The sequence below is a fragment of the Eriocheir sinensis genome, unplaced genomic scaffold, assembly GCF_024679095.1.
Source record: "Eriocheir sinensis breed Jianghai 21 unplaced genomic scaffold, ASM2467909v1 Scaffold388, whole genome shotgun sequence".
Classification (NCBI taxonomy): domain Eukaryota; kingdom Metazoa; phylum Arthropoda; class Malacostraca; order Decapoda; family Varunidae; genus Eriocheir; species Eriocheir sinensis.
This window is the reverse complement of record NW_026111707.1, coordinates 95,001-153,967: the sequence shown is the minus strand read 5'-3', so window position 1 is coordinate 153,967 and position 58,967 is coordinate 95,001. Positions and strand designations below refer to the sequence as shown.

At 48.9% G+C, this 58,967-nt stretch overlaps 1 pseudogene; it reads right to left on the bottom strand.

The window, feature by feature from the left end:
* Positions 1–6,087: 6,087 nt before the first annotated feature.
* Positions 6,088–10,443, bottom strand: LOC126992036 (putative nuclease HARBI1; annotated as a pseudogene).
* Positions 10,444–58,967: the final 48,524 nt, after the last annotated feature.

Below are 58,967 nucleotides of genomic sequence, written 5' to 3'. Positions count from 1 at the left end.
TAGGTAGAGAATTATCCTCACTGACAGCAATGGTAATTGCTCCCACAACCAACGGACAGTTTAAGTGCACCCAGCCAGAGGTATGGGAAAGGTTTGATGAAAATCTTTAAGAGCACTTTCTCCCCGTGTACTGCTGCTCAATCCCTGAAGAGCGGATTTTAAAATGATAGACTGGGCAGAGGCAGTATCCCGCATAATCTGGAGAGGGTGCCCTTCAGAGTCCGTGTTGAGAGCCACAGTACCTTGAGACCTGAAGGTTGAAAAGGGTCAGTGGGAGGAAGTACTGAAGGAGTGTTGAGAGAGGCGACTGGTTTAGAGAATGTAGAGGTCTTGCTACTTTACACCCAGGATCAGGACAATTTTATGAGATGGCCCACCTTTTTACAAAAAACTGCAAGAGAGAAAAGACTTGGCACTACCACTACTCTCTGCGGGTTTTTACATCCTCTATAGCTTGCACCTGACTTACCCACAGGCTGAAGTTTCTTGTCTCCTGAGGGCATAGAGCGATGTATTAGTGAAAAGACATCCGCCAATTTGGCGGCTTGTAAGAGTGCAGTCTCATCCTTATCAGTGATGTGCAACATGATTGAGTATGGTATCTTCCTTTTGAATTCCTCTAGAGCTACAAGGTTTACCAGATCGTCATATGTGGTTACAGCTGCCGACTTAAGCCAGTGTCTCAAAGTCAGAGTTTCTCTGATGCAAACTCCAAGTATGTTTGACCAGATGTCTTGTTCATGTTGCGGAAGGTTTGTCGATATCTCTCTGTGGTGACTGCATAAGCTGCTAAAATAGCGCTTTACTACCTCGTAATCTGAGTTGTCTTCGATATTGTCTAGGACTGCCAAGGCCTTACCGTTGAGTTTGGCTTGACTCAGCCATGTCCAGTCCTCCTTAGGTAGATCGAAGTGAATGGCAGAGGATTCGAATTCTGAAAGACTGCTTCTGGATCGTAATCCGAGAATTGAGGCATAAGAGGAAGAAATTTGGTTATCTGCAACCTATTAGGGGTTCGAGTCCCCCTGTCTGAGGACTGCAGCTGAAGCACGCTGAGTTGATGTTCGCGTTCAAGTGCTTTCTCTTCCCTTTCACGTGCTTTCTTCCTCGCGCTTTCTCTTCCTTTCAAGTGCTTTCTTCCCTTTCAAGTGCTTTTTTCTTTTTCATATTCTAGCTTCATCTGGAGTGCCTGCATTTTCACCCTCTCTATCTCTAGGGCGATTGCGGGTTTGCAGAACCCAAAGGGGTAGGGCTCCATGAGGTGGTCAGCCTCCTCCTCAGGTCACCCAGATGAGCTAGAATTAGGACATCAACTCGGGTTTTCTTGTTTGACTACTGAAGGAATATTATAGTTTGTAGCAATATATTTAAGTTGTTCCACAGTTACAGTTGCTGTTTTAAGTTCCTCCACAGAGGGATTACTGACAAACTCTTCTACGTTGAACACCATTTGATTGATGTACAAGTCGATTTAACGGTTGTACGAAAGTTGTTAGTAACCACTAATGGTTAAAAGTGATGCTTGAATGTGACACAGTAATCTCCTGAACTATTAACTAGTTCACAATCCTGGCATGAGATTAATTGATAGGAGCGACCCCTGAAGAGATAACACTTCGACGAAGATAACGAGCCAGTGGAGAATGACCAGAGAATGCAATACCCACATCTGCAAACAGGATCTGGCATTAAGTACTCGTTTGAGTTTGAGCTGGTCGGGTTAGGGAGTCGAGTGAAGTATTGAATTGATTCGGAACGTCAGTGGTTCCTAAAGAAAATGAGTCTCGTAGGCTATGGGGAGAAAGTGTCTCACAGGAAAGATTCGAACAGAGCAAAACGTACTAAGAGTATGAGGAACTGATAAAGTCTCCACGCTAGGCCTTTGCGTGGTTAGTTATTAAAGGCACAGTCAATCCCTACACTCAATCACGTTGCACATGAAACAGCACCAACAAACACAGTGACACAGTGATTACAAAAGTAATAGGAGTGATACTAGGGGTGAACGAACATACATGAAACAATAAATGATTAGCGAAGATGAAGTGGTGGAAAATAACAATGAATTAGTTATAATAATCCACTACATATGCTCCCGGACAGGCCCCCAATAATGTTACGAGCGACACAATAGTTTTGTCTAGGGTGATAATTTAAGAAACTGGTTACCCGAACATTAAATGAGGTGATGAAAATACGAAGATAGTCCTTAACATAAATTTAATGTATAAGTAAGAAACAACAATATTAACAACACCTGTAGCAAGTGAGAGTAATTACGTTTCTTGCTCTAAGACCTTATGGTCGTTTAAATCAAGTAAATGGTGTGAAGGTCATTAAGCATAACAAAATAATATACCAAAACGAAGATTAAACCAAAGACAAAATGACACACAGATAACAATGAGAAAAAGAAAACACAAGAAACCCACACGATGACACACAATAATAATAGATAATAATAACCACCACCAATGAATAAATGGATGATAATCACTGATGAATGGATGAATGAAAAGATAAGATGGACACAGAAATGATGAGATATGAGAAAAATAGTATTGTTCACCTCCTATTGGTCACTGGTCACTTTGTAAGTGGGTACTGACTCACTGACTCGGCTGATGACGTGAGAGTTGTTGTTGCTGCTAGCCGAACCCTCAGGAGATGAGTACACTTTGGCCTTTGAGATGAGACTAACTCTCACACTTTGTGGAGGTTTCGACAATGCCTCTGAAATAGCCCAAGGCTATCTGATAAGCCTAAAGCCTTAGCCGAAGCTAGCTCAGGGAGCAACAGGTACAATAACTGATAATTCAGTGGTAGCAACAGAGATAGTCTGGTTGCAGTAATAATATATAGATAGATATAGATATATAGATAGATATAGATATATAGATAGATATAGATATATAGATAGATATAGATATATAGATATATATAGATATAGATAGATAGATATAGGTATAGATAGATAAGTTACTCATTTCTGGGAACAAGCTCTGAGGGGGCCCAGTCTAGGATTAAATTTAAATAACTATAAATGCAATATATATCAAATTCCCTCTGGTGCCTTTATTGATGGAGTAGTGTTTTTTCAAGTATTATAAGAAAAGAAGCTAACATTGTTATTGAAGGAAGAAATTTCCCGATTCACATCATCTTTCGTGTATAAGTATGATTGATAATGCATTGTATTATTTCACAGCTGTGAGTGGAAAACTGCCACCGACAGAGGTCCCCTCTGCTACTGCTGCCGCTGAATGTGCTGAAGCACCTGCACCTCCAAGTGCTTCTACATCTTTCCAGCCAGAAGCTTCATCCTCTGCATCCACTGCACCATCACTAACTACATTTACATGTAATGTGGCCTCCTCTTCTTCTGGTGCCCCACGGCAGAGGAGGAAATTTGATGCAGAGTACCAGGAAGCAGCAGGATGAGTATCACCAACTCCTCCTTCAACAGACCAAAGAGGAGCACGACCAACAGATGAAACTGTACCAGTTTCACAGGGAGGTGTTGCATCGGCAGCTAGATGTCTTCACGAAGACTTGCCATCATATCCGTGAGGCAGCAGACACCTGCAAAGCCAATTTTTTGGACAGTTTGGGAAATGCCGGAGAGTAACATCCATGATGGGATTGCCTGCCCATCAACTGCATGCCCATCTTGTATTGTAAGTGTCAAGGACACACTGCCCATACTGAGTTCTCCAGAAATCATGGAGGCAACGGCCTCGTGTTCTTCGGAAAGCTTGGGAGGTGATTGAGGAGGCCACCACCAGTCTTCTTCACTGTTAGCATGTAAGCTCCCCCAACATCACTACCTATGAATTTATCTAAACATTTTATTAATGTGTTCATCTTATTGACTCTCATAACATGAAGGCCAGGCCTGTTCCACTATTCTCTTGTTAGTAAAGTATTTTTTGTCTATGACCCTGTTGAATCTGAATTTATCAAATTTAAACCCATTATTACATGTCCTACCCAGCTCTCTTACCATCAGAACCTTATAAATATCCCCCTTATTAAAGCCCTTCATCCATTTATAAACTTCGATCAAGTCTCCTTGCACCCTTTGCCTCTCTAGAAAATGCAAGTTTAATTAACTGTTCGAGTCTCCTCATATGTCAAGTTTTTTAACCCGTAAATCATCTTTGTCATCCTCCACTGTACCAATTCTAACATTTTGATACCCATTCTACAATTATGAAGGTGACCAGAAAAAAACATATTATCATGATAAGATCTAACTAATGCTAAATATAGCTTGATGACATCAGCACTTGTTGCTTACTCTCCTTGAAATGAATCTCAGTACCCTATTTGCACAATATCTAGGATGAAATGCATTGTGCTCTTAGATGGAGATCAGAGGTCATCAAGATCCCTGAATTCCTCTCACACCTTGATCTTCTTAGGGGAGCGTCATTTAACCAATAATTATGAGGGGTTGTTCCCATATACACTCAGAGTACTGCACTTCCAGATGTATAAATAAAAACCAACACTGCCATCATCTTCAGTGATCTTTCTTTACACCACTGAAGATGGTGGCAGTGTCCACCGAAACTGTTTAGTTAAAAATATAACTATCGTCTGCCAGTGTGGGTTTTTATTTATACATCAAGAATATTACGTCAGAGTGATTAGCCCATTCTTTGCACTTCCAGACATTGAACTCCATCTGCCACTTCCCTGCCCATTCACGCAATCTGTCTAGTTCATCCTGGAGAATACTAGCGACCCGATCCGACTCAATTACTCTGCCAATCTCTCTATCATCAGCATTTTAGCATATATTGCCAACATTAACTAGTGTTAGTAGTAGTAGTTGTAGTAGGAAATACATTATATTCAGTGATGTTTGATAAATATTTTTGTTCATTTATTTATATCATGATTATGTACGTATAGGCTTCAGACAGGAAATGAACAAATTAAAGAGACTGTAAATTTTGATCGGAAAATATATATGCAAAATCTTACAAGCTATTTTCATTTCCTGAACAAACATAACTTATTATTAGAGAAACTACAATAAAGATCTCAAAATGTACACCACTGTGACCAACCACCACACCAAGAAAAGACGGCGCCACTATAAAACACTTGCCTGCATCATGACGGGCTAGGGCCGACTACCATCCAGGTCTCTCAAGAAAGCCTAAAAGCACTATAGGCTGGAAAAAAAAGATAAAACCTGGGCTATCTGTGTATAAATCAACCCAAGTGAGCTACTGAGGTCACCATGCCAAGGGCATTTATGTAGCATTATACCTGACACCTGGTTCATTACTGTGGATATGAAGGAAAAGTGACCTCGCTCACACTCATGGTAGCTGGAAACGCTTTTAATCGCTTTTAGTCAACCCATAATGCCACCTGTAGTATATATTTACATTAGAAAAACTGCAATAATAGTGAAAAATTTTGTCATGTAGATTACTGAATTTTCAATGTGTTATTGCAGTTCCTCTAATATATATAGCACCGCATGTGATACTGTGGGTTAAATAAAAGCATTTCCAGCTACCATGAGTGTGGGCGAAGTCACCTTTCCTGCATATCCACAGTGGGGGCTAGGATGTCAGATACAGTGCCAGAGAAGTGGCCTCTGGGATCATCTTTTTCTGGGGTGTTTTATGGGGCTGGTTAGGCTGTGGGACCACTGCCTCCTGAGCCCCATCAGTGGGAAATGTTAGCGGATGTTGTTATTCTGTCGATGTGTCACCAGGGGAGGGGTTAGATCCTGTTGAGTTGCCAGGACTTCTGGCAGTGTTGGGGCTGAGGGTGTCGCTGCCCAGCAGGCCTTCTATGTAAAGTTGGCCTGTGGATGTTGAGTCTGGTTAGGGATGCTTAATTTGAGGTTGGTGTGGAGGGAGTGGAATCTTGGGCAGTGGAGCAGAAAATGTTCTGGTGTGTTAGGCTGTGTGAGGCACCATGGGCAGTGTAGGTCTTGGACTAGACGGAGAACTTTTAAATCATCGATGGCTCGGTTGGCTTGCTGCCCTGACTCCTATCCAGAAGCCTGGGTTCCATTGCCAGCACTCAATGGTGTACATTTTGACATCCACAGAAGATCTAAAAGAATCTCTCAACAATGGAAGCTGTGCGAGCATTTCCAGTGCCTACATCATCCTCTGCAAGTATATTTATGTTGATGGGCTCAAGTTCTTCTTCTGGCATGTCAATGGGGAGTTTGTTGAGGATTGCAATATTGTGCAGGATGGCACATGCAGTCACAATTTTTTTTTATGTTGAGAGTGCTGTTCTCATTGGCTTTGAGAGAATAGCAAATCTTTTTTTCCAAATCCCGAACGTTCTCTCGATCAGGTTCCTTGTTTTGATGTGAGAGGCATTGTAATGCCTCTCCTTAACAGTACGAGGAATTCGAATGGGAGTTAAAAGGTAGCTTTTACAGGCATAGCCCGAATCCCCCAATAAGTATCCTCTGTACTGCCCTCCCTCCAGAGTAGCACACAAAACAGACTCACTGAAGATGCGGGCATCATGTGCACTACCTTGCCAGTTTACGACCAGATTTGTGAAGAGCATGGATGAGTTGCAGACCCCCATTATATTCAATGAAAAAAAGCCTTTCCTGCAGCGGTAAAGTTATGCATCTTCTCCACCTGGACTGATGATTGGGATGTGTACACCATCTACACATCCAATAACTCCGGGCATGGCAGCTACCTCGGCAAATTGTCGCATGACATCCTGTTCTTCAGCAGGACTGGGGAACTTTATGTAGTTCCCTGCTAGCTGGCAGATTGCACTGGTCACAGTTTTGACACAGGTAGATACACTGGGCTGCGACATGTCACAGCAATCCCCCATGTCAAGCTGGAAGCTCCCAGTGGCATAGTAGCGGAGGGTTACCAGCAGCTGCAGACGTGGTGGGATTGGAAGCCCTGTAAGAAAGAAATATTTATCAGAATTATATATACGTGTATATATATATATATATATATATATATATAGATATATATATATATATATATATATATATATATATATATATATATATATATATATATATATATATATACACACACACCATATAACGGGGCTATTGCGACCACCTGGGGCAACTGGGACCAGCTAAGGAAATTTCTTTTAAAAATTAAAAAAAAATAAAAAATAACAGGTAGGACTGTTTTGTTAACTTCTGTTTTTTAGACATTCAAGTACATAAGATCTGAAAATGTAAACCACATCTTTTCACTCATTCCACAAGTACCCCTCATTCCTATTCATTTGTGTATGTATATTCGAGGAATGTGACCCAGTAACGCTAAGGTGTGCTGTACACAAGCCGTGTCCCTCTGCCAAGTCCAATTTCTGTGATCTGTAGCCAGGCATCCTATGTAAGTATACAGCCAATGTGGAGGTGATCAATGTTAATGTTTCCTTTGTATTGATCGTTATATAACATGGGGTAGTTGAGACCACCATAATGGGGTACAAGAGATCACAGCTACATAAATGGTACACACTTCTGTTTTGTTTCGGGATGGTGTGTACCTACAAGAGAAAAGAAGGTTCTCCCAGGGCCCAGTATACTCCTGACATCCGGAAACAGGCTGATAATAATATTAATAATAATAATAATGATAATATTAATAATAATAATAATGATAATATTAATAATAATAATAATAATAATAATAATAATAATAATAATAATAATAATGAAAATAATAATAATAATAATAATAACAAAAATAATAATAATAATAATAATAATAATAATAATAATAATAATAATAATAATAATAATAATAATAATAATAATAATGATAATAATAATAATTATAACAATAATAATAAATAATAGTAATAATAATAATAATAATAATAAATTAATTAATAATAATGAAAATAATAACAATAATTATAACAATAAATAATAATAATAATAATAATAATAATAATAATAATAATAATAATAATAATAATAATAATAATAAATTAATTAATAATAATGAAAATAATAATAATTATAAAAAAAAATATAATAATAATAATAATAAATTAATTAATAATAATGAAAATAATAATAATTATAATTATAATAACAATAAATAATAATAATAATAATAATAATAATAATAATAATAATAATAATAACAACAATAGCAATAATAATAATTCCTGATGACTGCACCTCCATGGTGATGTGGTTATCGTGCCAAGCTACAAATCCGCAGATCTAGGTTCAAATCCCAGTCGGTGTGCACCTCACCCAACTGTTCATTCTCCCTCTTGTGCCTGTCAAATTAATGGGTACCTGTGGAAACCTGTGGTAACCCAGATGTTACACCTGCCCTCTCTTTTGAGGTAATGGGTTCATATCCACCACAGGCTATAGTGCTAATGTGACAGAGGTCAGCACTCAGGCCATGTGCAACTATAGTATGTGCCCCTACCTTCACCTTACTTCCACTGAGAATGTGGATGACTGCCTTATCCTACTTTTCAACCAATCAATAACCAAGCCCATAATTTTTGCAGATTTTTGCAGGGGTCTAGAAGGCAGCATAGTTTCATGAGGTGGGCGGGGGAAGAGGGTAGCGATCGAAGCAAGGATGTGCAGGTGAGGGAATATTTTGTAAATAGGCACTTTTAGGGGCATTTTAAGGCTGATTGAAAAACATTGGATGGGCTGTAGCCCTAGCCCCCCCACATAAATTATGGCTGACAACAGAAACTCATGTTAGAAAAGTGTGTCAAAAGATATGTTGAATTGAATTGTTTGCTTTGACATAAACTCTATCGCTAGGAAATATGAAATAAATATTTATTCCTTAAGAATGATAATTTGACAAAAAAAATCATAGACATATATGTAGACATATTTTTACATAGCTGAGAATAACTAGGGTATGGATCTGTGACTTTGGCACCTCGTATAATTTGAAAACTATCAGGGCTGTCCCTGTTTATGGTTGTGGTTCGTTGACAGATCTAAAGGGGGACCCAGGGGCCGCCCCCCCATGGTCCTGAGCGAATACTGGAAACTAGCTCAGAAGTGCGCTGCGGCTATAACAACAAAACTCGCAGGACATTTCAAATTGTGTGGTAGGCAATTTCATCGGACTTTTCAACAATCGGGCCTCCGGCAAACTTTTTTCCTGAATCGGCTCCTGTTGCAGTTAAGCATCAGTACATTAATCTTGCTAGCCACAGCTTGATCAGGTCTGATTAAAGTACCTGTAAAGAATGTCATTTTTATATTTTCAGACCTATGATATTTTAAGCTTACCTCTTTTCCTGGTAGAATCTGGCAATAGGTGCTGGATTTTTTATAAGAGATCCAGGGTGACTTGCTTGGAGAGCCGAAAGCGTTGAGTGAACTCCTCTTCCGAGTACATTTCAAAGGGATCCCTACGGCTCCTGAACAAACGGGTTCTCCTCCTGATGGCCAGGTCTTCCCATTGTCCCACGTGAGCCACTCTACGTAGCAGGTGTCTGTAGGCTGCCATTGCTGCTTTTTCTGTAATAAAAATTATATTTAATCTTTTGTGTCATCACCCTCATCAAGGATTATTTTCATTTGAATTGGCACTTAAGCATCAAGGTCTGTCTGAATATAAGCAAGAGCTTAGATGGCCAATGTAATTATTCCCCATAATGGTGTGAAATATTAATATTGGCCATGCTGGGGTGGGCAGGCTCAGTAATGAAGGCTGCTTCCTTGACCTATTTCATAGCATTCACAATTCATACTTATTGAGGTTTACTGGCGTCAGGCTCACTGTAGTATTACCAAAGTTAAGTTGGGGGCACACGCTATAGCTGCGCTGCGCGTGGGTTCTCCGTTGCATGAACACGTGAGCCTGTGGTAGGAGGGAGCCCAACACCCCGGGACACAGGGCCAGTGTGACATCCGGGTTACCACAGTTTACCTTCCCCAGGTTTCCCCAGGTACCCATTTATCAACCACCCCGAGAGGGAGGATGAACAGCTGGGTGAGCAGCACGCTGACTCCTCGGGTCATGATTCGGACACGGGGCCGCGTAGTAGTAGTAGTCAGCCACGCTGACCACTAGACCACGGAGACCTCTTGGTATTACCAAGCACGAATAATAAGATCATACATCCTGTCAAGCTCCCTCACCCGGGTGTAATAATACATTTTGTTGGGGCTACGGCATGGCGATGAAAGGCGAGCCTCCTGTCAGCCTTCCAGCAAGTTGTAAACACGCCTTATCCCGCCTAACGTATCCTGCCACCTTAAAAACACTAAACAATCATTCACAGCCGGGAAAATACGCTTGGTCTTACCTGTATATGGATGATGAATTGTAGTAATGGCGGCAGCCTTCCTCTCCCGCGTGACGCCAGGCCGGAGGGGGGAGCTTGTTGTCGTCACGACGCTTTATTCTTGTAAAACGCGGAACGGGTACTGTTGTCAGAGAAACACTAGTGTTCTGCCTAATAGGATATTTTTTTTCCCGAAAATTTATTTTATAATTTATTGTATTTTTTACATTGTCTAAATTCTGATAACAATTTAAATCACGTTTTCGACGAAGACACGGGGGTACCCGTGTCCTCGAAACTCGACCATGTTCCAGTATTTTGGCGGGCATTTCAAGTACTCTCAGTAGCGACTTGACTTCATGGGAAGTAACTTGTCCTCGACCATCCGTCTAGCAATACCACCCTTAAAGTCGTTGGAGTACGGAGGCCATCCGTCGATTTGACGTCAGAAATTTTGCTGACGGTGACCGCCCTTCTGCCGACCGTTATATTTGCTGGGAGTACGGAGGCCCTCCGTCGAATTGACGTCACAAATTTTGCCGACGGTGGCCGCCCTTCTGCTAACGGTGCTGGTTTGCTGGGAAGGACGCGTCGGTCAAGTAAGAATTCGGACTGAGCCCGTTCACGTTTATACATAAGATGCCAAGGACGCGTCGGTTAATTAAGTAAGTGATCCAAAACTTGTTTATCGAAACTCTCTTGCTCTAAGTAGAGGTGTATATTATGGACATACCTTAATGGACAGGAATTTGCAAAGCTTAGTATTTCTTATAATTATTTACTCTGCGCTGGCTTTACTTTGTATTGCAGCTGACCGGCCGGCCTGATGACCAAGTCTTCCCTAGCTCGCCTCATAAGAAGGGCATCTCCATGGCCGAGTGGTTAAGGCGGGGCATACCCGCCTCTTTGATCGCTGGTTCGATTCCCGACGGGAGCAGGATTTTTTTCTCTCGTGTGTTTCATTACACAGCTTTATTATGCATGCTATGACGTCACGCTGCCTTCCAATGTGTGTGTGTGTGGGGGGGTCCGTTAGGATGATATACTATAAGGATAGCTCACTGAAACGTCATCGATGACGTCATGACTGCGGTATGTCATCTGGTTCACTCTCACGGTATAAAATGTACTAGAAAACCCTTATTTATTCTTATTCATGGTCAGATTTTGAGCCTTTTTCATTGCTAAGGATAAGTCATTAAATTAGGCAGCTGTTGTGTTGGCTAATACTATACAATAATATAAATAATGTGAGAAACATGGTAAACAAGCTGCAGAAATATCGATTGCTCTGTTTACCATCGATGCTTACGTTTTCTTATCTTTTCTGAAAATTAGTGTTCTACAGCTTAATTTGCAGGGGTAACTAATCCTGTAATATAATGAAAATATTTTTGTTATATACATATCTTTATATTGTATAATATTTACACAAATCTTTAACTAAATGAATTTACCCTTACCAAACTTTCACTATAGAGCTTTGTTGGCTTTTCTTTAATGTTATTACTTTCTTGGAAAATGTTTGGACTTCACCCGCGCAGACTTCACCCTCACTTTATTAATCTTTTCGTTTGCAGGCCAAAATCCACTTCTTCAAGGCTTGTTTGTCTCTAGGAAACCTAATGAACTTAACACCTTGACGACTTTCCGCAGTTGAGCCACTGTAACACCCATATACACCACAGATCACCATTATCACTGAGCACGCTACTTTGATAACACAGTGTTGTGCTGGAAGCTTCCCCCGGGGTCTATGGGCCTCTGGAAGACTGCGGGAGCAGCGAGCAGGGGGGCTGGGAGCAAGGCCCCGCCCACGCCCCACGGGGCCCGCGGTCAGGCGCCAGGCAGGAAGTGAAGCTAACTCGCCCAAACGGACTATTTGTAACAGTTTAACTATAGCAGTACCCGTGACAATTCTGTGGTCCACCTTCTTCCCCTCTCTCCTACTTTTCTTCCTCTTCGTCTTCTTCTCCTCCTTCCTTCTTTCCTTCCTTCCACCATTACTACAGAAGCCCTCGCTGCCATACACCTATTCTCGTCAGCACAGCCACTTTTGAACCCTCCCACACTACTTACGACCCTCATATACCTTATGTTCAACACCCAACATGACCCCTCTACCATATCAAGCCCCTTCCATAACTACCATAGCCCCTTGTAACCATCTCCCGTATTACTGACTACCCCGCAAATCCTACTAGTAGACACCTAAACGTGGCCCCGCATACACTCGCTACCATACATCTCTCTCTCTCTCTCTCTCTCTCTCTCTCTCTCTCTCTCTCTCTCTCTCTCTCTGATGGCATGTAGCAACGGTTGTTATTGGGAGGGGGGGGGAACATGAATATTCTGTCTGTCTGTATCTCTAGGTGTCTGGCTGGGTGGCTGGATGGATGGATGTTTCTGTGGATGCTCTCTCTCTCTCTCTCCCATGGCCTAACACCCTCCCCCCCAAAAAAAAAAAAAACCGTTACCCCAAGAACGGTAGCGTGACTTTTTGCTGACAAGGACGGTCCAATTGGACCGATTGCAAAAATATATAATATATATATATATATATATATATATATATATATATATATATATATATATATATATATATATATATATATATATATATATATATATATATATTGAACATTTTTATTGAGCTACACTGGTTCAGATTTGGAGAAATATACATTTTTGAATACAATGAAAGTACAAACATACTGTACTCACTCGCTACCACACATTACCATAACCACCACGAAAACCATCTCTTACCCTTGTCACCCCTTCCATGCTATTTACTACCCCCCCAAAACCTACTACTGGTCGACACCCAACGTGGTCCCTCAACCGTACCCACTCACTACCGTACAGGAGTGATGTCGCACCTTGCCTTAAATAATAAATATTTTCCATGGTTATACTCAAATCAAGAGAACATTGTAACTGAAATGAAATCACTCATTTATATGTCAATTTTCATAATCCTAAATAATGATATAATAACATGCCTTCTCAAACGCTCGCTTGACCGTGACTGGCGGTTGAATGCACACAACGCCATTTTGCACACGGCACCGCGGCGCTTCCTTGCAGGAAGGAGACAACTGTCGATGATTTGGCCAATGCTGACATGTCAACAAAGAAAATAGCCGGGATGACGAAGATCAGCAAAAGAACAGTCCAATGATGGAAAAGGAGGTATGAAGAAACTGAAAGTTTAGAAAATACAAAAAGATGTGGAGGCCCTCGTCACACCACCCGGCAAGAAGGCGACTCCATCATTCAGTCAGCCACCCAGAACCCTCTCACGACGGCAGTCAAGATAACAAGAAACATACAAGTCCACGTTGCAGTGCACACGGAGAGGAGGCGGCTTCGTGAAGCTGGCCTGCATCACCGGACGCCCTCCACCAAGCCTTTCCTCACGCAGAGAAACAGGGAGGAGTAATAAATTACCTGGCGCCATAGTTATTCCTATTCTTGTTACTTCTTTATCATAGTACTACAAAAAAGTCAGGACATATATTTCTGTTAGCGTAAAGTAAATACGGTACTTCCTCCTCGCCCAATAACCAAGAGTAGGCTAGGCTAGACTCCGTAATTATTGCACTTGATTCACTTCCCTCCCCTGCACACTCGGCTCCCACGTCCCCACAACAGCCAACACATATATGCGTGTTATGCACCTATACAGGTGCCCTGCACATTATTGTCGAGATCCAGACACACACACACACACACACACACACACACACACACGTCACCAGTGACGTGAATCCTTCTTCGATTGTTTTTTTGTAAATCAATCATTGTGTTATCATTATTCATATATGTAAATTAAAATGAAATTATGTACTATGTGGAGTTTTATACCCATAATGTGATGGGGAAAAACAGTCGGGCAAAGATGATGTGTTCGCTGGACGCCGGCACACAGTATGCAGCGGGCGGCGGGTGTGGGTCGTGGTACGTGAAGCGTCTGCTCTTCCCTGCTGTATTTTGAAATACTCTTCTGTGCAAGGTAAGTTTGCTGAAGTTCTTATCATGTATCTTATGTTGTACTGTGGTAGTTAGTTGTAATAAGTGCATACGATTAGCTGTAACTGATGAAATGACTCATTCAAAACCCGATAGCCTAGCTACGTACTTTATTTTGTTTTCTCGTGATCTGTTTTTTTCTTTTTTGTTTATTTAAATTATCTCATTCTTTTCCTAATACTGTAATATTATATGTGCCAGTGGCAGATTAGCTGTAACTGGTGAAATAACTCATTCACAACTCGATAACCTAGCTACTTTACATTTTCTCGTCATTTTTTTACTTAAATTATCACATTCATTTCCTAATAATGTAATAATATATGTGTCAATGGCAAATTCGTTGTCATAATATTTAGTAATATAGTAGCCTACAGCATATTGTAAATGCATACTTTTTTTTATTAATTTCCAGAACGTGGGCATTTGAGTAGGCATAGCCTACTGCATAGTGTAAGTGCATAATGCTTTTTTTTTTTTATGAGTAGGCATAGCCTACTGCATAGTGTAGGTGCATAATTTTTTTTTTTTTTTATGAGTAGGCATATCCTACTGCCTAGTGTAAGTGTACACAACATACTTATGCCAATAATCTACAGGATGATTGCAGCTAACAGCTCCTAAAAAAAAGTGACAATTTTATACGGACTAATTAATAATTTAGATTTTTTTTTATTTTATTATTTTTTTTTTTTACCTTCAGTACCTACATGTAGCCTACTGTCAATGACTAGGATTTATGTGTTCAAATTATGCGCCGGAGGACCAAAAAAATTTCAGGTAGTGGAATAATTACGAATGATCTGCAGTTCCATGACGGTTGGTGTATAGTTCATGCGCCATTTCTGGCAAAGTTAACATTAACTATGGGAAAGATAATTGATCCAGAATAATAAGGATATGGTTAATTAGAAGGGAGCTATATAGCTGATATATCATCATAATTAATATAAATTTAAATGGTCTGATATATATGTATATTGCACGATAAATGTATGCCTGGGAACAAATTTAGTTTAAGTTGTAATGACATCTACCACAAACTATTACAGGTGTCTATAATTTTGTTTAAGACCATTATATTTTACTGCTGTAATTTAATCATTCATAAACTCAAGGTGGACAATGAAGTTTCATTATCGCCAGTAATACATATATTAGGTGACTGATTATAATACTCTTCAAGATTCTTACTTAGTTTGTTTTATATGTGACATGCAAAAGTGATTTGCAACATGGTATAATTTAACATGCAAATATATTTTTTATTGATTTAGTTAAGTAACCCTAGTATACTATATTTAGAATTACAATTTCAGTCGTTGCAGTACATTTATTTATTATGTCCTATATATACGTGTTGGTGTAGTATATATATATATATATATATATATATATATATATATATATATATATATATATATATATATATATATATATATATATATATATATATATATAAGCCGTTGCGGCTTGTGTTAAAAGTGAAGGGAGAAGTGGGTGAGTGGGGCTGTGGCTAGCACTGTTTTGCACTGTCGGGCCGCCGCAACTATACACGTCGGCCCGCTGGATGCCCGACGTTCTTGTGTTTGCTGGGTTGTCATCTTAAGTAACGTGAACGGGCTCAATCCGAATTCTTACGTGACCGACGCGTCCTTGCCATCTTAAGTAACTTGAACGGGCTCGGTCCGAATTCTTACGTGACCGACGCGTTCTTGTCATCTTAAGTAACGTGAACGGGCTCAATCCGAATTCGTACGTAACCGATACGTCGTACATGTCATAGTCTTGGAACGGACTCAGTCCAATTGTTTACTTCTAATGTTGGCAGCGTAGAAGTGCATTTCACCCTTTTGAGTCATTTTTTCTTGGCGATGCATGTGTTTCCTTTTAGCCTTGACCGTCCCACGTATACCTGTTTCCATGTCGTGCAGGTAACTGACAAGCAGAGGGCTGGTGTTGAAGTTATCCGTATATAGGATATGTCCTCTGCCAAGGTACCTCTGCAGAAGTGTTTGGACTATTTGGCCTGACAAGCCCATACCAGCAGGTTCCACCAGTTCTCTCTCCCCTCCTGTGTGTGAAAATCATGTCCTGAATTTATCCTGTGTTACAATCACACAGGACAAACAGTTTTAGACCGAATTTGTGATGTTTGCTGGGAATATACTGGCGGAACCATGCCTTACCCTTCCACAGCACCAGACTCTCGTCAATGCACAATTTCCGATAAGGATGGAAGGAGTTGGGGAAGGAGTTGCGTAGAGAGTCAACAATCGGCCTTATCCGACGCATGGGGTCTTGGGTCCCTTGTTGTGGCAATACATTGTTGCCTAATATATAAAAAAAAGTGGAGGTTTCCCATAATATCCCGAAACGATTTAGGGACAAAGCTTGGAAAAAAATATGGAGGTATTGAGGAGGGGGTCAGTGGTCCAATATTTCTTAAGAACATAAGAACATAAGAACGCAGGAGTCTGCAAGAGGCCGGTAGGCCTGTACGAGGCAGCTCCTTTGACCCTAAGCTCCCGTGTTTCTAACCCCACCTAATATCGCTGTCCATGAATTTATCTAGTCTATTTTTGAATGTGACAATTGTATTGGCACTCACCACATGACTGCTAAGCCTATTCCACTCATCCACCACCCTGTTAGTAAACCAATTTTTGCCTATGTCCCTGTTGAATCTGAATTTATCCAGTTTAAACCCGTTACTTCGTGTCCTACCCGGCTCTCTTACCAACAAAACCTTATGAATGTCTCCCTTATTAAAGCCCTTCATCCATTTATAAACCTCGATCATGTCTCCACGCACCCTTCGCCTTTCTAGAGAATGCAAGTTTAACTGTTTGAGTCTTTCCTCGTATGGCAAGTTTCTCAACCCCTGAATCATCTTAGTCATCCTCCTCTGCACCGATTCTAACATTTTGATATCCATTCTATAGTAGGGTGACCAGAACTGAGCCGCATAGTCAAGATGAGGTCTAACTAATGCTAAATATAGTTTGAGGAAGACTTCGGGGCTTCTGTTGCTTACGCTCCTTGAAATAAATCCCAGTACCCTATTAGCTCGATTTCTAGCTTGAATGCATTGTGCCCTTGGACGGAGATCAGAGCTCACTAAGACCCCTAAATCCCTCTCGCACCCAGACCTACTTATGAGAGTGTCATTTAAGCAATAGTTATGTGAGGGGTTGTTCCTACCTACTTGTATCTGGATTTCTTTATGATCCCCATCAGAAGAACAAGAGCAAGCACTAAAACAATATATTCCAGTGAAACAGGAACCCAAACCAGGCGACGTTTTTTGTTTACAACTTTACCCTCAAGTACATCCAGTTGTTCAAGTTTGTATTCCTCGCAATATATTGTACGAGGTCATGAGTAAAATAATTCTTGAAGAATGCAAGACGACTTGAGGTACAATTGAGGTGGGCGCAGGTACTCCCTGACAGGTGTTCCTCTAGGAATGGATGCAGAGCTGTCTGTAAGTCGGCAACTTCTTCCCAATTCCATTCCAGTCCCCCATTGTCATCAGCATCATCACCACCATATTCATCACCACCTCCACCATTACCTGGAGCAACACGTGTTTGGCGGCACCCAGCTCGCCCACGCCTACACCCACTCCCACCGCCAAGTGGTTGTCGTTTTTTTCCCTCGTGCTGCCAAAGCTCCTCCTAGGTTTTGGCAGGCAGTAAGGGAGTGGAGGGGGTAGGTAGTTGGGGGGTGAAGACTAGGGGAGATGAATGGGGGTACTGTGTGGCGGTCATGGATGTGGTGTTGATCTTGTGGTCTGCTTGGTGTACTTGAGAAGGGGGCAGAAGGCCTGATGGGGGTGGTTTATGTGGCCTCTCCACCCTCTTCCACATGTGTATCATCCACCGCCTCTTCCTCCACCCTCTCTATAGCGCAGCTCGAAGAAGGTTGGGGGACTTGAGACGGGGGAGAGAGGGGGGCAAGGGTCGCGAACTGTGACCGCGGGAGGCATGGTCTTCCCCAAGGTAAATATAGTCTACCGACAGGTAAAATCATCCCCCCTCCCTCGCGCAGGCAAGGTACCAAACTTTGCCCATACCCGTGACGTCAAAGAGTGGTATAGGTAAACTCCGCCCATTTCCCGTGACGTCAGAGTGGTATAGGTCTGGGTCTTGGATATGGGTGAGCCTCTTCATTCAACAGAACTCCCATTTGTCTTGATTTATTTTTTTGTCTCGATCAGGTTATTTATTCTTTTCATTGTCTACAGAATTGGTATATATTTTTCTTTGCCTCTTGTCACATGCTGTATGTGCTGTATGTGTGTAGAGAAGTTCCCCATGCATGTCCTGCAAGTCACTGCACGTCACGGGGTCAAGTCTGAGACTGAGCCGCTGTCAGCTCTCCGTAGGAGGCGTTGAAGAGGTGGAGTATATCCGCTTCCATGGCAGGACCAGCATTGCGCAGCATGGAATAGCTGATCTTGTCCTCCCCTGGCGAGGTATTGCGGCCCGGAATAACACGCCGGAGCTCATGGACGAGAATGACAGCGTCCGCTGGATGTGGCAGGAGGCAAGCCCGCTGGTACGCCAGCCACCTTCCAGGGTTTACCCGGCGTTGCCTCAGTTGGACCGCAGGGGGGAGACGAGCGGAGGCAGAACGGGAGGCGAAGAGCTCGGCGAGGCGTTCAGCCTCCTCCCGAGGCCGGGGGTGAAGCGCCGGCCTGGTAACGGCCCCTCGGCTAATGGAGCGAATCTTTCGCCAGAGGAGGGAGACAGGCGTGGCGGAGTCGAGGGAGGCGCACCAGGCGAGCCAACGCTCCTTCTTCACCCGGTCGGTTGTTACTCTGGCTATACGGCCCGCGGCCCGCAGGAGGCGGCGAGTCCCCTCGGTGTTATGGCGGCGTTTGAGCTTTCTCGCCATGTTGACGCGGTGGTTTACCTCCCGGATCTCCTCGTCATAGTACTACCTGTCCCTGTGGTGGAAGGTGGGTCGCCGGGAGACGGGTATGGCGGAGTCCGCCGCGGAGTAGAAGGCGGCGACCAGGTGGGCCTCGGCAGCGTCAACCTCGGCAGGGCGGGGAGTTTCGGCCAGGTGGGTGGTGAGACAGTGACGGAATTTATCCCAGTCAGCCCTGCGGAGATTCCAGCCAGGTGGACGGGGAGGGAGAACGGGCGGCAGTACCGGGAGGGTGACCACGGAGGCGATGTGGTCGCTCACGAAGTGGTGGTGGAGCTACCATGCCGCGTCTACCCCTAAGGGCCTCGACAGAAAGGAGAGGTCTAAGACCCCCACCCGCTAGGTGTGTCGGCTCACCAGTGTTAAGGAAGGACACCCGAGGGGTCTCGTCGACGGTGGCAGATAGGAGGCGCCCTGCCCGGTTGCGCCTGACATAGCCCCATCGTTCGTGGTGAGCGTTAAAATCTCCCCCGATGAAGGTGGCCTCCTCGCTGGCAAGCGTGAACAGCTCACCGAAGTAAGGCTCCTCCGCCGCCGGCCCACAATAGATGCAATAGAAAGTCAGGCGCGTCCGGGCAAGCGCGATGGTGACAGCCAATACCTCCACGCCGTCGCCGCAAGCCACGGGGTGCCGCACTCGAGAACAAGGAAGTGAATCCTTGACCAAGATACCACACCCGCTTGTCTGACCGGCCACGGCAGGGAGGTAAAAAGACTGGTATCCCCGGAAGAAGGGCACGCGCTGCTCTGGAAGGAGCGTCTCCTGCAGGATAACCACATCCAGAGACTCTCGCGCCATTGCGGCACGCAAGAGGTTGGACCTACCGCGGATGCCACAGATGTTCCATTGTAGGACCGTGAGGCGGTGGGCATCCACATGGACAGCTTCCTGGAGCGCGGGTCCCGGTCCACCACCGGCCGGGTCGGCAGCCCGCCCACGTTCAGGGAGGTGGGAGCAGGGGGCGGTGCCACCAACGGAGAATGCTGGCTGGTTGCAACGGGCAGGGGCAACGGGCAACGGAGCTGTTCGCGCGCACGAGGGCGGAGGGGGGGTCTTCAGAGCACGAGGGGGCGGCGTGGATGGGGTTGATGACGGTCCGCTAGGGGAGGGAGCCTGGACAGGTGGTTCAGCAGCTTGCCGGGCCGGCGTTTCCGGGAAGAGGTTTCCCACTACCTGTTTGGCCGCGTCCGAGAACACTCTCGGTTCGACGTCCGACTTGAGTACCGTCGCTATTATTAGGTGGCCTTGCCGAACACAACTATCACGTGTTACTGCGTGTACACCAATCCAACTGCTGTACCGGACTTCACAGAGCTCCTCTCCCTCGTTAACGATGAGGCCACCTTCATGGGGGGCGCCTTCAACGCCCACTATGAGAGGTGGGGGAGCAGGAGGAGAAACCGCGCTGGGCGGCACCTCGCCTCAGCGTTGGAGGAGGTGCCTCAGGTCGCCTTCCTGAACACGGGGGAGCCAACGCACGTCAGGGGAGGGGTGCTAGACCTTTCCATGGTCACGCGGCCGCTCGACGTCGGGGCGACGTGGGCCATCCACCACAGTCTTGCGAGCGACCACCTTGCAACCCTCGTCAACCTTCCGGTTCCGCCACCACTGCTACCTCCCAGACCGGTGCGCTGGAACCTAGGCCGAGCGGACTGGGCGAGATTTAGGGTAGACGTCGACCGCCACCTCGCCGACACCATCCGGCCAGACGACATAGAGGGGGCGGAGATGCGCCTGATTGACGCCTTCCGGCGGGCGGCAGACGGGGCGATACCCCGCTCGCAACCTGTGGTGACGGGCCGTAAGGACCGATGGTACTACTGCCCCGAGGTACGCGAGGCCAGCCACCGCGTAAATCAGGCCCTGAAACTCAACCACTGGGTCAACACTGAGGCGACGAGAGATATGTTAAGGGCTGCCATCCGACTGGCTGGGGCGACTGCAGCCAGAATGCAGGAGGAGCACTGGCTGAAGTGTTGCGGCTCACTCGACGCCAGTGTGTCCACTGCCGTACTCTGGCGCAAGCTAAGAGAAGTGGCCGAGGGGGCGGTCGCCTGGCCGGCGCTGTACCCGCAGCCGCAGGAGGAGGCAGAAAGGCTAATCGATACATTTGTGTTCCATGCTGCCTCTGAGAGGCTTCCCCCCACCACCAGGGAACTGCAGAGGGCGGCGTACCCGGCAAGGATGCGAGCCTTCAGGGAGGCTTGTCTAGAGGGGCATGCCAACGACGCCCCCATACACCTCCACGAGCTGGGAAAGGCCATCCCTGACAAGGACACGGCCCCGGGGGACGACAAAATACCTTACGCCTTCCTTCGGCACGCCGAATTCGTCGCCCTGTGCAACGCCTCCTATGTAGGCGGAGCTGTCCCTGCAGCCTGGAAGACTGCCACCATCGTCCCCATCCCCAAGAGCGGTGACGGAGGTGAGTTCCGCCCCATCTCACTCCTGAGCTGCTTGGGGAAGAAGTTAGAAAGGATACTCCTTTCTCGCCTTCGGTGGGATTAAAATAGGGTGACACAGTCATGATTAAGCAAGCGGAAAGGAGTTCGAAACCGGGGGCTAAATTTGTGGGTCCTTACCGAGTTATTCGGAATGTCAGGGGAAATCGGTTCGAGGTTCTCGAGTCAAATAGTGGAGTCAGTCTAGAAGTTCACAGTGATCGTCTGAAAGTGATTCCCTCACCTTTGGACCTTGATATTGGTAATTCCCCCTCAGAGTCAAATGTTAAACAAGATAATCCCAGCACCCATAGCTATAACTTGAGACCACGGGTTTAAATACTTCATTCCCACCACTTTCAGATCATGATGTTGCGTTTTCTGATTTTCTGGTAATTCCTGTCTTCCTGCCTGCAGGTAGTCCCCACAAATTCCCTACTCGTGCACCAGCCAGTTGAAATAAGTGAAGAGAGAAATCAAAGCAAGCCAACCCCCGCCACCAAAACCAATTGATATTAGATTATGAAGCAGAAGGATATGTGGGAAAGGCAACAAGCCAGTGATCCTCTTCCCCCCCTGCCCGCCCCAGTGTCTGTCCAAACTCTCTCCCGGAAAGTGACTTTGGCCCTGAAAAGGACCTAGATGTAGTGTGAGCAGATTGTACTCGGACGGGCAACCCGCGCTTAGGCACGCTCGCCGCGAATGCGACGGGCCAGCTGGATGTCCTTTGGCATGATGGTGACACGCTTGGCGTGGATGGCGCAGAGGTTGGTGTCCTCGAAGAGACCGACGAGGTAGGCCTCGGAGTCTTCCTGCAGAGCCATGACGGCAGAGGACTGGAAGCGGAGATCGGTCTTAAAATCCTGGGCGATCTCGCGCACCAGACGCTGGAAGGGCAGCTTCCTGATGAGGAGGTCGGTGCTTTTCTGGTAGCGGCGGATCTCACGGAGGGCCACGGTCCCGGGCCTGTAGCGGTGAGGCTTCTTGACTCCTCCGGTGGCCGGGGCCGACTTGCGAGCGGCCTTGGTGGACAGCTGGTTGCGGGGCGCCTTGCCACCGGTGGATTTCCTGGCAGTCTGCTTGGTACGGGCCATGGCTACGTACGAACAGAACAGTTAAGTCTGCCAGCCATTTCTCGTTTTTATAGTTTTGGCGGCCGGGGGAGGAGCGGTGGTCTGCGTCCTGCGCGTGCGCTGCCTCCTAGTCCCGCGCTTGCCCGCCCCTGTCAGGCAGTGCATCTATCTAGCCCTATTGGAGGAATTTAGGGGTCTCTTGGAGCTGTCTGCATATGCTAGAGCCTAGTACAGTGTGGAGGCTCACCCAACGTGAGGTGTCCCGGTGGAGTGCCCTCACTGCGAGGAGGTGGTCGTCCAGCCGCTCCTCCACTACCTCCTCGAGTGTGGGGGCACATGACATCTTCTCCACAACCCGGACAACCTGCCGGCACCAGAGCTCATCATGGCCCTAAGCGACGAGGCTCTGGTGCATCTCATCACTACGTGTGAACCTCCGAGGTAAACGTCCTGAAAAAACCTTCGCCAAGTCAGCTCACGGGCCGTCCACTGTGACAAGGGTCCGTTTCCCCCCAGGGGAAAAATAAATAATAAGAAGAAAGTGGCGGGTATTCGCTCTCCAAGCCCACAGACATGTAAAGTGGGAGGGTCCAGCCGTTGGTGTTGGCTTCGTGTTGGATGGATGTGTGCTGGGCGATGAGGGTGCGTGTTGTGTGGCTGAAGTGTGAATGAGTAAGTGTTTTGTGTCGAGTGGTTGGAATGTTGGTTTGCACCGCCGTCTCCACGGCGTTGTACCATTCTTGTATATACGTATCAATGTAATCGATGGAAGCTGCGGGGTTAATGGGAGCGTCCCCGAGCTTCTCTGACACGTCAGCCTTAAACTGGTCCCAGTTTGCCCGAGAGAAGTGGGGTCTGGGCCGTGTAGGGATCTGTATTGGGTTGGTGGAGAGGGTGAGGATGACGGGGATGTGGTCACTCATGGTCATGGGGCCTTGAGTGATGGCGATGTTATGGTAGGTATGATTGTTGGTAAGGATGATGTCTGGAGTGGCAGCTGTGTTGTGGGCTATGTATGTGGGGAAGTGGGGTCCAATGTGTTAAATTGTTCTGTGTGTGATGAGGTGTTGTATATGTCGTCCTTTAGTGTTTGTGTGCGTGTAGCCGAGTGTTGGGTGGTTGGCATTGAGGTCGGCAATCATATATACAGGAATCTGTCTACGGAAAATTCTAGTGAAATCCGGAATGGCAATGAGGTTCCTTGAAGGGGGCTGGTATAGAGTACAAATGAGAATTTTCCCCGTGGCTGTAGTCAGCTCCACAGCGAGAGCGTCTGATATGAAATCATCCAGGAGCTTAAAGTGAAGGCCGTGCTTGATGGCGATCGCGGTGCCATCGTTGTGAGCGTTGGCGTGGTTCTTTCTGTGTACCGAGTACCCATGAATTTTAAAGCTGGCGCCATCGGAGACGCCGTGACCATTGATGAGGATAATGTGTGGGTCTAGATCCCTATATATATATTGGTTAAGCCGAATTTATGCATGTTCCAGCTCAGGACGTTGTGCTGGACGATTTTCAACTGGTGAGTGGTTTGTTACGGAGTTTTTTCTTGAAATGGCGGTTGTCTTTGCCATCTGGGGGGGGGGGGGGGGGCGAAGTATGTACCATAATTATGTTCCATGACGGAGGTGGTGGTGGTGTGAAAGGAGGCATTACGCTCGCCGGGCGTAAATGTGGGTTGTTGACGAACAGGGGTGAGAAGGGGAGTGGCTGGGGAGGAGGAGGAGAAGAAGGAGGAGGAGGGGGTGGGGGAATGTGGTGGGGTTGATGTGGCACTGGCAGGGGATGCAGGGACAGAGGAGTGGGAGGCTACTTGGTCAGTGGGTGGATGAGTTTTCCTCGGGAGGCAGTTCTACCACGGTCCCCTGCAGGACGGGGGTGGGAGGGGGGGTAGGAGCTGGGGCAGGTGTTGTTTGCATGGTTGGGGCAAGAAGCTTTTGGGAGTCGGGAACCTCCGGGATGTTGATGGGTGGGATGATGTTGGCAGCTAGGACTGAGTTCAGCTCCGACTCGTAGCTCCCTGGAGTGATGGCATTTTGAAAGTGTGCATGCGCCACAAACGTGAGGATGGTGTTGATGGTTAAGGGCTGGATAGCAGGGGGGGCGAGCACCTGCATCGGCGGGGGAGAGGAGAGGGCTGAAGCGGCGGCCCCGCTGTAGGAGAGGGATTTGCGTGCTTTTTTTGGCTTCTTTTTTCGCCGTGACAACCTTGCGGTGTTCATGGCACTTGTAGGCGAGAGTCCTGTGGTTTCCCTCGCAGTTGAGGCAGTTTTTTGCTTGTGAGGGGCACGAGGCGAATCCGTGACCCTCCGCCCCGCATTCTGAACATACGAGGAAGGTTGTAGGTTGGGGGCAGTCCTTGGAAAGGTGAGCGTCCAGCTTGTAGCATCTCATAAAGGTGATGACGGGTATATACTCTGTGCGTTATTTATTAGCTAGTTATAAGTACACGAGTAACTATACAGCTGGCAACACACACGCGCTGCGCGAGACGCTGAGTTCAGTCCACCACCACCTCTCTCAGCGGTCACATATACACACAACAAGAACTAGGGATTTGGCTGTTATTCCTACATTGTGTGCTTTCTGTGTGACTTAGCAATATACCAAGAAAACCTACGACCTTCTTTCATTCGCCTATGAGCCTGCGAGTGACGAGAAGACGAGACACATGGCGCAGTGAGTACAGCCAGCCGACATAGAGGGAGACAAGCCACCACGCTGCCAGCCAGCCAGGCCGCTACACCGGTGGATTCACGCGTTTACGCCTTTATAGTGTGTACAGTGACTCTCCAGTGCCTACAGTGACGTGTTGATGAGTGCTAGTTTTAAGGCTCTCAAGCGCTTGAAACAAGGCTGACCATCGTATCATCTACGCATCAAGAAGGAGAGAGCGTCACACCCTCCCTCCATCACTGCCAGCGGCACACTGCCTCACGAGAGCAACGGAGCTGCTACAGTCGGCCATCTTGGGCTGCTCTTCTTCCCCTTGTGGCTACCACACCTCACAGCTGACTCACCACGCGACGACACCGCACCCAGGCACACATGTTAACACACATTCCAAGCACACACACGTCTAGATAGGAGGCCGAGGAGTTGATCCCCTTCTTATATAAAGTGCTGTTCTTCAGTGTACATGCCAGGGCCGACTACGAGGTCCAAGTCAGGACTACTTGCAGCCATGGGTGAACCAACGGAGTTGTCACAGCTTCTCAAGTACTTCGAGGAAACTCGACGGGCCGAGGACGCACAAAGGCGACAGGATGACAAGGAAAGACGTCTTGAGGAGGAACAGCGACGCCAGGAGGAGGAACAGCGACGCCAGGAGGAGGAACAGCGACGCCAGGACGAGACAAGACGGAGGGATGACGAGTTTAAGGCACTACTGGCAGCACTTACTGGCCAGCAGACACTTGCACCACGCCACACCCCCGATAACGATCCCGCTCGCAACTCACAGTCACCTAAAGCCGTGGCTAAACTTCCTCCACCGCTACAGCGAGATGTCACCTTCCAAAACTTCGGCGATTGGAAGAGTAAGTGGACAGACTATGCAACAATGATAGATCTCTCCACCCTTCCCCTGTCCAAACAACACGCTCAACTAAGGATGTGTTTATCCCCTGAGATGCTTCACACACTTCGCACAAGACTCAAGACCCCCGACAACACTACCTCTTCGGTCGAAGACGTTCTCAACACCCTGAAGGGATTCGTTAGAGAACAGACAAACGAGGCCCTGCGACGCAAGGATTTGTTCAACTGCAGGCAAGAGGTCGGGGAGAAATTCAACGAGTTCTACGTCCGTGTTAGACTTCTCGTCGAGGCAGTGGATGTGTGTAAGGCAGGGGACAACGCCTGTTACGAGATGCAGCTCAAACAGGTCATCATGATGGGCGTCCGGGATGAACAACTCATCCAAGAACTCATCCCCAAAATCCCTACCTCCATTCTGGAGGAGGTAGTGCAACAGTGTTATGCTTTTGAGGCGGCTCGCACAACAGCTTCAGTCATCACTGCACATGGAAAGCAAGTTTTTGCGACGTCGCAATACAAAGCTCACAAGAAGGCGAAGCAGAAGCCTCCACCACTTCCCACGCTCAAGGAGACATGCAACTGCTGCACAAGGAAGCACGAAAAGGACAAGTGTCCAGCCAGCGATGCCAAGTGTAACAACTGTGGTAACCGCGGTCACTGGGCCCGTACTCCACGCTGTCCAGCCACGAAGGCTACCTGTCGCGGATGTCAGCGTGTGGGCCACTATGACCAGTACTGCAGGTCGTCTAAGGGCCAAGGGAGCGATGCAGAGACCAAAGGGCGTGTACAAGAGTCTTCACGTCAGCCACGAAAGGACTCTAAGGGCAACGGAGCTCGGCTTGTCCGTTCCACTTCACGCACCTCGCCAACATCTTCCCCACCCGTCATCGTCACCGTCGTACACAGCAACGGATCGAGTTCTCTTTCCATGCTGCCAGACACGGGGGCAGACGTGACCATCATCGGCCCAGGGCACCTCGCACGGCTCGGACTGTCTACCAGCGATCTCCAGCCACCACCCACCGACCCGAGATACACGGCAGACGGCTCACCCATGACGCCTGCCCTTGGATCGCTGCAGGTGCAGTTATCCCTCAAGGATGTCACGACAGAGGCGTGGATCGACGTACACAATGACGTTCCCGTTCCCTTGCTGTCGTTCCAAACCTGCAAGGAGCTACGACTGATCCCCAACCGCTTCCCGCAACCCATCGCGGAGGTCACTCATGCGAGCGTGCGTGTCGAGGCGCGGAGCGGCGAAGCCCCCGCTGTCCCGGTCTCTCCACCCCCACCCACCGCACCCTCGACTCACCCTCCGCTACCCAGCCCTTCCGTCCCGACACCAGCCCTTCCCTTCAACGCCGCTACTACTCCGGCACAGGCCAGGGCGTTTTTTCTCAAGGAGTACAAGGACGTGCTCATGTCTCGGGCGGACCTCAACACTTCCCCTCTGAAACCCATGACGGGCACATCGATGAGGATCTATCTACATGAGGGTGCACAACCATTCGCGATCCACACGCCTCGCCAGATCCCGTTGGCTTTCCAGGAGGAGGTGAAGAAGGAGCTGCAGACCATGGTGACACAGGGCATCATTGCACCTGCCGACGATACTCCAGCCCCCTGGTGTCACCCACTCGTTGCAGTTGCCAAGCCCAACGGCGGCGTGAGGATCACCACTGACCTATCGAAGCTCAACGGTCAGGTGTCACGACCTGCTCACCCCTCGCCAACACCTTTCGCAGCCAACAGGAGCGTAGACCCGAAGGCAAGATACTTCACCACCATCGATGCGCTGTGCGACTACTGGCAACTCGAGCTAGCAGAAGAAGACCAGCACCTCACTACCTTCATCACACCTTACGGCCGCTACAAATATTTACGTGGCCCGATGGGATTCGCAGCGACGGGTGACGCTTTTTGTCGTCGCGGAGACGAGGCACTGCAAGGCATCTCCCGCTGCGTCAAGGTAGTCGACGACGTTCTTCTCCATGACGAAGACTTCCTCGAGCATCTACGACGAGTCAACATGGTCCTGGTCAGATGCAGAGCGTACGGCATCACACTTAACGCTGACAAGTTTGTTCTCGCCGTCCCTGCAGTGAAGTTCTGCGGATTCATCCTATCTGCTGACGGGATAGCGTCAGACCCAGAGAAAGTCGCCGCCATAGCAGACTTCCCCACGCCAGCTAACATTACGGACCTGAGGTCGTTCATGGGCCTAGTCAACCAGCTCACGGAGTTCTCACCCGACATCGCTGCTAGCGCCCAACCCCTCAGGCCCCTCATGAGCCCACGGCGTGCGTTCGTGTGGACTGCTGACCGCGAGGCAGCCTTCTCCAAGGTGAAGGAAGCTCTCTCGCGTCCACCGCTGCTCGCCATGTTCGACCCGCACCTGCCCACGATTCTGCAGACCGACGCATCTCGTCTCTACGGAATCGGCTACGCACTTCTTCAAGACCACGGCAGCAACAACCTTCGCTTGGTCCAGTGTGGCTCCCGCTTCTTGTCAGATGCAGAGACGCGATACGCCACCATCGAGTTGGAGATGCTAGCTACAACCTGGGCGATGCACAAGTGCAAGTACTACCTCATAGGCTTGCACCACTACGAACATGTGGCGGACCACCGCCCGCTCATCCCTATCTTGAACCACTACACCCTCGACGCTGTAGAGAACCCTCGTCTGCAGCGCCTGAAGGAGAAGCTGTCGCCATACGTCTTCACCACCAAGTGGCGTGCAGGCAAGATGCTCTGCATCCCTGACGCGCTGTCCCGCCACCCAGTGAAGCATCCAGAGACTGGCGACGATATGCTTCACGACATCTCCGTCCGGGACGCCGTTACTCTGAGGGCAGTGCGTACCCTTACCTTGCCCGAGGACCAGAACCCGACGGGAGACGTACGGTTGGAGGAGCTCCAGCAAGCAGCACGCAACGACGAGACGTATGCAAGACTGTTGGAGTGTGTACGCCACGGCTTCCCATCCCACCGATACGACCTACACAACTCGCTCCTACCATTCTGGAAGATTCGCGATGAGCTCTACCGCGACGGTGACCTCCTACTCTACGGTCCGCTCATCATAGTAACAGCAGCGCTACGCAAGTCAGTTCTACAGCGTTTGCACGACAGCCACCGTGGAGCCGAGGCTACAAAGCGCCGTGCAGGGCAAACAGTCTTCTGGCCGGGCATAAACGCCGACATTACCAACGTCGTGCGCGCTTGCGAAGCCTGCCAGACACTTCTACCCAGTCAACAGCAGGAGGAGTACAAGAACGACGACCATCCCACACGACCTTTCGAGTCTGTGTCAGCGGGCCACTTCTCCGTGGCAGGGAAAGCATTCCTTGTCATCGCGGACCGCCTGTCTGGGTGGCCAGTCGTCTTCCCGTGCGGCAGGGACACTACCGCTGCTGCCACCATACGCCAGTTCAGGAGCTACTTCCGCGACTTAGGCGTCCCCGTGCGACTGAGAACCGACGGCGGACCCCAGTTCACAAGCAGCGCTTTCAAGCAGTTCCTGACTCGCTGGGGCGTTCGACATACAGTGACTTCCCCCCACTACCCGCAGTCTAACGGCCATGCTGAAGCGGCCGTGAAGTCCGTGAAACACCTAATCATGAAGGTCGCTCCCACGGGCAACATAAACTGCGAGGACTTTGACAGGGGCCTTCTGGAAGTCCGCAACACTCCCAACCGCAGTGGTCGCTCGCCTGCTCAAGTCCTGTACGGTCACCCTCTCCGCGCCTGTGTTCCAGCCCACCACGCTTCCTTCCGGGCAGAGTGGCAGGCCGAAGTGGAGGAGTGCGATCGCCGTGCAGCACAACAGACAGAGCAGGCAATACAGCGCTAAAACCAGCACGCGCGCCAACCGCCCCCCCTACTCGTCAACCAGCGCGTCCGCGTTCATGACCCTGTGTCTGCCCTCTGGGACAAGGTCGGCATTGTGATGGCGCGCGGACGATCGCGGCAGTTTCAAGTTCGCCTCCCGAGTGGACGCCTTCTTTGGAGAAACCGCCGCCACCTGCGCCCCGCAGCAGTCCCTGACGAGGACCCTGTTTGCCCGGAACCTTCTGACGACAGGCCCCGGGACCCACCAGCTCTTCGGCGATCACCCCGTCTACGTGGCCAGACTGATGAGACATCACGCTGAAGATTCCACTATCAGCTTGAAGGGGGAGGGGAGGTGTGGGTTATTTATTAGCTAGCTATACGTACACGAGTAACTATACAGCTGGCAACACACACACGCGCTGCGCGAGACGCTGAGTTCAGTCCACCACCACCTCTCTCAGCGGCCACACACACACACAACAAGAACTAGGGATTTGGCTGTTATTCCTACATTGTGTGCTTTCTGTGTGACTTAGCAATATACCAAGAAAACCTACGACCTTCTTTCATTCGCCTATGAGCCTGCGAGTGACGAGAAGACGAGACACATACTCCACTTTCTGTATTTGGTGAGAAGGGATGCGGAGATTGAACATTTTTAGCTCTTGTTCGGTGGATTTGATAGCTGAGGCATTGTTTGTGAAGGAGATTTTTAGGATGGGGACTGAGGGGAACTGATAGACGGATTCAACGTTTCCGCTGGAGAAGAGGTTGTGATCCTCGATCTCTGCCTGAATGCAGGCCGGGGTGCGTTGGTTAATGTCGGTTTCCACCCCGAAGAGCAGGACAGTCCTTTCGCCTTCAGTTCCGGGGGTAGGATTGGGTGGAAGTCGCCGGCGAGAAGAGCCGACAGACAGTCGTCGCCAAAAATGACGTCTGTCTCCCACTCCAGGCTGGTGGCGACGATGAAGCCGTCCAGGGTGGGCGTGGCACTGGTTGCAAATACATCCTGTTGGCTAAGAATGTTGAGGAGGGATGTGCGGGTGTCAGTGTTTGGAGTGCGGTGCTTTATTTTTACCCGCGCCATGGTGGCATCGTTTGGCCAAGAAGAGGTGGCCCTACCTACTAAGCCTGGTTGCTCAGGTGGTGGCCCAGCTGTCTACAAGCTGGAGCCCCTCAGGCGTAGGTCTAACCCTAGCAGAAAGTGTGTAACCTTCCCCGCCCGTAACGCTGGACCCGCCCTATCGCGGGCTTCGCCAGGGCATCGGAAGCTGCTCTTGCTTCAGAACTTCAGGGGGCTTTGTAGGTCCCCTAGGTCCCTCACCCAAGAGAGGAAAGAAAGAAAGGTAGTAGTGGTAGGGAAAGCACACCCCGATAAGACTTCGCCAATTCAGCCTACGGGCCGTCAAATTTGACAAAGGCCCGTATCCCCCCAGGGGATAAATAACCAAAAAAAAAAAAAAAAAGATAAAAAAAAGTGGCGGGTCCTGCTGATCGCGCTGCCGGCGAGGCCACTCTACTCCCCAGCGTAACATGCCCCGCTTCCCCGAGCGTGTCACTGCTCAAGCGTGACATGGCGGCCCATACCTCGGCGGGTGTCGTCAGGGCCCTTGTGGTGGCTTTGGCAGCCGGCTCACTCACCATCTGCATACTGGTATGCCTCGGAGACGGGCTCCGGCAGCCGTCGGGTCCCATTAGGCGAGCCCAGGCGAGTGGCCTCCAACCTCCACCGCCTGCGCCTCGGGTACAGGTGTGCCTCGCTCCTGGACCTCGACGACCCGGTCCCGGTGGAGTGCCCTTACTGCGAGGAGAAGGTCGTCCAGCCGCTCCTCCACTACCTCCTCGAGTGTGGGGGCACACGTTATCTGCTCCGCAACCCGGACGAGCTGCCGGCGCCAGATCTGATTATGGCCTTCAGTGACGAGGCTTTGGTGCGTGTCGTCACGACATGTGAACCCCCGAGGTGAACCCCCCGATAAGACTTCGCCAATTCAGCTCACGGGCCGTCAAATTTGACAAAGGCCCGTATTCCCCCGGGGGATAAATAACCCCCCCCCAAAAAAAGAAAAAAAAAGTGGCGGGTGGTCATTGGCTTCCCGGACCTGGCAGCGTTCACACCTCTTCCCCACCGTCTAGCAACAGCTCTCGCGGGCGAGCGATAGAGCTGCTCTGCTACTGCCAGGCTGTGAGTCACCGTGTCAGTGCTCCCTGATCACGTGTCACTCACTCCCCGGAGTTGCCAGCCCTCACCACGCGCCTTCCACCTCGCGCGCGCCGCCTCCGTCCCGCACTGCACACTTGCCAGTGTACACTGTTTACGTGTCACTAGTCACGAGTCGCACGTTACAAGCGACCGCAGCCTTACCCTGCTGCTGTGTGCTTGATGATTTTTGTTATTTTGCTTTTGTGTGCTTGTGCCGTTTAGACTCCGTTGTGGTACGACGCCGAACCCCGAGGGCAGTGCCATGAGGGGGCCCCTTAGGATAAAGGGGTGGCTATAGGAAGCACCGGAGTTCTAGTTAGGTCCCCCCAAGTCCCGCAAGGGGTAACAGCGGCCTCTACCGAGCCCTTTAGAGGGTTGGGAGAGCTGTAGCCCCCTGCTGTTGCAGGTTAGCTGGTTCTTCGTAGGCTAGTTTTCTTACCAATTTTTTTGTCTTTTGTTATATGTTTACCTGTGGTTCGACCTTCGGGCCGTCTTGCTGATAGGATGTCAGACAAGCGTGTCCGCCCTGCTCCTGACTCCGACGACTCGGAGTCAGACTCGGACACCGGGAAGCTGCTCCGCCTCGAGTCCGAGAGCGAGGGCGATGAGGCGTCCCGAGCCCCGCTCCCCCTCTCATCTGATGACAGCAGCGCGCAGCAAGGCTCGCGTCGCCTCCGTGTTCACTCTCCTGAGTTTGCGGGCCTGGTTGACTCGGTGGTTCGCCTCCCTCACCTTCTCGGTGTAGTACCACCTGTCTTGGTGTGCAACCGCCACAGGCCGGAGGAGGGGGATCGCCTCATCAGCCGCCGCTGTGAAGGCGTCAACCAGGCCCGCGTCCGCCGCCTCGAGGTCGTCAGGCCGGATGGTGGCGGCCAGACGACGGGCGATGGCCCCGCGGAACCGAGGCCAGTCAGCCCGGCGCGGGTTCCAGCGCGGAGGCCGCTGTGGTAACACAGGCGGCGGGACAGGGAGTGCAACAACGGAGGCGAAATGGTCGCTCGCGAAGTGCGCGTGGAGGGCCCACGTTGCACCGACTGCAAGCGGCCGCGAGACAAAGCTGAGGTCCAAAACGCCACCAGCCTCATAAGAAGAACATAAGAACATAAGTACATAGGGAAACTGCAAAAGGCCGGGTGGCCTACACAGGGCAGCTCCAGAATCCCCCCCACTACTCAAGATGGGTGAGGTGTAGTTACAGGGGTTACAGGTAGAGGTTTGATCCTCGTTATACCGGCGGTACTAGGCACGCATCCAGTACCCCGTCACCCTACTGTACCCACACCTCACTGCCACCTGTCGTCCTCGTCCATGTAGCTATCCAGTCTACTCTTAAAACAAGCCACCGTCCCTGCACTAACTATGTGATTGCTGAGTCTATTCCATTCCCCCACCACCATATTACTAAACCAATGCTTGCCTATATCTCTCCTAAATCTATACTTTTCTAATTTAAATCCCTTACTGCGAGTTCTATCCTGCTGGTTAATTCTCAGTACTTTACTTATATCGCCTTTGTTGTAACCCTTGACCCATTTGAATACTTCTATCAGATCTCCCCGCACTCTTCGGCTCTCTAGTGAATGTAAATTTAGATGTTTCAGCCTATTTTGATATAGGAGGTTCCTCAGCACCTGAATCATCTTGGTCATCCTCCTCTGAACTGATTATAGCAAGTTGATGTCCATTCTGTAGAGGCAGCTCCTTTGAACCTAAGCTCCCGTGTATCTAACCCCACCTAATATCGCTGTCCATGAATTTATCTAGTCTATTTTTTAATGTGACAATAGTATTGGCACTCACCACGTGACTGCTAAGCCTATTCCACTCATCCATCACCCTGTTTGTAAACCATTTTTTTTCCTGTGTCCCTGTTGAATCTGAATGTATCCAGTTTAAACCCATTACCTCGTGTCCTACCCGGTTCTCTTACCAACAAAACCTTATGAATGTCTCCCTTATTAAAGCCCTTCATCCATTTATAAACTTCGATCATGTCTCCACGCACCCTTCGCCTTTCTAGAGAATGCAAGTTTAACTGTTTGAGTCTTTCCTCGTATGGCAAGTATCTCAACCCCTGAATCATCTTAGTCATCCTCCTCTGCACCGATTCTAACATTTTGATATCCATTCAATAGTAAGATGACCAGAACTGAACCGCATAGTCAAGATGAGGTGTAACTAATGCTAAATATAGTTTGAGGAAAACTTCGGCGCTTCTGTTGCTTACGCTCCTTGAAATAAATCCCAGTACCCTATGTGCTCGATTTCTAGCTTGAATGCATTGTGCCCTTGGACGGAGATCAGAGCTCACTAAGACCCCTAAATCCCTTTCGCACCCAGACCTGCTTATGCGAGTGTCATTTAATCAATATTTATGTGAGGGGTTGTTCCAACCTACACTCAGAATAATGCACTTCCCTACATTGAACTCCATCTGCCATTTATCCGGCCAGTCATACAATCTGTTGAGTTCACCCTGGAGAATACTAGCGTCCTGATCCGACTCAATTACTCTACCGATCTTGGTATCATCTGCAAATTTATTAACATCACTACTAATTCCTGTATCTAAGTTATTGATATAAATAATAAACAAAAGTGGACCTAATACCGAACCTTGTGGGACCCCACTCGTAACACATCCCCAGTCAGATCTTTTACCATTGATTTGCACTCTTTGCTTCCTATTGCTAAGCCACGCCTTGACCCAGTTCAAAACTTTACCCTCTACTCCGTGAGTCTGTAATTTAAGCAACAGTAATTTAGGCCCCGTGCTTGGGCACCCCGGTGTTGAGGAGAGCGACCCCAGGCACGTCCTCCAAAGCCGCGGCAAGGTGGCGTCCGGCGCGGTTCCCCCCCCTGCTCCCCCACCTTTCATGGTGGGCGTTGAAGTCGCCCCCGATGAAGGTGGGTTCGTCGGTGGCCAGGGAGAGGAGTTCGGTGAAGTCTGGCTCGGCACGTGGGCCGATATACACGCAGTAGAACGCGACACACGCGCTCGGCAAGGTCACCTTGACTGCCAATACCTCCACGCCGGCACCGCACAGTACGGGGCGATGCACTCGAGAACAGGGAAGTACATCCCTGACCAAAATACAACACCCACGCGCCGCACCGGCGACGGCAGGGAGGTAAAAGGCCCTGTAGCCCTTAAAAGGCACCGACTGGCCTTCCCGAAGGAGAGTCTCCTGTAATAAGATGACATCAAAGCCGTCGGTGCCGATCGCGGCTCTCAGGAGGTTAACCTTGCCGCGCACGCCGCATACGTTCCACTGCAGTACGCTTAGCGGCCGGTCGCCGAGGAGGCCCCCGTGGTGGTCACAGGGGCCGCTGCGCGCGAGGGGGCCGGCCTCCGGCGCTTTGGGGTCACCATGCGCTTGGGCTGCGGGATGCGGGAGCTGGTTGGAGCCGCCCGCTCTGGGATGTGTGAGCGGGGCTTGGCGGTCTGGGTTGCCGGCGCCGGCTGGGCCACCGAGACGGCGGGTGCCACCGCTGGCTGGGAGGACCGGGAGGGCGTGTCGACCTCCATGCAGGCCTCCCCCGCGGGAGGTGGAGAGTCCTCGCTGGCCCGGGTCTGCGCAGTTGGAGGCGCAGCAGCTTGAGTTTGCTGCGGGGTGGCGGGAGACGCGGCCGGACTAGCGACGGTGGGGAAGCATTCCTATACCGTCGCCTTCGCGATGACTTGTAGCGCCGCCTCGTCCGGTGTAAGCTGTTGGAGGCCGGTCAGCGCCAGAGCGAAGCCCGTCAGCATCCCTTCTAGCGCAGCCCTGGTGACCATGACATGGCGCTCAGGGACATGGCGCTCAGGGACATGGCGCTCAGGGGGCGGGGGGTGGTGGTGGTGGGGGGGGGGGGGGGGGGACGCGGCCCGCGGTTCCGCCGGCGCCTTACGCGCTGGGGGAGGGCCGGTGGAGGTAGATCGGAAGTGCGTTCCTCCTGCTGCGCGGAGGGGCGGGGCAGGTGTAGAGGTGGAGGCCGCTTGGGTTTGCGTGGCGGGCGGTGGAGGAGGCGTGGCGGGCGGTGGCACAGCCGGAGCAGCGTTGCCGCGAGATGCGCCCGGTGGTGGGAGGGCCGGGAAGTGATCTTGGGAGACGAGCGTTGTCTTGCCGGGTGGCGCGGGCTGACGCTGGGACCTCGAGCGGGACCGCCCGGTCCACGCTGGCCGAGATGGGTTGTGTGCCGCACGCCACTCCTCCTGTCGCTGTGTTCCCCGGTCCACTATGTTCAACCGGGAGGGGCAGTGGCGGATCCACGAGTTATGACGCTGGCCACAGTTGGGGCAGAGGGTGGGCACATTCTAGCCGGCCTTGTATTTCGCCAGGCAGGCCTCCGTCATGTGCGGCCCCGAGCACATGCCGCACACCGCCTGGCGATTGCAGCGGGAGCGATGGTGGCCGTACTGCTGGCATCGATAGCACCGCAGGGGCTCGGTGTTGAAGGGGCGCGTATAGAAGATGCCCCAGCTCCCTAGGTCGAGCATGCCCGGCAGGGGGCCCCTCACCGAGATGACGACCTGCCTCGTGGCAAGGTTGTACCGCGTTAGGCACCGCTCCGACGTGACGACGCTCGGGTGTCGGAGGAGAGCCTTGAGAGGCATGGCTACCGGGTAAGTGGTCACCACCCCCCTTGGTGGTTGCGTCGCCCATCAGCCGCAGCTGCACCGCCCTCCCGTGCACCGACGTGGTGTCCAGGAGGGCGCGGAGGGCTTCCTCGGAGGGCGGGGTGACCAGCACGCTGCCGTTCTCCAGGAAGCGCATCTGGAAGCGGTGCCCGAGTTCCTCCTACAGGGCCTCCGCCAAATCGAGGGCAGTCTCGAATCCTGGTGTAGGAGGGACGACAACCTTGGGTCTGACAGGGGCCGTAGCAGCTTGGCTGGCAGCAGCCTGCTCGGGGTGCGAGACGGCACCGAGCAGGGTGGTATGGGCAGCGGGGGAGGCAGGTAGGGTAGTAGCGACGGAGGCACGTGAGGGAGCAGCGGTGGAGGCAGGTGAGGTGGCAGCAGCAGTAGTACGGGGGAACGGCGTCGGGCGTGAGCCGCTGGGCAGGGTGGGGGTAGCAGAGGTCGGAGAGTTAACGGTGCCAAGTGGCGAGCGGGAGCGGTTAGGCGAAAGTGGGGGAGGTGGGCTGGAGCGGTGGGTACGGTCAAGCACCTTCCCCACTACCACACAATCCTCATCAGAAGAGTCGGGGAGCGGGATAAGGGCCGCCTCATCGCCCTCACTCCCCGACTCAAGGCGTAGCTGCTTATCTGCGGGCGACTCGGAACGGAGCTCTCCTAGTCGCTAGCGGGGCGGACACGCTTGTCCGTGGACATCCTAAAGACAAGACAGCCCGGGGGCTGGAACACAGCTAAACATATAACATAAAAAAAAAGGATAACAAAAACTAGCCTACGGAGATTCAGGTAACCTACGTCAGCGGAGGGCTACAGCCAGTCCACTCTTTAAAGGGCTCGGCAGGCGCCGCTGTCTCCCCTTTCGGGTCTTGGGGGACCTAACAATAACTATGGTGTTTCCTTTAACCACCCCTTTATCCTAAGGGGCCCCTTCGTGGCACTGCCCTCGGGGTTCGACTTCGTATTACACCAGGGTCTGAAGGCTCAATCACACAAACAAAAGACAAAAAAAAAAAAAAAGAACGCACAAGCCTCCTCTGACTCCTCGGCTGCCATCTTGTTCCACGGTGGGCGCCAGGCGCCCCCCAACCACGCCGCTACTTCTGCTGCCTCTGCCTCGCCCGGCACCGCTTCTACCTCCAACGCCGCTCCTGCTCCTGCTGTAACGAACAAAAAAATAATTCTTATAGGTGATTTAAATATAAATTTGCTGGAACATACTACCCATACCCCAACTAACAATTTTCTTGCAACCCTCCAAACAATGAATTTCTACCCACACATTTCAAGACCAACACGTTTTCCAGACAGCTTCAATCTAGGTGAACCTTCTCTATTTGATCATATCTTTACAAATTTTTTCAACACTTTCTCATCTGGTATAATCCATTACCCAATATCGGACCATCTGCCAATGTTTCTTAATGTTAAAGTTCCCTCTAAATCAAAAAATCTACATAAAATTGACTTTAGGGTAATAAATCAAACAAATAAACTAGAATTTGCTCAAAAAATCAATATGACCAATTGGAATGCTCTCCTTAATGAACACTATGTCAATGACAACTGTAAAATTTTCTTAGACAATATTAAAAAAGCTTTTAGTGATTGTTTTCCACTTAAATCTAAATTAATAACTGAAAAAAATATTAAACAATCCCTGGATTTCACAGGCAGTACTAAACTCAATAAGGACAAAAAAATATATATTTAAGGACTATAAAATTGGTGCTGTCACTGAGGCTCAATACAAACAATACCGTAACATCCTAAATAATACTATAAGACAAGCTAAAAAATCTTACTATATGGCTCAATTCACTAATTTTAAAAATAACACCTGTAAAATATGGCGAACAATCCACCAAAGTAGTGTATCATGGTGACAGTGAATGGACTAAAATTTTGGAGACAGTGAAAGGACTAAATAATTTGCGCCAGAAATCACGTTGAAAATTTTATACGTCGAAAATGCGCGGCTGGCCGGGTAGCCAGCCGGGCAGCCAGCCAGCCAGCCGCCGGGGGGACCTACCCACCACCTAACCGGGTAGTGGTCAAAGCTACCCAAAGTGACCCCCCCCCCTCCCTCCCCACCCCACCCCACCCACCCACTCCCACCACCACCCCCACCACCTTCCGGCGTGCCCACGCCACCATGTCTCCTTCTATACCCACCCTTTTTTCGTGAGCTCGTTGGGCGGAGGCCTGTGGCTACCACCGTACCGGGGCGTCACCCTCCTGCCGGGGGATCGGTTAGGGGCGTCCTTTCGCACCGTACCGGGGTGTCACCCTCCTGCCTGGGGATCGGTTAGGGGCGTCCTTTCGCACCGTACCGGGGTGTCACCCTCCTGCCGGGGGATCGGTTAGGGGCGTCCTTTCGCACCGTACCGGGGCGTCACCCTCCTGCCGGGGGATCGGTTAGGGGCGTCCTTTCGCACCGTACCGGGGCGTCACCCTCCTGCCGGGGGATCGGTTAGGGGCGTCCTTTCGCACCGTACCGGGGCGTCACCCTCCTGTCGGGGGATTGGTTAGGGGCGTCCTTTCGCACCGTACCGGGGCGTCACCCTCCTGTCGGGGGATCGGTTAGGGGCGTCCTTTCGCACCGTACCGGGGCGTCACCCTCCTGCCGGGGGATCGGTTAGGGGCGTCCTTTCGCACCGTGTCGGGGCGTCACCCTCCTACCGGGGATCGGTTAGCGCGAGCGGTGACTTGTTGGGCGGAGGCCTGTGGCTACCATTTCCCCTCCCTCTCCCTCTACCCCTCTCGCTATTGATTTTTTTTTTTCCAATTTGCCAGCATGTGTGTGCGTGTCCCCCTCTATACCCCACCCCTCGCGAGCGGTGACTTGATGGTCAATCTGAGGTTACCATTCCCCTCCCTCTCCCTCTACCCGCTATTGATTTTTCAGTTTGCCAGCATATGTGTGTGTGTGTGTGTTACTGTTGATTTTCATATTGACTGGAGTTATATCGATTGTCTTTTCAGTGAGGGGGTAGGAACGGGAAAAGTAGGTTTTATACATTTTTTTTATTGAAATATAGTGGAAAAACTGGTATGACAAGATATTATATTACCTTAATCTAGTCTATTTTATTTGTTCTTTCTTAATCCAGGCTAATTTGTTCTTTCTTAATCCAGACTAAATACATGCTAAGCCTAAGGTAGAGTACCAAAACACACAATCGCCATAAAAAAAAAGACATATTACAAACTCACACCGTACAGGCTCAAAGAAATACAATGGAAACCCACCCAACCAACCCCCTTTTTTTCCCTCCCCCAAAATAAATCCTAATTGAAAGAGACATATTACAAACTTATGTCGTACATCCCCAAAGACAGCCCATAAAAAGATGACAACACGAGTACATATACAAATGAAGAAAAAAAAATACACAACACAAGTACATATATATATATATAAAAAAATAATACACACAGAGCGAGTACATATATAAAAAAAAAATTATTGTTAAGCACTAAATATAGGACTCTCATCAAGAACATTTATAATATTATTCACATCCATGCTATGAGAAAAAATCAAAGAATTGAAAGCTGAAGGAAGGACAGTGCTTGAGAAGCTTTCATTTGTTTCGTCCGCACGAGCCGCATTGGAAGGGCTCGGTTGTGGCGCGAGATTTTCTTCAGCGGCCGCAGCTGCTGCACGCTGCGCTGGTGGGTCTTCAAAGACGAGTTTCTTGGTCACAGAGAGATTTTTTTTCATTGGTTTTCCCCGACCGTACGCCGCTGCTGAGGAGAAGAGACCCGCCTCACGTTTGGCCACCTGAAGTTTTTTTCTCCCAACTTTGTGGAGGCTCTTCTGAGACAGTCTTGGGTCCCGGTGTTCTTGCTGCTTCGGCAAATTATTCTTTGTCATTCTTCGCCGCCGTTCTTGTCCCCGGTCGCGATCTTGCCGTCTCTGGTGCGTCTCCTGCTGCTCGCTACGCCCCTGCTGTTGGAGCTGCCGCAACGCCTCCGCCATATGCTGCATTTTTTTTTTCCAGTCGTGATTGACGCATTTCATGATCTTTTTGCTGCAGACGACTTCGCCGCCGCTCTCGCGATTCAGCGCCCGACGGAGAGTCAAGACACACCATCACCGAAGCGTGTCTGTTGTTGTTGCCGTGGACTTATGAAAAGATAGAGAAACATTATTAGACAAAAAAAATCAATCTCTCTCTCTCTCTCTCTCTCTCTCTCTCTCTCTCTCTCTCTCTCTCTCTCTCTCTCTCTCTCTCTCTCTCTTGTAAGAATAAAAAATACTTACTATGCGTTACGCTGGCCGGTGGGTCGTTCTTCAGATGAGACACTGGTAATGGAGGTATCACATCCTTCAGAAGTCGCAGAAGCCCCTCCCTCAGCACGCGCCGCCCCATTTTACCGACACCTCCCAACGCGCCGCGGTTGTTGTTGTTGTTGCCCAATGACTCGCCCGTGATGTATTCACCGGTAGACTTGGGAGTTTCTGGAACATCCCCCACCTCACCACCACCAACATCCGCTGAAATGACAAGAAATATATATATTTTTTTAAACACAACGAATAAGAAATACACACACAAACACACACACACACACACACACACACGCACACACACACACACACACCAGCGCTTGTGCGTGCAGAAAAAAAAAATACAATAGGCGGATATCTCACCTCCGTTTCTGGGGTATGATGTGTTAATCCACGACTTCAGCTTGGGATGTGTTATCCATGGCTTCAACTTCTAATGCGGCCTGACCCATTATCTGATCGTCAACATCGTCAGCATGAGGAGTTGCAGCGGCAGCGTGGGGCTGTTGTTGTTGTTGTTGTTGCTGTAAGTTCATGACGGCGAAGACTTCCTCCATGATGGTCCTCTCGCAACGTTAGGGGACTGACTAAGCTACCCGGGGGTTATTTGGGGCATATGCGCACACTACCACAAACCTTTTCTTCTACCGAGGCTACCCCAGGTTATAGGGGACACGCCCACACATGTATGCACACACGCGCACACGTGCCCAAAACCACAAGCCATTCTTCTTCCGAACAATAGGAAAGCGTGAACAAACTCACACCCACCCGGCCACGTCGCACGAAAAAAAAAAAAAAACAATCCTGTTCTTAATAACTACATATAACTACACACACACGCCATAAATGAATAAGCTACATGCTACTTCTCTACATTTTTTTACACACACACACACACACACACACACACACACACACACACATTATTATCATGCAACATTTAATAAGTTAGCCACATATCTTAGAAATACAATGCTTGTAAGTCAGTCCTTGACTAGATTGACAAAATGTTTTTATACATGGGGGCATTTTAAACATTCTATAAGCATATGTTAACACCTTTCTGTCATTCTTCAAAAAATTTCCTAAATCATAATTATCTTTCAAAAACTGACTAGTCCTCTCAAAGCCTATTTTATTACATAAGTATACGAATTGAATGCAATACACGCCACACACCAGAGTTTTGTCCGACTGTAATCTTGCGGCAAGTTTAAAAACAGGATAATCTTTATGCTTATTTAAGAAACTTCGAAAGTACTTAGAATATAATGATGGGGTCAGGGCGTATGTGTCGAAGAAATATATACACTTATCACTAACATAGAACACCACCCAGTGACCCATTTTCGAAGCTTGCGATGCACCTAACACATTAGCAATAAAGACAATGGGCTTGTCTGACTCACTCCTTAGATTTAATTTCGCTACATCGTCAGCGGGAAGACAGCCTAAGAAATATATATATTTGTGATAAAGTCTTCCTTGTAGAGCTTTCATAATTTGTTGATTATTCATTATGCTCTAGTGTCGCAAGACACGTGCCTCTCCGAGTTGATTGACAACACTCCCTTTGTATCCCCAAAACAGATAATTACTAAATTTTCATCTAAGCCTTTTTTAAGCTGAAGACTTATGCGTAAGTTTCCACTGTGTTCAAGAGGCACTGTGCCTCGTATGTCTTCCGGCAACAAACTAAAAACAAACACCGTCCTTCCTTTCCTAAAGCTATCGTAATCAAGCAAAGTGTCATTTTCTACTCCTAAACTATCTAAAATATCATAATAAACTCGCGTACACTCGTGGGGAAAAGAAACCGTATTTTTAAACATATTCATACCATTGACAGAGACTGTTAGTTCAGACAAATCAGCATTCTTGAAATACAAGCCATTTTTATTATATACACCCGAAAAGGCCCCCATGTCAGCCATAACGATATATAAACGCTCTGGAATGACATTTCCCCACGGTTGGTCACAGACAATACTTGTCTGCTGTTTGCCGAGAACCAGAGATTTATATAACGTCTTGTTAAATATTGTACGCGTTATTTTTCATGTCTCTAATTCTTTATTTAATGCAAGCAATGCTGACGGATAGGGTTGGAGTCTGGTGACCCAAAGTATAGCAAAATCAATATGGGCACGCACAGCACTCCCATCGCCGTCAGTTCTCAAATACCAAGCTTCGTTAGCTAACTCAAGCCTTATTCTCAATGGGATGTCGTCGCATAAATACTGATCACAAGAAGTAATGTCCGACATTAATGGGAAGGTGAGATGAAGACCGTGATCTTTGATATCTTTTAAATGTCTTTTGTATTTGCTCCCAAGGCTAGTGAAGTATGCGGCGTCATAGGTTTCAGCTACGCCTGCTCCACCCGACCTGTTATCTTTGAGGAGGTTTCCTATTTCTCCGAATGATTTGAGTTTTAACGTGGAGAAGGTGGTGAGCATTTTTAGGAATGACCAGTAATTAAAGTATGGGTTACTTTCAACCATTTGATCGCCTACATACACCTGAATTGATTTGAACATGGTATTAGCAGTGCCATTGCAGAATTCGATATTGACAGCCTCCTCGACTTTTGTTTGTCCATCAGCTTGAGTGACACTTATTTTCAACTCAAGAATTAATTTAGCAAGATCGATAAATGCCCCCTTCACCCCCGGCACGCGGAACTCTAGGTACTTATCTTTTAACCGGGCGTGGCTGGACAAATTTACAGGTAAAATGTCGACAAGAGTTTTAGACGCAATAGAGCTCTCAACCTTGCGTTGTCTGTTGATTCTAGGGAATTCGTCAACCACACTGAGCGCATAATCAGAAATCGGAACGGAGGGAGCGGCGGAGGCCATGCTGTTGTCGCTTTCGTCGCCCGCTATATACTAATGGAGACACTGGTCGCGGGAGCGGGCGACGTGTCAACTTGATAAGAGACCACTCGCAAAAAAAAAATGGCAAGCCCACGCGCGCGCGCAGGTCAGAATGTTCCCACCCCCCCTTTTTTTTTTTTCATGAGTGTCCACCTCACCTCCACATTACTAAATTATATCAAACACATCGCTGTTCTTTCTCTTGCAACCACTTTTCCTTTTATTATTTTTTTTTCTTCTTGTTTCGCGAAGTATCTCTTCTTTTTTTTCCTCCTTTAATAATTCTAGCACCTGCGTCACTTAAGGCTTCAATACCTCTTTTCTTTAAAGCGCCTCTCACACTTCTTTGTCCACTGCTCACATCCTGGATCACATCTTGAGTAAATTTAAGCGCTGAGGGCTTAACGGTTCTGAATAGAAAGGGCATTACACTCTTGGCTAGGTTTGCGAGCGTACTAAAAATACCGCCACCTCTTTGATGTAGTCTTGCAGGATGGGCGAAATGCACAGTTCGAATATTGCCAAAACCACCCCCCACCTGATGTGGAAAGCTACTCAAAAGACTTGAAAATTCACCCTCCGTAGGCGGAAGAAACACTGTTCGCGATGATGACTGCATGACCACTAGTTAAAAAAAATATAAAACGTCATTTTTATAGCTACACAGTGGTTTGTGTCTGTCGCCCATCCCCGGCAGTTGAGGCTTTCGTGGGGAGATTCTTCGTCCCCTCTTCCTGCCCCAAGAGCATTACCTTAACGTTATTCAAATCTAGTTGGTGGGCAAAACATCTTAGCTCCTTCAAGTAGGCCACGCTCCATTCATGATCCATCTTTCCCCTTCGTCCTACGCCGGTAGGAAAAATGACTTTTCGAATGTTTTTTTCTGCTTTACATAATCACCTAGCTCATTGAGGCAACATTTAAAATTATCGCGTCTGCTTTGCTTGGTGTCCGACATTAAACCGTTCACATAATGCATATCTCTGCTGGTTTCAATAAAATATCTTGACACGTCATTATATTCTACAGAATCACCCTGACAAAATTGCGTCACCATACCCACCACAATGGGATAATTTGGTTCCGCGGGTGGTTCCTTCACTACCAGCGACCCCACATTCGGTCTGTCACTCCAAACGACTCTGTTCAAATTATAAAGTTGTTTCCGATTTTCAAAGAGATTAGCATAGCCATACACTTCAGCCAAGTCCTTGGCTATACCGCTAAGTTTAAAACTGCTGGCGTTGATGGTGGCTACTAAACACACACTGTCGTCAATGAACTGGCGATCGGCCATTCGCCCCTTCACAGGAATGATGGGATAGTCTGACATGTTTATAGAAAAAATATATATTAATTCTTGCTCTTACTCACGCCCAGTGTCTCCCTGTCCCGCGAGGTCACACAAGTGTCTATATCCCACCCCAAAACAAATCCTTTTTATACGCGATAATTCTCCCACGTCATACCCGGCATCCGCGCGGGGGCGGAGAAAGAGGGCGTGGGGCGTGGCTTTGCCCGAATTGGGGCACTTCTCCTTCCTCCCCCACCACCTCCTCCTCCTCCAAACCGTTGCTTCCTTGCCTTATTATTGCGTATAAATGAGGGATCTAAGTTTGTGTTGTGGAAAAGCATTTTAATAAATGGTATATCATCAGCTTTGAAAACTAACTTGCTGTTGACGTCACTTAAGGTTTGCAATATATCAATGACGTTAAAATTATTAATGGGACTCAAAAGATTTCCGTTTGTATCCCATGTATTTCATGGAGTATGTTTCATGAGAGCTAAGAAAGCTTTGGCATAATCCCTTTGAGTTGCTTTCATTCTAACATCAATCCTGTTATCTATGGCAGGTTTCGAATCGATAGTATTTGTGGGGAACGTCGTGCGAGGACCTATGGTCGCTATAGATGGCGGGTGGTTGTTTTGGGTTAATACATCTTGCAGCGCGCGCCTCTTTATATTTTTTAATGCAGTTGACGCCTTGACCGTCGAACCGGACAACGGTTTCCGCACTCTCTTTTCTTTTTTTTCCTCGTCCGTCTTTCTGTTTCGTTTTATGATACGGCTCCCCGTAGAAGACTTGCGTAAAAATTGTTCTGCTGTTGATTTCGGGATGAGACAATATTCCTTCATTTTGTTAAAAGACCAGTTATGACGCTAGCTGCCAGAGGTAATAGCACAGAGAGTATAGCACCGCCCCGCTGTGTTCGCAGTATTTTTTTTTTTTTTTAGTGTACTTACCCCCTTGTTGGCGAGTTTCCTTATGTGTTTTTTATATTTGTTCAGGGATCTCACAATCTTTGTATTTCGCGTAAGATTAGTTTTTAGGAAATTTAGAAACACTTCTGACAAGCAATCTATATGTTTCTTGTTCAACACCGCAATTACTTTTTTCCGCTTGTCGGGGGAGAGTTTAGCCAACAACAAAACAAGATCCTTGTGAACAAAGGCGAGGGGAGGGGCTTTTTTTTTTCTTCTTGTTGGTGAATTCGAGGTCATTAGGAAATATCTTGAGCGTCTATCCAACAGTCTTGACTCGGATCATAACCCAACTAAGATACAAAAAATTGTTTGCGACCGTTCACCACCTTGGATGGGTTGATTGGATAAATCTTGGAGGGTATAACCCAATGGGGATTGTCGATAATCCACGCTTGCAATTTTAAATATTTCTTCTGTGTTTAGGATATGAAAGCCTCGGTTAAATTTAGAAGCTTTATCCGCGCTCACGAGTCGAACGTAGTCCCCGATGTTCAGCACACGACTGGCTTTACCTTGACGCTTTTCTCTGTTTTTATAATTATGCATTTTCTTAAACTGACGAATGATTCCTCGCGGGTCCTTCATGGCATGTACTTCGGCTGGGGTTTTTCCTAGACGTGAGTGAGGCGTGCGGTTATAGCTCTCGAGTACCTTCTGCAAGATGGAAATATACTCGAGTTTATTGTGAGCTGTCATATACCTATATATTCGACCTTTCAGAGTTCTGATAAATCGCTCAGCATGGCTGCTTTTTATCTCTTGGGAGTAAACGCTGTACATTTTTATGTCTTTACTTTGCAAATAGGTTTGAAGTGGACGATTATAGAACTCTTTGCCTCGGTCAACACAGAGCCTAGAGATCCCACTGAAAGCGGCGTCATCCTCTAGCAATGTCTTCATTGCCATTACCATCGACTTTGCATCTATACGTTTAAGAGGCAGGGCTTTGGCGTATCTTTAACATGCATCAACGCAGACTAAGATGTAATTATGACCGCCATTAAAGCGGGACAATTCTTTCATGTCTGCGAGATCTGCTGCTATGATAACTCGCGGTTTGGGACTGAGAATAGCGCGTCGCTTAAACTTATGGGGTTGTATCTTATGTAATGTGTGTGTTCTGCAACCTTCCATAAACTGTTCAACATCGCGCATAGAAACGTCGGGTTCAATGGCTCTCGCTGCTAAAAATAAAGGCCTCACTCCACTTAAGCCTCCAGGTACTTGAGGGTCTTCATAAAGTGACTTTAAAAGACGTGTCTTGGATGGGGATAGCGTATCGCTCACTCTCTCCACGAGTACACAACCTCACAGGAGCCGTCGTTCGCTATATTTGATCTCAGCGATAGGACCTCGGGGGTAGTAATACACACATCAGCCAGCAGATAGCCGTAAGGTTTTCCCGCAACAGCTCGCTTGTAGATACTGATAAATGCCTTTGCTCTGTCACGACCATACAATTGACGACCTAGAAGTTCAATTTGACCAAGATCTCTTTGTTTAAGCAAAACGAAATGAGTGCAATTGAGGGATATGCTTCGCGCATACTTTCCCTGCATAAATAAGTTCTGAGAAATGAGTATGGAGCTAAGGCCAATATGTCTGCCTTTAATAAAAACATTGGCGACGCTTTCATCATTGGCAGCGCGTAAAAAGTTATCATCATATACTACTAACATAGATTTATTTTTCGGACAGAGATCAATTTCCTGTTCTGGGTCTATAATGTCCTTACTAAGTATTACTTTATTTTGCAGCTCTGGCAAGTCTTGAATGGGATGATGTGTTGCACCGCAAATAAGAACTCGATAGAATTTGTCACAATATTTCCGCACAAGTCGCGTCACTAGCTGTGTTTTCCCAGATCCTGACGCACCGGCCACAAATATCCTCCCTCCTCGCTCGCGGGGAAATAAATCGATAAGGTCATCCCCATAACACTCTTCCATGGCAAAAGTCTCGTAATGAGTGAGCGTTTTTTTTTTGCTGGCCCACTGATTTTAAAAGAGAGGGTGGGTGGGTGTAATGCGCAAGACGATCGTTGCGGATCTATTTTCTTCAAAGTATATTTTTCGTCCATACTGATCCGTCACCACTACCGCCACTGAATCTAAAGCATTTTTCGCCAACTTTTTATACAGAGGTCTTTGCACTGAGTAATAATTGTTACTCCCTCCGTAAGGGAGAGTGGCTAAAATGTTCACAGTTTGGCTAGCAAATCGCGTGGGCTGGATTATGTCGCAATAGAGGTGGAGATAGTCCACGTCGGCGTGGGGGTCTGGCGGGAATTCGGCATTTACCTGGCGAAGCGAGTAATGTGACTCCTCATCCGTGACGAATATATCATAGTAATGATTAGGAATAAATCCAAGAATAGCCGCCAATCTGGGCTTAAATAACAAACTTATTTTGCAATAATTTAGATTACCGCAGCCATCTATAGAGCGTTTGTGGTAGCATACAAAATTTTTGGTCCAACTCAGTATTCCGCTTTCTCCATCAAAATAATCCTTGTAATTTGTAAACCCAAACACTCCATTTAAAATAGCTTGCCAGCATGTATTAAGGTCAGCCACAATTGCGCTTATTTGCTTGCTCGTTATATTTTTCGAGGGAGACAGCGAGTACCGCAACTGTTTTCCTGAGGTGTCATTGAGCGTTTCTGTGTAAACCTCCACTATGGCTTCTTTGTCTTCTCGATGGAGGGTGTATACTTCTCTAGGAATAAAAATACCGTGTAAGGCAACCTGATAATCTCGGTCGGGGTGTAAATTTAACGGTATGATTTCATTTTTAAATGAACCTGGCACGTTGTCGGGATAAAGATCGCGGCAACCTAGGCTACTAAGGTATATTATATGTTCGTCCGCGCCCGTCATGTTTGCGATAAAGACTGAGCTTGTTATGGTTTAGGCTTTAGCTTTTAAGTAACAGATCAATGATTGCTTTTAGCGCGAGCTCTGTCGCCGTTACAGCCACTCGCGTGAGCTCCTTTGTCTGAAACCCAGCCCGGTGGGAGAGGGAATCTCCATGCCATTCTCGGGGGTGGGGAGGGTGAGGATAAAGGCGACCGTGGAGATGATGTTGACGCTGCTGGTAGCTGGCGCGATGGGAAGACATTGGTTTCTCTCCTCTTTCTTTTGTTTGATCGATTAACGTTCTCTACGTTGTATTTCCTATATCTTTTTATCCATAGATTACACGCCACTGGTCTAGTTCCATGACTATACACACCCTCATCACCACTTTCACTTAAAGTATCCCCGACAACATTATGAGTAGTACTAGTAGTAGTAGTAGTAGTAGTAGTAGTACTAGCAATAGTGGCAGTAGTGGCGCAACTAGTAGAAGCAGTTTGAGATGTCCTCCGCATTTGACGCAGATTCTCAGGTAAATCAGGGTGGCCATAAGCTCCCGTAAAAAACACGAGAAGGATTACCCGGCATGCTGTCATCAGAGAGCAGATGCACTCTTTTGTTGTCTAATGCGCTTAAAGTCGCCTTCTCAATGGAGGTAGTGCATACCTGACCTTTCAGGGTGCGGATGCTATAGAGGCGTGCCTTATCCACCCCCGCCCCTCGCAGTACCTGTCTGTATTTTTCATGATTATAGTTTCTCAAACTATAGTGAGGTACCCCTTTAGCTTTTTCTATTTCTGCATCCTCGCCGCTTGAGGGATCATGCAATTTGATAGAGTACATCTTAGGTTTCAGGCAAAGCACTTCCTTTATATGGGCCGCGCCCACTTCTGACTTGACATACCCCGCTTGACCTTTCTTGGAAGTGTCATAGGCGGGGTGGGTGGTGGGGAAGTTACTAAAATCCATTATGGATTTTATGAGTGGAAGCGAATAAAATTCACTAATGTCTTGGAAGTTAGAGATGCATATGGCGGCCGAATCTGTGTCGCCGTAAATATATGAGACATTCTCTGCGCCACAGGCTTTTCGAATTGTGTGGTAATAGAAGTCGTACATTTCAACCTTAGAAAGCTCCAAAATCTGATAACCAATGTAATTTGGTTGGTTGATGCGAATGTTCTTCCTTCCTCGAACAACAAGGACTCTGTCGTTACTAAGAGGTATGAGTCTCTTGAATAATGGGTCTCGTAACCTGCGCCGTAGTGCTGGCTTGGAGGTTACGATGTCTGTATTTATGCTATATTTGACTGGATCCATAAGGGTTCGACCAAATATACTATTTGAAATGACTTTATAGGCTTTCTGTAGGATTTTACTGCTGGCCTCGCGTCGTGCTTTGATGTTACCCTCCATAAACTCTTTAAGAAATGTGGATTGGGTAAACTGATAGATATCGTGGATTTCTGCAATTTTACCTCCCATTCCCAAGTAAAACTGCAACATGGGTAGCGTGGTGAGGACACCATTCTGAGCGCAATGCGATCCAACAAGCTTTCGCGTCACCCTAGGGAGTTGACATCCTGTTTTCGCCATAAGTGCTTGCTGTGCTCAGTCTGGGGCGAAAGGACGCCCCGGCACGGTGCGAAAGGACGCCCCTAACCGATCCCCCGGCACTGGGGCGAAAGGACGCCCCTAACCGATCCCCCGGCAGGAGGGTGACGCCCCGGTACGGCGCGAAAGGAGGCCCCTGGCCGATCCCCCGGCACTGGGGCGAAAGGACGCCCCGGCACGGTGCGAAAGGACGCCCCTAACCGATCCCCCGGCACTGGGGCGAAAGGACGCCCCTAACCGATCCCCCGGCAGGAGGGCGACGCCCCGGCACGGCGCGAAAGGACGCCCCTAACCGATCCCCGGCACTGGGGCGAAAGGACGCCCCGGCACGGTGCGAAAGGACGCCCCTAACCGATCCCCCGGCACTGGGGCGAAAGGACGCCCCTAACCGATCCCCCGGCAGGAGGGTGACGCCCCGGTACGGTGCGAAAGGAGGCCCCTAGCCGATCCCCCGGCACTGGGGCGAAAGGACGCCCCTAACCGATCCCCCGGCACTGGAGCGAAAGGAAACTTGAACTTGAAAGGGTAAGGCTGAGGAAGTGGGAATCTCCCTCTCCCTCCTCCTCCTCCTCTTCCTCCTCCTCGTCCTCCTCCTCCTCTTCCTTCTTTTTCTTTTTCTTCTTCTTCTTCTTCTTCTTCTTCTTCTTGCGTTGCGCCCTCTCTTACTGGACCTGCTTTTTCAGATACGTTAAACCAGCCCCGCCACCGAGTAGCCCGCCGGAACCTTGGGCAAGAGTCTACATGCCCAACAGTAGACAGGTGGATGACTAAAAAGCTGCAAATACGTTTCTATGAAAGTAGGTGTGCAGGCATGTAAATAGGTGTGCCTGCCTGCCTGCCTGCCTGCCTGCCTGAATGCCTGCCTGCCTGCCTGCCTGCCTGCCTGCCTGTCTGAATGCCTGCCTGCCTGCCTGCCTGCCTGCCAATACAAGCAAACGGGCTAGCTAACAGACAAACACAAAACTAGCTAGCTAACAAACTAAAAGACAAGCTAGCTAGCTAGCGAGCAAGCAAGCAAGCAAACAAACAAACAAACTAACTCAGTTGAACGAACGAGCTAGAAAAGGAAGAAACCAACAAACCGACCAACCAACCAACAAACAATCAAGCTAGCTGGCAACACACACACAAGCTAGCTATCAACAAACAAACAAACAAACTTGTTAGCAAACAAACAAACAAGCTAGCTAGCTAACTAATTCACAAACAAACAAACAAACTAACTAACTAACTAACTAACTAACTAACAAACAAACAAACAAACAAACAAACAAACAAACAAACTAGCTAGCAAACAAACAAGGTAGCTAGCTAGCTAGCAAACAAACAAGGTAGCTAGCTAGCAAGCAAACAAACAAACCAGCTAGCTAGCAAAGAAACAAGGTAGGTAGCTAGCTAGCTAGCAAGCAAACAAACAAACAAGCTAGCTAGGAAACAAACTAACTAGCTAGCTAGCTAGCAAGCAAACAAACAAACAAACTCACTAGCTAGCTAGCAAGCAAACAAGCTAGCTAGCAAACAAACAAACAAACAAATAAACAAACAAAAAGCTAACTAGCTAGCAAGCAAACAAACAAACAAACAAACAAACAAAAAAACTAACTAACTAACTAACTAACAATCAAACAAACAAACAATCAAACAAATAAACAAACAAAAAGCTAACTAGCTAGCAAGCGATCAAACAAACAAACAAACTAACTAACTAACTAACTAACTAACTAACTAACTAACTAACTAACTAACTAACTAACAAACAAACAAACAAACAAACAAACAAAAAGCTAAATGGCTAGCTAGCTAGCAAGCAAACTAACTAGCTAGCTAGCTAGCAAACAAACAAACTAGCTAGCTAGAAAACAAACAAACAAACTCGCTAGCAAACAAACTAGCTAGCTAGCTGGCTAGCAAACAGACAAACTCACTAGCTAGCTAGTAAACTAACAAACTAGCTAGCTAGCTAGCTAGCAAGCAAACAAACAAACAAACTAGCTAGCTAACTAGCAAACAAACAAACAAACTAGCTAGCTAGCAAACAAACTAACTAGCTAGTTAGCAAACAAACAAACTCACTAGCTAGCTAGCAAACAAACAAACTAGCTAGCTAGCAAGCAAACAAACAAACTAGCTAGCTAACAAACAAACAAGGCAGCTAGCTAGCAAGCAAGCAAACAAACAAACAAACAAACAAGCTAGCTAGCAAACAAACTAACTAGCCAGCAAGCAAACAAACAAACTCACTAGCTAGCTAGCAAACAAACAAACAAACAAACAAACAAACAAACAAACTAGCCAAGCAAGCAGACAAACAAACAAGGTAGCTAGCTAGCAAGCAAACAAACTAACTATCTAACTAGCAAGCAAACAAACTAACTAACTAACTAGCAAAAAAGCTAGCTAGGGAGCTAGCTCGTTTGTGTTTGTTTGTTGCAAGCTAACTTGTTAGTTAGTTTTGTTGTGGGAGTTTTGTTCTTAGTTCGTTGAGGTTTGTAACGCGTGTTGGCTTTCCTTTGGGGGGGGGGGGGGGGGGGTTGTTTGGGATGGAGTATTGTGATTTCTTTTTACATATGTTAGATGACTGGGTCTTTTTAGTGATTCTGAAAGTCCTGTAGCGAAAAAAATCACTTGGAATATACTGTCTTTCCTGCAGTATTTGCCTGTGCAATGGAATAAGTATTATTCCATCTATCACTGAAATAGCTAGATTTTTATACTCAAATATTGCCATACTGAACTTCTAATACCTCCCAAATTTTGGGTTGATTTTTCTATTTCATGGGAAAGAGCACTTTCTCAAGAGGACTCTTTTTATTTATTTATTTATTTTTTATTTTATTTATTTTTTTTTTTTTTTTTAGTGCAAGACCATAGGTAATAGTAGCTGTATCTACAAAACGATTGGTACTCAAGCAAATGGTACAAATATTTAATTCTCCTTGAACAAGTTTGTTTATACGTCCTGTGCATATGGGAGGAAAAATGAAATCTAATAGCCCTTTTATCAACTCTTTCATAGTTACTGAAATATTCTAATACCTACAAACAGAACATATATATTTTCATTATTGTATGTGAGAGGTATAGAGGGAATTAATTGCTTGTTAAGGCTTTTATTCTAAGAATTTACCTCAAAAAAGTCTAAAAAGTTCAGAGTTAAAACCGTAATGATTACCGAAGTAGAAAAATCATATAAGATCTCTATTCATAACTCCCGTAACACCTATGTGTGAATATACTGCTCCTGTATGGTTTATGGTAGCAAAAGACTTCAAAGATATTAACAAGAGAGAATCATACAATGTAATAAACTCTACCCACATACTGGCCAAAGAATATGCTAAAGATATTTCTCAAGGAAAAAAAAAATCACTCCTTAGCAATGGCTTTTAGTTAGAGCAGAAGAGCAACTAGTGGGGTTCCCCGTCCGCTAGGGGAACCTACGGCGGAGCTATGTGCCTCCTTAAACTTTTTTTTTTTTTAATGTTGTTGTTGTTGTTGTTGTTGTTGTTGTGTGTGTGTGTGTGTGTGTGTGTGTGTGTGTGTGTGTGTGTGTGTGTGTGTTACTCTAATTCTAATTCTTATTCCTACTAGCTAGCGCGAGACTCCTGTATCGCAGTGTCTGTGCTGGCTGGCTGGCCCTGGTGCTTTTGCACTTAGTTTAGCTTACCCTCCCAAAAGTTTTCTTCTTCTCCTCAGGGTCTACCTCGCCACCTAGCACCTGTGTGTGAGACAGGATGTTTAGGTTGGGTTAAACTATACCGTGATGATGGCTGTGTGTGCGTGTGAAGGTGAAGGTACAAACCGATGCATGCTTTCTCGGGTGAGGCAGGGGATCATACATGACGTCAGTGACTGACTGATTCATTTTACTCATTCCGGACCTACTCCACAGGCCACAGCAGTGATGACGACGGGCGGGTCGGAGCCCACCCAGCTACTACCTACCACTTCATCTCGGCGGGGGCAGCGCCGCATCTGATCTGCACGACGGCCATCATCGTCTCAACGACCTGCAGCACCTACCTCCCGGCTCTGTTTTGCGTTTTTTTTTTTATTTGTTATGTTATATTTTGTGGGTTGTTGTTGTCGTTGTCAGCAGAGGAGTCCCTTACCTGCCATGAAGATAACAAACAAACAAACAAACTAACTGTGGGAAGCCTGCCAGACTCGGGGGTAGTTAATTGTTGTTGTCATGACGGAGGGTCTTCTTCCTAGTAATATCAGCAGGAATTGACCTAGGAATGGCACTATGTACTTGAGGGGGTGTTTCTCTTTTTTATAGTTTTGGCGACGGGGGAGGAGCGGTGGTCTGCGTCCTGCGCGTGCGCTGCCTCCTAGTCCCGCGCTTGCCAGCCCCCGTCAGGCAGTGCATCTATCTAGCCCTATTGGAGGAATTTAGGGGTCTCTTGGAGCTGTCTCCATATTGTAGAGCCTAGTACAGTGTGGAGGCTCACCCAACGTCACTAGGCCGTCCGGAACTAGACGGCAGGAGCCAGCCTATCGCCCAAAGACCCATCACCGCAACCTCTGGCTCTGCATATATAGAGCGAACGCCGGGGCAACCCAGGCGGGCCAGCCAATGGCATATAGCCCGCGTTGGCTAACAACCCTCGAAATTTAAAGGAAGGAAGGGCAACCCAGCACAAGAGTTGCTCTCCGATCTCCACGGCGCGCGGACCTACTTCTCACCCTGACCTCCAGCAACAGCTCTCGCCTCCTAGCGTTCGAGCTGCTGCTGGGAGAGCCAGCTCTTAACCCAGCTTGAGGAGTACCTGCCCTTTGTGGAGTTTGTTGTGCGCAGCTTTAGCGGGCCCTTTTTTGGGGCTCTGCTCCGTGTGCTTACGAGTGTTACCTTAAGTGCTTGTGATTAGTATTTTCGAGTGATTTGCGTGTCTCCGCGGTGCTCTCTTGCAGGGCACCGAGTTGAGTGTGTTGCGCTCTGCGGATCAGGCGCCGCTTGTGTAGTGTGCTTTCTTGCCGTGCCCATTCACAGGGTGCGGGCAAAGAGTTGAGCGTGTTGTGCTCTGTGTAGTGCGTTTCTAGTGTTGTCTACAGTGCGTCAGCACGCCTGCGTCTCGGGCTCAGGCGCCTCTTGCGTGCAGTGTTTTGTTGCCGTGCCCACTCACAGGGTGTGGCTTCGAGTGCTCGTGCACTGTTAGGTGTGTATTTCAGTGCAAAGTGTAGTGGATGATAGACACTGTCTGACAGACATGTCTGCCGTCGCCCCCCTAGAGGCCGTCTCCTTGGACACGCCCAAGAGGAAGGCCGACCGGTCCCCAGAGGACCACAAGCCACCCAGGAAGCGGTTGCTGGAGGACGACGACCTACCGCTGCTCTCGGACCCGGAGTCCTCGGAGCAAGGGCTAGACCGATCGTCTACCAGCGCCGACCCCGAGCTTGTGACGCAAGAGAAGAGGAAGACCGTGCAGCAGAGGAAGAGGCAGCAGACACCAGCCGTGGAGGTCGCTCCCGCCCCCCGGGCAGCGGATCGGAGGAGGCCCACGGAGGGGCCCCCCCGGTACCGCCTAGTGCACAGGGGAGACTGCACCAGCGATTACCTCGCGGTGCGACACCTGGAGACACTGCGCCGCCCGGCGCCGGCTGTGCACCTCCAGACCCCGACGCCATTCCTCCTAACTCCGAGGGACGCGGCCGCGGCGGAGTTTCTCGAGGAGGTTGTAGCTCGTCGCCCTCGAGGCATTGTCCTCCAGAGACTGGAGCAGGTACCGAGGAGAGTGAAGGGGGTGCTTGTGGGGTACCCCCTCGAGTACGATGCCGAAGACATCAGGAGACTAGCAGACAGCGGGGTGACTCACGTCAGGCGTTGCCATGTCGTGAGAGAAGGACGGAGACTACCCACGAGGAACGTGGAACTAGTCATGGACCGGGAATCGCTTCCCAAGGACCTGTCCCTCGGCTGGTTCGGCAGGTACCTCGAACGGGCTTTCGTAGAGGAGCCGACGCGGTGCTTCAAGTGCCAGAAGTTTGGCCACGTGGCCAGGCTCTGCCGCGGCTCGCGGCTAACCTGCGCGGTGTGCGCGGGCAACCACGACTCCATCGTGTGCATCGGAGCCAGACGGGAGGAGGCCAGCCGGCCTCCGCCAAGATGCTGCAACTGCGGCGGGAGCCACCCAGCGTGGTCGCGGAGGTGCGCGGAGCGGAGGCGGCGACTTCCAACCACGGAGAGGGGACCGGTGCCTCAGCCGCGAGGCCACGACCAGACGGAGATGACGGCGCCACCACGGCCCCCGCCCCCGACGGAGGAAGACTATCCGCCGTTACCCGCTCAGCAGCCACAGTGGCCAGGGAGCGCACCCCGCCGCAGGAGGAACCGCAAGAAGAAGAGACGACCAGCAGCCACGGGGGAGGGACCCACTCCCGCCCCAGTGGAACGGCGCACGCCCACAGGGACGGAGCACCTCAACTCAGCCGGAGCGGAGACGCGTGCGTCGTCCGGGACGAAGGCCGCCCCGCCACTCAACCTTGCGAGGAGGATGAGCGCGCCCGGCCGTCTAGACGCTGGGTTGCTGAAGACGTTTTGGGTCAGCCCAGACTCCACCAGGAAAGCGACCGTCGCGTATCGCCCCACCGCTCCGACCTTCGACCTGCACGATCTGATGATGCGCCTGCAAGCAGTGATGGCAAGGATGCACTGCGACCTGCTACAAGCCCTGGGCGCCCATCGCACCTCGGCGACGGACGCTGTCTTGAAGAGAGCAGATAACGACCTACTGACCTTGACGCCAGGGACGCCGAGGAAGACGCGACCGACGACGAACTCCGTGGACGAGGAGAACCCAATGCTGGAGGACCTCCGGGCCTCCCAGGCCTAAGGTTCTTACAGTGGAACATCCGAGGACTCCGCGCCAACAAGACTCTGCTCCAGGCCGCTCTCATCGAGGATGACGTAAGTGTTTGCCTCCTACAGGAAACGCTGGTTAGGGGGGACTGCCACCTCCGCTTTCCCGGATACACTGCCCACCATCTCCCGATCAGGGACGAGACTGGGGGTAGAGGTTGCCTGATTTTGGTCAGCAACTCCATCCCCCACAGGGTGGTCGAACGCCCCATAGACTGCGGCGAGGGTGTCGAGACCCAAGCCGTCACCCTCCTCCTTAACGGGACAGAGGTTATAGTCTACAATGTATACAGCAAGCCGAGACGTGAGCTTGACCTCACTGAGCTCCTCACTCTTGCCGGAGAGGCCAGCGTCCTTGTTGGAGGCGATTTCAACGCCCACCACGAGGTGCTGGGATCCAGGAGCAACGCCAACGCTGCAGGGCAGCATCTGGCAACGCTGCTCCAGGATCTTGAGGGCGCCGTGCTGCTAAACACAGGTGAGCCGACACACGTCCAGGGCAACGCCCTGGACGTCACGTTAGTTTCTTCCGCGTTGGCCGACGGAGCAGACTGGCGACTACACCCGACCTTGACGAGCGACCATTTTGCGATTCTGACGACGCTCGATGTCCCCCTCCCGCCGAGGGAGGCCGGGCCGAGCAGGTAGCGGCTGGACAGGGCCAACTGGGCCACCTTTCGTAGAGAGGTGGCTAAGTGGTGGCTTCACTACAGCCAGCCTGATGACATTGACCGCTTCGACCGCGACCTTGCTGCAGCTTTGACCGACGCCGCCGACAGAGCCATCCCGAAGGCAGTTGGTCGTAGACCGCCTACCAAGAACGGATGGTTTCGCAGCCCTCGAGTCAAGGAGATGAGCCATCGAGTCAACACCATCCGCAAGCGCTTTCGTAGGGACCGCACGCATGAAAATCTACAGCTACTTCGCGAAGCAGTGGATCACGCCCGACAGGTTGCCAGGGAGGAGAGGGAGACCAAGTGGCTGAGCTGGTGTGAGAGCTTCGGCTCGCACACCAGCCTCGGAACGCTCTGGTCATGCCTCCGGCGGGCAACGGGAGGGAGACCTCCCAGGCCTGCCGCACATCCCACCCCGAAGGATGAAGCCGAAAGGCTCATCCGTTCGTACGCGGACAGCGCATCCGCAGGCAATCTGCCCCCAGACGTGCGACGGAGGCAGCAGGAGCTACTACAAGGCAGGCTGGCCCGCATCCGGCGTGCGGAGGCCCGGCCTG